Genomic DNA, 54828 nt, shown 5'->3' with positions numbered 1-54828 from the left:
AAGGAAGGAAGGAAGGAAGGAAGGAAGGAAAATAAATGTGGTTAGGTAACAAGAATAGAAGAAGTTGGGCACTGGTGGCCCACGCCTGTAATCCTAGCTATGCAGGAGGCTGAGATTTGAGGATTATGGTTCAAAACTAACCCTAAGCAGGCAAGTCCATGAGACTCTGCTCTTCAATTAACCACCAAAAAGCTGAAGTGGAGCTGTGGCTCAAATGGTAAGGTGCCAGCCTGGATACCTAGACTAACAGGGTTGCTCTCAGGGTGCTAGCAGGATCTTCCCCTCCTTCAGCCCTGTCCCACACATTCCGAGGTGGCCAGCTCCAGCCAGGACCTCCCAGCTTCTAGGAAGGAAGGTTGGAGCAAGGAAGAAGCCACCGTGAGGCACAGGGTGTTTGTGTGAAAGATGCAGCTTCACCTGCAGCCGGGGACTGAGCAGATGGAATCTAAAACAGAGCTGGAAAGCAAGGGCTTGGAAGAGGCTCTGCTCATCACGGCTGCCACCCCCAGCCCAGGAGGCTGCAGAAGGGGACTTCAGGACAGGGGTTCAAACCGGGCAAAGAAAATACAGAGCCAGGGATGCAGCTGACTCGTTGTTTTTCTGGGAATCCAGGGCTCATGGGAGCCAGGAACTTATCTTCGTGGTGAAGTTTGCCTAGCAGATCTGGGTCACAAACTGACATATGACTTTAGCCTTTAAGTGAGATGGTAATAATGAGTTGTTGGGATAATTAAACAAGACTGTAGACAGGGCTGCTGACTTGTTTTATTGGTTGATTGATAGTTGATTGGTTGGTACTGAGGTTTGAACTCAGGACCCCACAACCTTGCTTGCCTTTTTCACTCAAGGTTGGCACTCTACCACTTAAGCCACAGCTCCACGTCTGCTTTTTTTTGCTGGTTCATTAGTCTAATGAACTTTCTTGCCTGGTCTAGATTTAATCCTTGGATTTTAGTCTCCTTAGTAGCTAGAATTACAGGTATGCATCCCCAGTGCTGAACACTGCTGAGTTGTTTTTCAAGTGGAGACTGAGCCCATTTCAGTTGAGAGGCTAGGGAACAATTTATATGTAAAATGAATTGTTTTCTGGGTTCAACCGATAAGTCCATGCAAACAGCTGCACACGCACACACGTGTACACGCACACACGCACGCACACACACACACACACACAAACTCAAGCTGCCAGCTACCCCAATACAACAAGTGCACTATGGGCCTGTCTCTCCACATCTGCTGCCACCATCCTCATCCAGCCTCAGGCACTGTTCCCCTCTCCACACTAACTCAAAAGTGACAAGCTTCCCAACACGCACCCCCCACAAGCAAACTTCAGGCCTTCTTCAGGGTAAAAAGCCTTATTGATTGTAGTGTGTGTGTATTTTGAGATCATTTAAAATCCATAAAGTTGTGCTTCCATTAAGTTGTTTTATGTAGCATGGATGAACTTTTGGAGAGCAAAGCACCTAACTGTTTTTCCCATAAGCTGTCTGTTCACACAATTGCATTTTTAAGTACTAGGACGTCACACAGAACAGAACTATGTATGCAAAACATGTGATCATCTTACAATAAGTATCAGCTCTTCCCATCATTATTACTGAACCTCTGCTGCTGAGTAACACTTGCCAGGTTTTGTTTTTCAAAGTTTTTTCCCATATTTAAATTCATTTTTATCCTTATGCATTGCATCTGTTGTGGTATAAGGTACCAGAGCTTGAACTCAGCCTTGCACTCACGTGGCTTGCTTGCTCGGCTGGTGCTCTATCACTTGAGCCATGCCTCCAGGCCAGATGTTTGCTAGTTAGCTAGAGATGAAGTTTCTCAGACTTCTCTGACCTGGCTAGCTTTCAAGCCTGGATCCTCTAGGCTTAAGTCTCCTATGTAGCTAGGATTACAGCTGTGAGCCACTATGTGCCCAGCTATAGATTATATTTCTAATAATGCATAAAATAAAATGCAAATTATAGGAACTTATTTACCCAGGATCACAAAACCAGGTCCATGAATGGTGCTGTCCCTTGCCTTCAAATCTATTTTAAGAAAAAAAAGATGTGACAATATCTTACTTCTACTTCGAGGTCTACAATCACACAGTGCAAAGCAGAGAGCATGGACAAGCCATGGCCATCAAGAGGCAAAGGAAGATGGGAAGAGGGAACAGGTAATCATGAGAGAATCTTTGAGGAAGTGAACCAGGAATTCCAAAAAAGAAAATGGGCAGAAGTGGTGAAAATGCAGGAAGGAAACCAGAAGCCAGTGACTATCAGGGATCTCAAACATATACGGAAGCTAAGCAAGCGGGAATGAATAAAATATGGCAGGGGTGGGCAGCAGGGAGTGCTGGTAGCTGTGGTGTACTTAAATCCCACCCAAAAGGACAAACTCCACTGAGTTCTGACCAATTCATGCCTGAGAAGTAAAAGATAAACAGCATTTGGCTTGTTAAAGTAGAAAAATGAGATTTTATGTAAAATTCTAGGTGCTTCTTTTTTCAATTATGGATGATTTTTTTCTTAAGCATCAGTGAAGGATTCATAGAAAAGTTTTAAACACCATTCAAACTCAAGTAACACATCTATTGGCCAGCTAATTTACAATCTCCAGGGAATGACAAAGATGACAACCCAGACCTGACCTAGATCACACAAAGAAGTCTAAACACTGATGGACACAAAATATGTTATTTATTGTCAATTTCTGCAAAGACACATTTAAGCAACAAAATATACATTTTGTCAACCTTTGAGAATTTGTTTTATACATTAACAAATACAATGTGCTACCATAGCAATAAATTAAATGTACACTATTTACATTACATAGGCAGAGACCTACAAATCACCTCCTCACTAAGAGGAAAGAAAGAAAGGGCCACTTCCAAGCTACACGTCCTAGCTTCTACTCGTAGAAATCTCTGACATGACACATCATCACTCCCCGAGCTTGAGGGAGGCGGGGGTGAGAGGTCACCATGACAGGGAACGTTAGCACAGGTACTAAGGAGCAGAGAAGGGGCAGGTCACAAAGACAATGGCAATGCGATTCCAGTCTTCCAGCCAAATCCCCTTCTCCCCAGGGCTGGTAAGGCACAGGGCAGAGCCACTGTCCCAGCAGCGTGGGGCTTGACTGCCCTTGGCCCTAGAATGTTGTCTTGGAACCTCCCAACAGGGCACATGGCTCAGCAGAGAGGAGAGGGCACAGGGCTGGGGTGGGGCAAGGGACTAGGGGTGAAACTCAGTGCAACACCCAGCAGCCTCCCCCCACCACCACCACCACACACACACCAGGCTGTAGGTACAGCCTTAACAAGTTGTACTGAGTGGTCCTTGCCCTTGGAAAGGGGTAGCTGGAGTCTGGGGGTGGAAAAAGGGCCACAGGTTCTAGACCAGGTCCTTGCCCTTGAAGTCCTAAGATCTACTAGAACCCCATCCGCTCTCCCAAGAGATGTCTTATGCACTGAAAAACAAATGCAAAGGTAGTGTTTGAACTGGCAACGTAAAGGGTCAGGGTGAGGACTATGAAACCGGCTGTGTCCCCTTCCTCGTTTCTTGAGCCTAGGGCTTTACTAACCATCTCCATTTTTTTCAGTCCTGGGGGCTTGAACTCAGGGCCTAAGTGCTGTCCCTGAGCTTTTTCACTCAAGTCTAGTGCTCTACCACTTAAGCCACAGCACCACTTCCAGCTTTAAAAAAAATGTTTTTGAGTAGTTTATTGGAAGATAAAAGTTACACAGACTTTCCTGCCCAGGCTGGCTTCAAACCACTATCCTTAGATTTCAGCTTCCTGGGTAGGTAGGATTACAAGTGCCCAGTTCCTAACCATCTCCATTTTTAAGGCCCGAGTTCAGCATGAATTAAGCCCCAGATTCATCCTCAGCACTGTGAACAGAAGACAAAGGAGAAGGAGGAAGAGAAAAGAAAGAATTGTGAAGGAATGAAGAGTTATCGTTGACCATGTTCCACATTAACTGCTGACTTCCAGTGAAAGCAACACAGATATTTTGTTGACCTTCTGAAGAAAGCAAAGCTGGCCAGACTAGCGCATCACATAAGCCCATTTTCCACTCAGGGTAACAGAGCGGTCCCCACGGCCGGCATATAGGATCTACTGTGGTTTTCTGCTCTGACAGCCAAAGCAATGGGATGATGGTTAGAACAGTCCCATTTCTATGCCTGGCCTGGGAATGAGTTCCATTCCCTTCACCAATAAAGCACCATGCTGGAGATCTTGTCACCTGCTCACTGGAGCAAGAACGGAGCCAGCCCGTGTGCACTTGAAACTGCAGGACTTCCAGGGAGGTGCTCTTCAGACTGCATTTAACTTGGATGACCCCCACCCCTATGCCTAGCAGCACAACCCCACCCCCACCCCCTGCAGATCCAGGCAGGGAGAAGCCAAAGGGTTCTCCTTACATGAGCTGGTCTAGAAGGTGGCTCTGGCATGGTGCCCCCACAGGACCTGGCTTGCAGGAGTCCTATGGAAGTGACAACTGCATGAGGGTGGCCTACAGCTGGAAATGGACTTAGGAGGAGGTTTAGGGTTCAAGCCCCCAGACATGGCCAAAGATTATAGTAGCCAGGAGTGGCCCCCTTCCCCAAGGCTGCATTGGACCCCCTATGGAGGCCAGACACACAAAACTGGGAAGGGAGAGGGGGCTGGTGGCTCAGATCTGTCATCTGAGCCACATGGGACTCTGAGAACCAAAAGATGGTTGTACCAGGCCAGCCTGGGCAGAAAAGTTCATGAACCACTGCTCCACCCATAGCCGGGCACAGTGACACATGCCTGTCATCCCAGGCTACATGGGAGGCTGGGATTGAGAGAACCACAGATCCAAGCCAAAGTCCATGAAACTCCATCTCCACAGAGGGCAGCTGGCTGCAACCTGTGACCAGCAACAACAAGAAGACTAAAGTGGGCAAGATGACAGCTTGGGGGGGCGGGGAGAGGACAATGCTTGCTTTAGGAAGCAAGAGTCTAGCTCAAAAATAGCCAGCAAAAACCAGGGCTGGAGGCATGGCTCAAGTAGAAGAGCCCCAGCCTAGCAAGCATGAGGCCCTGAGTTCAAACTGTAGCACTATCAAAACAAAAGAAAAAAGACTGCTGGGGACATTGTGTCCTTCTCCTCACCTAAGTCTGACTCACATACACTGGGCTGACCGGAACCTGCCGAGTCCTCCCCCACCACGCCTCTCCCTGTCTCTGTGCAGTGGGTTGAACAACTGTGTCTTCCTTGAACTCCCAGGATGTTGGTGAGCCCTTAGCCCCTGATGTGCTCCCAGCACTGGTTCATTTGCTTTCCCTCGTTCCTGTGTCCTCCCAGACTCCCACCCTTCACAGAAAAATCATCTGCTCCAAGGAGAGAGGTGGTCCAGGGCCTCTCCCTGAGCAAGGACAATCAGGAGCCCACGCGGAGTTAGGCCCAGCGTCGTCTGGTCCCAGCAACGCCCAGATCTGGCTCTGAGCTTCCACCTGCTCCAGAGCTGTAAGAGCCATGGAAGGCAGCTTAGAGGATGCTGGGAAAATCTCAGCTCCAGGGAAAGCAGCCCCTCCTCTGCCATTAAATCCATGGGTGGTGACAGAACTCTGGGAAGGCACTTCCCTGTGGCCAGGGGTCCCCCTTACAATCTGCAGTCACCTCTACCCTCTCCTCTACCGCTGCCTCTAAGCCCCCAGGACCCATACACCACCCCCACACTCCTCCCCTTCAACTCTCATTTCCTGCAGATACAATGAAATGACAAATGACCCACACAGACATTGCATCAGAAGTCAGGAGCAGGGGGCCCTCCAGGAAAGAGGCCTTGTCCAGAGCCAGGGATGGGGAGCCACACGTGGGGTTGGAGGAGCCAGCAGGGTGGGATGTGGGGCAGATAGTTGGTCTGCTGGGCAGGTAGCTGATGGGCCCACGGGCCTGGAGACAGAGTAGTGGACAGCGCCCCCAAATGGCTGGAATAGGGAGCCTTCTGTAGGACAGAATCGAGGCTTTCCTGGAGGAGACATGAGGAAGAAGGAGATGGAAAGCAAGTACTTGGTAAAGGAAGGATCCAGAACAAATGTGGGTGTGGCTGTCCGGAGGGAGGAGTGGAGTACAGGCCACTGACTACCCAAAGGATGAGAAGGGAACCGAACTCAGGGTACTGGAAGTTGGGCATAAACATTCCTTTGGCAAGCAGAACCGTCAAGGCCCTGGCAATAGTGAATGGCTGCATTCCCATTCCCTTCCTTCTTTTCAAACCAGTTTAACATCAAGAAGGATCAGCTACACCCTTCCCCCTTGGTCCCATCTGTGACTCAGACCTCTAGAGCCCCAGGGGAGGAGCTGCAAGAGCTAGCAAGAGCTCAGGACTCAAGGATGCTGAATGGGCTCTGCTGGAACCCCAGGCCTCCATGTCAGCGAGCGTACAGGGAAAACGCCTTCCAGCCTGGAGCCCTGCGTGAACAGGGAGGGAGAGGCTTGCCTAAGAACCAAGGAAGCAAGGTAAACTGAGGAAATCCTCCCTCCAGGGAGGGGAAGGGGCTCTGAGGCACTACCCCTTCTGCCTGCTGGAACCAGACTCCATGTTGCGGCTGGGGGCCATTTACTGAGATTGCCCCAGTTCCACGGGACAGCCCTTCCCAGCCGCACCAAGGCGTCTGTCCTCCCCCCACCCCTAACCCCAGACGTAGGGAAGCCCATCCGAGTAGGCTTCTGGAACGAGGTCAGTCTATGGCCTCCCCAGCTGGCCATCCTCAGGTCATAAGGTCACCAGCTTTTAAGGGACACATTCCCCACTTGAGAGCCCCAAGGGACAAACACACCCTCACCTCGCACAGGAGAAGGAATCCTCTTTCACATTAGTGACCCTGTTTGGAGAAACATCCATACAAGAGATTTTAAGAACCAGATTAACAGTCTGCTCCCCCTGTGGTTTGGGTAGAGGTTTGCCAATGATAAGGGGAGTTCTGGAAGGGACCCAGGGATGGGGGGAGGGCAAAAGCTGCAAAGGCAGTGGTAGGACCCTGCCTGAATTGTGTGGGGTTGTACAGACAGCATCTGCCCCCCCAGATCTGACCAGAGCTCTCCTTCCCCTGTCTCTTCAAGGGACCCCTTCCCTCACAGGAGAGAGGCAGCCACTCCAACCTCCCTCCCTCAGTCCATAGGAAAGAAAGCCAGCTTTTAGAGGACGCTGGGGTGTGTGACGTAGAGCATTTCCCCTGTACCCGCCCCACAAATCCCTGCACTGGTTCCTTACCGCACTGGAGCCAGCGTGACTGAGCTTATCAAAGCGAAATTTCAGGTTTGACCTCGGGGAGTTTCTGCTTTTGGCATCTAAGGAAAGAAAACCCAAGGAAAGGCGGTCACTTGTTGAAGGGGGAGGTCTGGACAAAGGGAACTCTGTGTCCTTCCAAAGGGCACGTTGGCTGGCTAGGACCCACTCACCACACAAGGCCTAAACTCATACAAATGTCATGTGCCAGTGATTAAACCTAGTCATAGTTTTCATTTTTGGCAGTCCAACAAAGGAAGTCCTGAATTTGAACTCAGGACTTCATGCTTGCCATGGCTGACAATTCCATTGCTCAGTCATGCTTCTAGCTTCTTCTTGTGCTGCCTGGGTGTGTGGACTCCAACCTGCCTATTTGAGGCTTGCACAAGGACAAGTGTGCACCACCACACCAAGGGTCTTTCCCATGGAGATGTAGTCTCATGGGCTTTTCTGCCCAGGCTGGCTTAGAACTACGACGTTCCCAATCTAGTTTCCTACATAATTTAGGATGACAATTGCATGTTGCTGTACCCAGCTGACAGGTTGAAAAAGCAGTCTCATGAGTGTTATCTGCCCAAGCTGGCCTCAAACAACAGTCCTCCCACATTCTCAGCCTCCCAAATAGCTAGGATTACAGGTGTGAGCCACTATCATCTGGCTCGAACTCATTTTAAAAATTATATACGCTTACAAGCAAATAGATTATATTCAAGAAAACTTACCAAACGTCATCTCCTCTCACATTTGTTGCATCAAAGAGGCAGAATACACTGGGGGGATTAGGCTGTGGCATCTCCCCTGCCACCCACCCCAAGCCTTGTGTTCAGGGATGTCACAGATTGAGATCAGCTACAGAAAGAGAATGTACACCATCCAAGCTGACAAGTGCTACAATCAGGGCTTCATTTACTGCTTTGTTGACTCCAGAAATCAATGGAGCTCATGCCTATAATCCTAGCTCCTCAGGAGGCTGAGATCTAGAAGATGTAGCTAACCTGGGCAGAAAAGTCCTAAAGATGCCATCTCCAAAATAACAAGCAAAAAAATCCAAGCTGGCAGTTTGGATCAAGTGCTACAGGCAAACAAGCAAGGACTGCTGCTTCCCTGACACTCCATTCTCCATCCGGTACATCTTATTTCCTTGACGTCCATCCCCCTGCCCTTTCGCCACACTCTGTGCCTGTGCAGGGCTCCTTCCGCCCGAACTCCTACCCATCCCTTCCATCCTCAGGACACAGCTACCAAAATGGTCTTTTTCCATGCCACCTTCTTTGCCACTGCAGAGGCTCCAGAAGTTCCCACTGCTGGCCACAAACATCACCAGGATCTCAGGGAAGCCCACCCATAGTGGCTTAGAGCTCTCTTCTCTCTCCGGCCGCCCCCAGACTCCCACTTCACTGCCTTTACATGGTTCCAGAACACTCTGCCACTCACCCCTGCAGCCTTCCCCCATGCTGTCCGCGGTCCCTGGTGTTATCCGGCCCATCGCTGGGCTAGTGGGCCCTGGGTGAGTGTGGAGTAGGGTGAGGGGCAGCTGAGAAAGCTCATAGTTCTAACCATACAACCCCAGATCCTCCACTATGGGATCTTCCTTCAAAGGACTCAGTTCTCTGAGCCTCAGTTTCCCCAAGCTAAGAGCATGGCCTCTGAAAGTTAGATGGAGCTAGCAGAAATCAGAGCAGGAGTGGGAATGGGCCAGTAGCTCCCGCCTGGGACGTGGTACCCCAAGAGCAGCAGTCAGGCCCCACTGACCTGTGGGACTCCGGCTCATGATGATGGGGGTGGCGGCGGCCCCCACGCTAGGGCTCTCGCTGCTCGGGGACGGGCTGTAGACAAATACCTCCTGCTTGAAGGGCGAGGTTGTGGACGGCTGGCTGCTCTGGGGAGAGAGGCTGGGTGAGCGAGGCTGGGTGAGCAAGGCCAGTACACTGGCTGCCCATGGGGGCCTCAGTTAGACCTGAGAAAGACCCCACCAGCCCCAGGCAGTTGCTGCTCTTCACCTGTCCAGGCCTACTCTCTCCTTTCTGCTGCTCTAGCCCTGGCTCCAGAAACCCCCCTACCCCATGCTCCAGTTAGGGCCTCCAGGAAGGACCTTGTCCCCTCTCAAGCCAGGTCCCATGGCAGGGACAGCACCCAGCCTGGCTCTAGTCCTCCACTGAGACACCCCCATACTCAAACACTGCCCCCTACAGGTGGTGACCGCTGCCCAGGCCACCTGTTGCCCACGGCACTATTCTTTTTATTCTTCTTATCCTTAGCTGGCACATGGAGCCAGTTAGGCCCCAGAGCGCTGTCACCAGCTGGCCGAGGTACACCTACCCCACTGTCACACTCTTCCATGGCCTCCCCCTCCCCGGCAGTGCTGCTGAAGCTGCTGGTGCTGGAGGAGGAGCGGGAGATGTTGGCACGGCCATTCTCTTTCAACTTCATGAAGGGCCTACACGGAACAGGACACAAGGCAAGCAAGCCCTGGTTACAGGGGGCACCAAGGTCTCCTCAGGCCTCAGGCCCTCCCCAGACTTAGTGGCCAACAAACCCAGCAGAGAGTGGAGTTTGCCCACACTGGCTCCCTTTAGGTTCCAGAAAGTTCCAAAGGCAAGAGGTGTCACGCTCTGTTTGCCTGGAGGCATTGGGTACATTCAGGACGCCGAATAGCAAAAGCCACCCTTCGTACCTTCCTCTCCACCGCTCCCCCCTCACACACTCTTACTTCTCTTTGTTGGGGCAGATTTCTGGAGAGCTGGGATTCGATGAGGTCTCAGACTTTATCTCCTGAGAAGAATGTCCGCCATCTGGGGTCTTGGGGGTGCTGGAGGCACTGTCACTGCGGGAAGGGACAGGAAGAGGAGAAAGGTCACAGAGGAAATCCCCAGACAGAGCCCTGGCTGCAGGGTCCCAGGCCCTCTACAGAGTGTGGGTGCTGGGACTTCCTTCCTCATCCAGGCCCCCAAGATGGCCACAGACACAGGGGGGCTACGTGGCTTCCTGTAGTAAAGGCCACACTAGGTTCAGAGGTGAGAGTCAGGAATCACCAAAACTCTGGCTTGATGGCAGAGAGCATATGTGGGTGCCCAGCATTGACCCTGTACCAGCTGTCAGGAACACCACTCGAGCTACTACTTTATATAACTGTATTCTTGAGACTTAGTACATGTGGCTCACAACCCCTCTAGTGAGAGTGGACAAGTACATGGTTTTTAGTGGGTTCACAATAGTGCAGTCTCCACCACAATCTAAGTTTAGAACATTTTTAGAGTTATTAAAAGAGATCCCTGGCCCCATGTACAACCACCCCCCTTCCCCCTGCCCCCACCCTATGGACTTGCCTGCCCTAGACTTTTCATGGAAATGGAACTACATACTGTGTTATAGTCTTTGCACCTGTGTTCTTCACTAGCATATTTTCAAAGTTCACCGACATTGCAGCATGCATCAGTCCCTCAGCTGTCTGTGTTGCAATAATATTGCATTTTATGAATAGAATATATTTTATCTATCTAGCTATCAAGTAATGAACACCAAATAGCTTCTGTTTGGAGCTACTATGCATAATGTTGCAGTAAATGTGAACTAATCAGGCTAGCTTTTTGTTTGTTTTTGCTCATTTGATTATGGGGTTTTCTTTGGTGTGTGGGTGTGGGTGTACGCACGCGTGCACACACGCACATGCGCACACACACACCAGTAGTATGGCTTAAAGTCAGGCCCTTGGCTCTATCCTAGGCTGGAGCTCTGCCACTTGAGCCACATCTCTACTTTTGGCTTTTTGCTCATTAATTGGAGAGTGAGAATTCTCATGGATGTTCCTGCCTAGGCTGGTTTAAAACTGTAATCCATAGATCTGTCTCCTGAGTAGCTGGAATTATAGGCATGAGTCTCTAAGCACCCTGGCCTACAAGTTTATTTTATTTTTTGGATGCCAGTCCTGGGGCTTTAAATTCAGGGTCTGGGATCTGCCCCTGAGCTTTTTTTTTTCTTTTTTGCTCTACCATTTGAGCCATAGCTCCACTTCCAGAATTTTTGGAGGGGAGTAGTTTAGTGAAAATAAGAACCTCTAGATTTTACTGCCTGGGATGGCTTTGAAACATGATCCTCAGATCTCAGTCTCCTGAGCAGCTAGGATGAAGTGCAAGAGCCACAGCACCATGCTGGGTTTGTTTTATTCTCTTGGGCCTATAACTAGGGGTGGAATGTATAATACTTGTTTAGCCAGAATGCTTTCCAAAGTATTTGCACTATTTTAGACTCCCACCAGCAGTGAGCAAGGGCTCCCACCTCACAGCCTCTCTAACAATGTTTGTGATGTGACTTTCTTTTTTTTAATCATAGCTGCTCTGGAGATGCTCATGGCCTTGCGGCACTTTTGACAAAGTAACTGATGAGCTGTCAACCCCCATAATCCACTATGCCGGGCTTATTTACACATCTGGAACAAATGCAATTTCTTCCCTCCTGGTTTTGGGGACCCCACCCTCTGCAGCCTCTTCCCCCTGCCCCCACTCTGTTCCCAGTTGCCTTCACCAGCTCTATCCTCCACTTGACCTTGGACACTGGGGTTCCACACAGTCACCCTCTGGATGACCATGTTCAGTCCCTCAGCTGTTTCTAACCTGTACCTCTGTCCTGCTGCTGCCCCCACAGCTTGCCTTCTGCCTGCCTTCTCCAGTCAAGGCCTCTCTCGGGAGCTGAAGAGCTGGGTATCTCGGCTGGCTGACCCAGCATACCCATACACAGGCTCCGAACACAGAATGTGATCCTCCTCACAGAGGAAGAAGGCATGAGTGCAGCCACACCTGTATTGCATGCATAGGTGGCTAATATGCCACCTATGGCTTAAAGCCAGAGAGCTTGGAAACCTGGAAGCCAGGCTAAATGTCTTCCTCTCCCACACAGAACAGTGAGCTCCTAGAGGGCAGACCATGTCTTTCATAGCAACCCTCTAAGCACTTAGCACCATGCCTGGCATAGGGCAGGCACTCAATAAAGCTGCTTGATGAATTAATGGACAAGTGGGTTCATCTGGGCCCATTATAGGATTATAGTGCACTCCTGGAATGAGACTGGGAGGATCATCGTTCAAGGACAGCCGGGCATAAAAGTTCATGAGAACTTTTCTCACCCAAGAGTTAGTACAGCTGCATGCACCTATTATCTTAGCTACAATAAGAAGCTGAAAATAGGTGGATCAAAGCCCAGGCACACATGTGGGCAGGAATCAAGACACTCTCTCAAAATTAACTAGCACAAAAAAAGTTCTGGAGACGTGTCTATAGTGGTAGAGCACCCAACTAGCAAACCTGAACCTCTAAGTTCAAACCCCACTACTGCCAAAACCAAACATATTTGTTTTAAAAAGAAAAATGGAAGCTGGGTGTTGGTGGCTCACGCCTATAATCCTAGCTATTCAAGGGGCTGAGATCAAAGCCAGTCCAGGCAAGAAAGTCCATGAGATTCTTATCTCCAATTAACCACCAGAAAACTGGAAGTAGCACTGTGGCTCAAAATGGTAGAGTGCTAGCCTTGAGCAAAAAGAGCTCAGGGACAGTGCCCAGGCCCTGAGTTCAAGTCCCAGGACCAAAACAAAAAACAAAAACAAAAAAACACAAATGGGTTCATCAATTAAAAGATCATCCTGGAAGCCCAATTAACTCAATTAACTCTACCTGTCAGAATTAGGGAAGACTTCCATGAACAAAGGGGACACTTGGAGCCAGGGTGGGGGGTGTAGCTCGGTGCTTGAGCCCTTGCCTAGCATGCATAAGTCCCTGGGTTTCATCTCTAGCACAGGGGATGGGGAGGAGAGGACAAAATACACATGCATGTGCGAGGGAGCACTGAAAAACAGAAGGCAAAGGAAGACAGACCCAGCCTGGGTCACTATGGTACGAACACAACTTTGCAGATGCATGCTGGGAAGGGTCAACTACACTCCGAGGATGACAGCTGCATGGGTGATGGATGTTGGAGTAGCCAAAAGTGTGCACGTGGAGACAGGGGTTGAGGATAGCCATCTCCCGATGCTGAGAAAAGCTCTCCCCATGGCTGGGCACCTGACAGCTGTCAAGGAGAGAGCTGACAGACCCCACAACTGGAAGGCATTGGGGTCCTGACAGTTACCATCTCGTCCGGCTGTCCCCGGGGCCTTCAGAGCCCGTGTGTAGGCGAGGGAAGAGCCCTGATCGCCGCTTGATGGGGCTCCGAGACTGGTTCTTCACAGTGGCCGCTGCCACAGGAGGCTGCCAATAAAACCACCAGAGTCAGTCCACACCCCCAGCCCAGGTCCTCTTCCCTCCCCTCTCTGGCCTACACCTGGCTCCTGGTCCGGGTGTGGGAGCCCAGAAAACAGAACATGGCTGACATGCTTTGTGTTTCCCTGCCTGCCCAGCCCCGGGTGCAAGCCAGTCAGGCCCACACCCGCAGAACCCAGGGCTCTCTCTCCTGGGGATCTGTGCCAGAGGGACACAGAGAATAAACGGACTCAAGCAGACCTGTGTGTAATCCTAGATCTTCAGTTTAACTGGGAGGCCTTTAGCAAGTTTCTTAACCTCACTGAGAACCTCCTTTTTCCTCAAATGTAGAAGGGAGCTCACTGTAGCACCTGCCCAAAGCAGCTGTCAGGAATCAGGTGAGATCTAGTGAACTCAGGGCCTGGTTGCCCAGCAAGCTAGAGTGGCCACTGCATGCATGAACAATAACCAACGAGTCACTCCTCATTGGTTCAGGTCCCAAGCCCTCAGGGAAACATACTCCAGGACCATTCTGCAAGGTCCAAAAGAGAAAGCCCAGGTGTCAAGGAAATTCAGAGAAGAGGATGAGAGGACTACTAATCCACTGGAGGGCACTACCCAGGCCACACCCCCAAGCAGCCTCAGTTTCCCTCATCCAGCTTGCCCTCCTCAAACCAAACACTGGATGGAGGTGTGCTTCCCCCAGAGGTTTTGGGGGTACCCTCTGCCAGGACCCAGTGGGGTCCAAGGCCCACCTCACTCACCGAGAAGGTGGCCTTGGTGAGCTCCATGTTGTTGTGGACGATGCCTCCGCTGAGGCTGCCAGGGATGCTCCCACCATGCCCCTTCCTCTGGCTGCCCACCATTGTTTCCATGGAGTGGCTGCGCACACGGATGGCCCTCTGTGGGGACAGCAGGGGAGGAGGGTGACAAAGCTCCCTCTGGGTAATGATCCTGTCCTTAGCATGTAAGTACACACACACACATTCTCGCATATACATGCATAAGCACACCCGTGTGTGGATACGCACACATATGAACACCTGCATGAGCACATATTCAGTCACACGCATGCATGAGCACATATGCACATGTGTGTGCACATGCTCACAGTGCACACATATACACACATCTGTCACACGCGTGCATGCCCTCATACATAAGTGTGTGCATGTGAGCACATGAGCGCACACATGCACAGACATGTACACTGACATGTGCACAGTCTCTAGCACATGTAGAGAATTCCCCCAATGTTCTGACAAGGTAGCACCCCAGGCAGAGAGGTCTGAGGACTCAGCACCTCAGCACCCTACATGCTAAGGTTGACATCTTCATCTGACAGGTTAGGAAGTGAAGCTCAGAGCTCAACAGGCCTGTGTGACAATGGTCCAGTGAGCAACTTCTCGGAGCTACAACTTCCTCGTCAGTAAAGGGGGATTATAGATGCCTCACAATATCAAGGCAGGAGTAGGCCCAGGCTGCTGCTGAATTGCACGCTGATTCTCCTTTCAAAAAAACAAATCAAGTTTCTTCTCATATGCATACAGTGGATGACCCTTCTGCTGTCACCCACAAAGTGAGCCTTGTATAACAGGGGCTTCCCTCACCTCGGAGGAGCTCGTGATGAGAACCACGGGGAGCCCGCCCTCTCCACACCCCCAGGGAAAGCTCACACGGGACCAAGTCACCATCGGTCTAAGGTGGTCACTTCACCCATGCCCATGGAATGCAAGCAAAGGCCTGGGGGGGGGGGCTTCAGGGAAAGGTCTCCTCGGTGGTTCCCCACACACATGCGGCCTACATACACCCCACCCCGGGGCAGCCATCTTGGAGTCAAGCCTGAGGCACAAAGCTGGCAGAGAGAAAAGACAGAAAAGACCCTGAACACCCATGGTCCATGGAACCACCAGTCAACGAGCTGTGATCACATGAACAAACAGATTTTCCTCACCATGGGGTAAGCCTGTCCAGGTGGGGTGCTCCCAGAACCCCAGTTTCAGAAAACAGACAGAAGGACTAAGCTGTGGCCTGATCCCTTCCTCTCCAAACACACACATACACACACACACACACACACACACACACACACATACACACACACACACTCTATGTGCCAACTGACAGGTGTCTCTGCAGGAAGAATCAACACTTCCTGCCTCTGAGACACCCAGGAAGAAATGCATCTACAACGCAGTGGTCCCAGAAAAACAGCATACATAATACTCCCAGCTTTCCCTGAGACTTCTCCAGGAGGATGTCTCCAAGCCCAGGAATGGCAAAGAGCCCTATCCTGCCTGCCTTTCTATCTGGACAACCAGAGAAGATTCACCAAGGCCATTTACAACTATGACAGTCCTGGAGATGAGATGCCAAGAATGAGGCACAAGTCCACCAGTCTCATAGTCCCTGGGGTCATCCAGCCTCTCTCTTCTGAATCAAAGATGTCCCTGGGGGTAAAGTCATCACCTCTCCACACTCTGGACCACAGAATGGTTGCCTAGCAACAGCGTTCCTGTGACGAGGTTGCGACAGCCAGCACATGTGATTCACATCACCACCCAAGCGTCAGAGCTTGGAGACACTAATGGCAGGATGCTGACACATCCCTGGATAACGATAAAGCATTCCTCAATGAGGTATAAGCTCCATAAATCTCAGCTTCTTTATGGGCCTCTGGCCCTCAGGTGTGGTCACCACCACTATTGTCATCAGTAATGGCTTCCCAAGCTCACCATTTATGCTCTGCTCTGCGATCAGTGGCGTCTTCCTTATGAAGGATCCAGGGTAGGTTAGGAAGCTCCATGTGCTGTGGGATCCTGTCTGGTCAATCTACTGAGCTTTGCAAATACAAATCATATTGAACTCCCACAATGCCGAGCTTCTGAGATGAGAAGTAGCTAAGGGACCCTTGGAGACAAAGATACTGAGATGGATCCAGTATGGGAGCTCTAAGGTCTGGCAAAAGGCCTTCCCCCTTCTAGCATGGAAAAACCAGGATAGCAGGTGACCATTCGAAGTCACACAGCTGTGGTTCCATGGAATGAAGGGAGTGGGGCCAAGTATAAAACCTGTGCTCTCTCACTAGACCACAAAAGGAAGTGGGGGCCATCCTGATATCACAATTTCCTACCTCAGGAGAAAAGGGGGTCTGGAGATGCCAAAGGCTGGGTTTGGGGGAGGGAGGGTCCCACTTGGCCCTGGCAAGTTTCATCCACCATCAGTGGTACTGCTCAGGCCACAGTGCCTGATGAGTCTTGCAGGTATGGCAAGGACCCTGTATACTTGAGGGTATCTGCCGCCTTTTCTGCCACTAGGGGTCAGCGCAGACTAACACATTAACCTGCCCAGGCCCTCAAAAGCTGAAATTCAGCCTGACATCCTTGTGGAGGTCCTTGTTCTGTCCTTCCTCCTCCTCCATTCTGTATGATGAGCTCAGCGGATGGCTCAGTATTTCTCAAAATGTAGCACACACATGCTTTATGTGCATATCACATGGATCTCACCACGTGTTCACTTCACTGATGGCCACAAGTCCAGGGATCAATGTTTCTCAAAGGTGAGTGTCTAACACTGATCTCCTTCATGATGAAAACATTCCTCTATGAGTCCCAGGAATATGTCCACAGGGCCCCATGGCTGCATCTACACTGCTGACATCACAACCCACCTCTTATGCCTCACAAACAGCTTTGAATTGTGCAACATCACTGTAAGAGCCGTTTTTAATCATTGGAAAGAAAAGAGATTTTTATCTAAGCGAAAATGCAAACTTTAAAAGTGTTGGTAGGAGAAACAGAGTCCCAAGAATCTCTTCAAACAGCTCGATTTGAAAAACAGGTCGAGCTGTCCCGCAGGACAGGAACTGGTCTGTATGGCATAGAGGAAAGCTTCAATCACAGCCGGGGAACTGCCTCAAGATGTGACAGACTGCTCCACAGGATACAAAGCCCAGGGCAGCAGAGCCAAGAGCTATGGCAAGGCTAATCCCCAGAGCACAAAGCATCCCAGCCCACCAGGGGGGAGAAGGACCAGTCCCTGGGGAGGTTAGGGGACAGATGGTACTGTCCCTTCAGCCCTGAGCATTCTATTGGGGTTTCTGCCTCCATGTGAGACAGGAACTTTTCTAGGGAGGGGATTCAACATCCAAATTTTGTTCCTGGGTAAATTCCATGAACAACACCCATCATTCTAATACCATAGTCCTGCCTAAGAAAAACCAAAACTATGGCTAGGTGACTGTGGCTCATACCTGCAATCCTAGCTTCTCAGGAGGCTGAGATCTGAGGATCACGGTTCAAAGCCAACCCAGATAGGAAAGTCTCTGAGACTCTTATCTCTGATTAACCACCCAAAAAATCAGAAGTGGTGCTGTGTCTCAAAGTGGTTAGAGCACTAGTCATGAGTAAAAAAGCTCAGGGACAGTGCCCAGGCCAAGTTCAAGCCTACGACAGACACACCAAAACAAAAACAAAAAACCCTAGGAACAAAGTCATAAGCTGAGCCAGTCAGGCCTATACCATCTCCCTTCCACTCACCTGACCCTCCTATCCCTTACCCCACCTGTGAGAGCAATAGGACAAGGGCAAAAGGAAGAGCATCCATGAGCCCCCAGCTGGGAGGAGAGAAATGAGCTGGTCATAGCCACCAAGGCTCTGAAGGCTCCATTGGTATGCCCGACTGTGACAATTCCTCCCCACAGTCTGACCATGGAGACAAGCATGAGGGCTGAATGGAGGAGCAGGTCTGTCTGTCTTAGGCCAAACTTTCAAAGATTTAAAGGTGAGAAGAACCCTCTGGCAGCTGGGCTCAAACACAAGTCATAGTAAAGTCTTGAAGCATCACTCTCTTAGAAACCCCTCTGGGAATATGCCAGGTGCCCTGGAATCAAGGCCACTCCTAGCAGAGGCAGAACATTGGACACGGGGCTGCAGGAGACTTGCATCAAGTGGGTACGCCATCTCATTTATTGGACAGCATGGGCCTAAGATGGTCTAGGTTATAAAAAATATCTGAAACTTGAAGCTGGGCACTGAGGGCTCACGCCTGTAGTCCTAGCTACTTAGGAGGCTGAGACCTGAGGATTATGGTTCAAAGCCAGTCTGGGCAGGAAAGTCCGTGAGACTCTTATCTCCAATAAACCACCAGAAAACAGGAAGTGGCGCTGTGCATCAAGTGGTAGAGTGCTCACCTTGAGCCAAAGAGCTCAGGGACAGCGCCCAAGCCCCACAACAAGAACAACAACAACAACAAAAATCTGAAACTTGAAATTGCCACTGTTAATGCTAAAATACAATAAAAAAAAAACCTGGGAAACTCAAAGTGACTAATGCTTCATTAAATATCTGAAAAGTAGAGCATTACCCAGGCTCTGGTAACTCACACCTGTAATTCTAGCTACTCAGGATGCTGAGATCTGAGGATTGAGGCTTGAAGCCAGCCTTGGCAGGAAAGTCTATGACACTCTTATCTCCAATTGACCACCAAAAAGTCAGAAGTGATAAGAGTGCCAGCTTTGAGCAAAAAAAAGCTAAGGGACAGCACCCAGACCCCAAGATCAAGCCTCAGTGTGGCGCATGAGCACACATGCACGCATACTCATACATACACACATGTACACTACAGCATTAACTAGTCAACTCTGATCATTCTGCATAAAGCACATTTACTACAGGCCTGTAAGTGGCCCTGCTGATCTGCCAGTCCCCAGTCTATTTTCCTACTATCCAGCCTCACATTTACCCGTCTCTCAACTGGACTATCCGACCTGGCTCCCCCTTCCTCCTCAGCTTATTTTCTCCCTCATCTCTCTTGCAGCTTGATTCCCCAATTTATCCTCCTTCTCCTTAGCTGTCACCACCCATCAGGATTAAAATTAATATGTCAGGAATCTCCCACCAGCCTGGACACGCAGCCCGGCTCTGCCCTTCCTTATGAGGAATCTTGGCAGCTGGCTTCGGCCAGGGCCAGCAGAGCCATGCCTTGCTCTTGGTGATCCAGCCAGACAGTGAAGGATGGCCCCCAGCCTACCCAGGCCCAGGATCCCAGCACGAATGGGGTTGTCACCAAGTCAGATGCTAGGAAGGAGTATTAGGCAGCTGTGAAAAGCATGAATTTTAGAGTCCAGGAGACTGGAATTCAACTCTGCCTTCAGGACAATTTGGAGCAAAGTATCTAATCTTTGTGAGTCTTCATTTTCTCACATGTAAACCTATCTATTAAAATTGAGCCTGAATTATTATTATATCAAAATTATTATACCCATAAGAATAGTGTTCTCTATTAGGGCACTAAGGGCAGTCGGAGGTTTAAGAGGGAGTATAACACAGCCTATGAAACCCTGTTACTGTGTTGAATGCAATGGGCACTTCCAGGCATTATTTCAAAAGCAACTTGATGCTTTGGTATTTCATGCCTGTAGTCCTAGCCAGTCTAGGCAGACAAATGTAAGGGACTCTTATCTCTAGTTGACAAATCTGAGACTCTTATCTCTAGTTAGTCAGCCAAAAAAAAACACAGAAGTGGATATGTGGCTCAAGGGATATAACACCAGCCTTGAATAAAAAAAAAATGAGAGTATGAGGCCTTGAGTTCAAAACCCAGTACACACACACACACACACACACACACACACACACACACACACACACACCCTCTCTTGGTGGTAGAGGTCCACTTCCTCATCCATAAGTTATTAACAACTCTATATAACAAGAGCTCTGAAGCTTGAAGACTCTCAAGACCTTCCCCAGCACCATATAGAGCTGGGATTTAAAATCCTACACATACTGTATCCAAAGGGGAATCTTCAAGCCAGCAGAACTTTGAGTAAACAACCAGAGAGCCTGGATTTAAAAGAGACACTACCTCCAAAGTCTAAGGACTTCAATGGTCCTGTGGCCTCTCTCAGCCAGCCTGTCTCTATGTGTGTTAGTGGACACACAAGAAAGAACCATGCAGCCCACTACAAAGGGTTAATTACAGCCAAGCTGAAACACATGCTGGACAGAAGTCTTATGTGGACCAACAAGCACTAAGCCAGTGGTGCTCTATCCTTGTGCGCCCTACATCAGTTCCATGGCTGTCCAGGTCCACTTGAATACTTCCAGGGTCAGAGATCTCACTACTTCCTTTAGCAGCTCATTCTGATTAAAGGCTTTCCTTTGCAATGCCCAGACGGATTTGTCCTTGCCACCACCCCACTGGGTCAGCCAGAAGCAATCATCACAGCACCCCCACAACAGCTGCTAAAGCCCCTTCAGCCTGTGCCCTTGCTCCTGTCATCCTGCACTGAGCTCCCGGCCCCCCAAACACAGACAGGTAAAAGCTATACAATTGTTTTTTGTTTTGTTTTGTTTCGCTTGGCAATACTCAGGTTTGAACTCAGGGCCTCCTGTTTGCTAAACAAACACTCTGTCACAGGAGAACAATACCATGCTTGATTCACACTGGCTCTTCCCCACTACTAATTCTACCTGTCCCTGTTTATCAGACTTCTGGGCCAGGAAATGAGGCTGCGGGTCACGGAAGGATGTGGGGGAAGGCTGGACACAGTGTTGGCCACTCTGATCTTTCACATTGCCGACATCTCTGCCAGCTTGCAAACACCTGAGACCTCCCCTTCAACTGTCCTATCACCACATCGAGCTGGCCTTGGGCTCTGGGCCTGGAGTCTCAGGGAGTAGAAGACTTCCTGCCACAGCGATCCTCAGCTACCCGAGTATCATACCTTAAAAGACTCCAGGAATCCCCCGTGGCCCCCATTCTCAAACTTGTCCTCCTCTGGGCCCAGTCCCAGCATGGCCTGTGTGTGTGCATGGAGCTCATCGTGGAGGTTGTCCAGGAGCGCAGCTCTGGTCCGGTCCTAGAAGGGACGAAGGCACAGGTGCTGACAACAAGCCCCCTCCTTACAGTTCTCGACACCTGAGCCAGAGGCTACTGGTCTGCTACAGTGTGTACTTACAGCCAGTCTGGGCTTCACACATACCAGTACTTCCATTAACACAGATGTTCTTCTGTCCCTTCTTCCTCAGCCCCTCCCTCCTCCCCTATGGCTCTGCCCTGGTGTCATCCTCCCCCAGACCATCACCGACTTCCACATCTGGCTACACTTTGGCAGAGGCTCTTCTCCAATCATCAGGCATGTATGCATGCACACAGCCTCCAGGGGGCACCATTCCCACAGACAGGATGAGCAACCGGCCTTGGCAGGCACCCAGAACAGCAAGTCCTACTAGCTCAAGCCCAGGCCTAGGAGCGGCCCCCTCCCCCCAAATTCTACTTCCCTCTACTCCTACTTGCAGGAGTCCGTCAGGTCTCAGCCCGGGGCCCTAAGTTATTCCCTCCAGTGAGGTGTCTGCCTTCAAGATCTCTCCTGGTCTCCTATGAATCGTGTTGAACTGGCCGTCCTTCCTGTCCTCCCGCCGCCCCACACACACACACAACCTGTCCTGACCACTGGCCAGTGATCCCTTTATCAAGAAAGTCAAACATGTCGCTCTCCTGCCTAGCAACTTCACAAGGCCCCTCACCACTTTTTATCTTTTGTGGTTGCTGTTACTTGTTTGTTTGTGTTGGTCCTGGGGCTTTGTGCTCAGGGTCTGAATGCTGTCCATTAGTTCCCCCCCAACCCCCCATCCCCGCTCAAGACTGGCACTACTCCTCCACTCAAACCACACATCTAGTTTCAGTTTTTCCAGGTTAGATATAAGAGTCCGACCAGTATTCCTGCCCCAGGCTGGTTTCGAACCATGATCCTCAGATCTTCCTGAGTAGCTTAGGTTACAGGCATGAGCCACTGGTGGCCAGCCCCACAGCCCTTCTCATCTGCAATAGAGCCGCACCATTCTAGCTCTGAGAAGCCTCCGTCAGCACCCCAGACTGCCGGAGATCTCTCATCAAGTCACCCTTTGTGGTTCTGGCTGGCCACTACTCATGCTATCGTGTGCCTGCAATAACCCACCCTCTGTTTCCCCCTGCCCAAATCTCCATCAGACATCCAGATTCGGAAGGTCAAGAGCCACCTCTTCCAAGAAGCCTGAACATACCTCTAGTGTCTACCCCCTCACCCCATACCCCCAAAAAGCAGTCTCTATCCTCTGAGCAACCCTGACTCCATCATGACCCAGAGTTGGCACACCAGATCACAATGGCTCCTCCCACCATCCAGGGAGCCTAGAAGGACAGAAACAATGTCTCATTTACCTCTGTGTTTCCAGGTAATATAGTAGGTGCTCAATCCATCCACAATAGGTTCACTAGACTTGGAGTCTAGATTTCCCACAAATGACACAAAGCAGAAAGGTGGGAGGGTTTTTTTGGGGGGGGAGTTGCTCCCCAACTTAATAGGTCCCCAAAATGCAACCCACAGCCCCCCCGCCACACACACACTCAGGAAAGCTGATCAACAGCAGGCTGAGAGGAAGACTTCAGACCTACGCTCTTACCTCCAGCTTAGCAAACTTGTCCGACTTGCAGCAAGCATTCTCTGCATTGGTGAGTTTGGTAAGTAGAAACTCCCGGAACTCCGGGCCCTGGGACAGACAAGATGGCTCAGAATTGGCCCATCCCCAGCCACTGCTGAGAAAGTTTCAGCCACAGACAGTAACAGGCAGGCAGGACCAGCGGTCCGAGGACAGAACCTGATAGGCCGCTTTTGATATCGGATCATTTCTAGCCAAGGCAAGCCCCATCTATATGGAAAGCAGCTTCTCCAGCACTAAGGAGCCCACGCTCCACGTGGCACTGCCTTTAACTAGAGGCAATCCTTGCCCATGGCTGCTGGGATCTGAGTATGGTAAAACAAAACCCTTCCTCTAAAAGACTGGTAGCTCCAGCATCAAACACCCCAACAAATGGCCCTCTGTGAGGCCAGACAGACGGCCAGTAAAGAAATTACCCCCTTCTCCTCCCTAGACCTGCAGAGGGATCTCCCTGATGTCCCTGACCCAAATTCTGCCACATTTCATCCCACTTCGGTACACCTATGAGAAGAAAGGAGTTGCTGACCTTCTGGAAAACAGGGGGGCTGGGCAGCGGAGGGCCGAAAGCAGGTACATCTTCCCGAGCAGTGACAGAGACCTGGAAGCAGAAGTCACGTGTACGTGATGGGAGCTTCTCCAAAGCCACGCTTCTTACAACCCATCAATTCACCTTCTCCTCCCTCCAAGCCTCGGAGCACAGATCAATGTCCCCATGCCCACTGCCAACCTAGTCGCCCAGCTACTGTCCCACTAGTGGGGCTGCATGGTGTGGAGCGGTCTCATCCTCTCCTTTGCCTTCCTAGGGGGAAGAGAAGCAAGTTTGGCAAGATGACCGGAAGGGGTGGAAGAGCAGTGGGACCCTGATTATGACACAGTGCTGGTACTGCTGCGTTACCATTTTGATGTTAATCCTACAGAGATGGCCCAAAGAGAAATACCCATTTTACAGATGAGTAGACATGCCTGGGGACACAGAGTCACACAGAGAGCAAGACAGAAAACAGACCTCTCCAGCCCAGCTCTGGGCTTCTTACAAGCTGACCATACATCAGCCTCCCTTCTGAAAGGAAAGGCTGGCTGTATTTACTGAGAGCTTTGGCACTACCAGTGAACCAGCTCTGGTCCTATACATAGGCTTGGCCAATCTAGGTTAGACTTGAGCTAACACAGCTCCAGGGCCCTGGCATGGAATTGAGGGTGGAAGGCATCTTGGCCAGGTTGAGAGGTCTGACCTATAACTGAGGGCATCCAAGTACTCAATCTGGGGGTTACTTAGGCTCAGGGCAGGCCCCGGTCCTCACCTCCTGTCTATACAGAGGTGCCCTCATTTCAACTGCATAGTCCACTAGGCTGCAGAGCTCCCAGGAGGCTGCCCTGTCCCTTCCCTGGGCAGCCGCTGACGTGGGTGCCTGGCATGCTGCCAGTCTCCCTGGCCTGTGAAGTAGAGCAGACGCGAGAGCCTGCCAGACCGGGAGAGCAGGCAGCCTGGGGCCCAGCCAAGGCAAGGCCCTGCCAAGGGCAGAGAGAAGGAAGCAGGGGAGCTGGTCAATGCAGGCTTTCTTTCCCCATGCTCAGAGCTGTCTACACAGCCCAAATTGCCATGGCCAGGGTCAGGAGATGGTGCGCTCACTGCTTCGATCGTTGGCTGAGCTGTAGCTGCTCAGCACCATTCCCCATGCCCCCTCCCATCCCCCCACCACACGCTAGTAGCCCAAGTCAAGTAATGTCACGCATACATGCATGTGTGCACGCATGCACATACACACAGCCAGAACTTGGGGTGGGGAGAGGAAGGAAGAAGGCTACTGAGAGGGTGTTCCCAGTGCTGGCATCTGGGGCCTGGGACAAAAGACAGGGGGCAGGCCCAGCTGTGCCCCCCTCCCTATCCCTTTTCTCCTCCTGTGGTCTTGGCTGACAGGGTGAATGGTTTCAGATACCCCAAGTCTCCCCACAGGAACACAGGGCAGGGACAGGGTCCTTCCTCTGACCCCATCCCAATGAGGCAGCCTCATTGCTTCCTCCTCTCCAGACATCGGTTTGGGTTAGCTTCTGAAAGCAGAAGTTCCCTGGGCACCATTCCACCTTCCTGCTTCTAAATCCAGCGATCTCGGAAGGGACGATGGTGCCAGCAGAGGCTCTGAGAAGCATGGGGGGCACGGGATGCTGCGGGAAGGGACAGTGTGAGGGCCAGAAGCCTGTCCTAGTCCCCAAGCCCAGGTAGGCCTGAGCCTGTGAGGACCATGGACAGCTATGTTGAGGCGAGGGAGGCCTTCCCCAGAGATCTGCTTCATCAGAGGCTGACATCTCAGGGGGACCTCAGGAGTGGGGACAAGAGGTGTGCTAATAGTGGCTGAGCTCCAATGTCATACTGATCTGGGGAGAAGAAACTAAATTCCTACCTGAAAAAAATGTATCAGTGTTTATAGGGTCAGTTTCCCTCCTGTTCCAATGACTCCTGGGCAGGAATTCCAGCTCTCTGGTTCTGTGGCCTCAGCTCTAACTGACCCAAGTCATCAGACTCAGCCTTTTCCCTATACCATCAGGCTCATTCTAGAAGAATTTTAGAAGAGGACTTATAGCCAGACATCAGCAGCTCAGGCCTAGTATCCTAGCTACTCAGGAGGCTGAGTTCTGAAGATTGTGGTTTGAAGCTAACCCTGACAGGAAAGTCTGTGAGACTCTTATCTCCAACTAACCACCAAAAAGTCAGAAGTAGAGCGGTGGCTCAAGTGGTAGAGCACCAGCCTTGAGCAAAAAAGCTAAGGGACAGCGCCCAGGCCCTCAAGTTCAAGCCCCAGTATTGATAACAAAGGAAAAAGAAAATAAGAAAACAACACCTTTCTAAACACAAGGCCTGGCACCTTACCCCGGAAAAGGACAGAAGTCATAATCTGCTGTAGTTGTGTGGCTATGGTTTTTATTTATTTTTATTTTTTAGCTTTCTTGGTTGACCTGCGTCTAGAAAAAAAAGAACCTGAAATACAGAGCTCCCTCAAAACACTTCGGCAGCCACCACACACACACCCTGTCTCTGACTCCATCCTGTCGCACAGGGTGCCAGGGCTGGACAGAGCCCATAGGTCATGCAATACAACTTCCTCATTTCACACAGACAGACACAGAGGCCTAGAGAGGGAATGCACTGGCATAAGATCACACAGCACCCAGAAGCAGGGTCAGGACATGAGCCCCAGGCTGCCAAGCAGGGTATGGATCTGAGAACCATGCTTTCACCTAGTTTCACTTCGGGGGAAGTTTCTCTTTTGCTCTTCTACCTCTATGGGTAATTAAAAGAACCAGTTGGCTGGGCACGGTAATGCACACCTACAGTCCCAGCACTTGGGAGGATGAGGCAGAAGGCTCTTGAATTCAAGGCCTTCCGGGGTTACAGAGAGAGTGCATTAAGAAAAAAACATCTTAACAAAAGGAGAAAGAAAAAGAAAACAGAACCAGTTGGCTCTTTGAGCCACCCAGTGACTGAACTATGTGCATGGCTCCCCAGTGCCTCATCTTTCCTAGGTGAGCAAGGCCCAGCAGGCAACTCCCGGGTCTCCCTTCCTCGGTCCCCTCCCCAGCAGGTAGCCTGGTACACAATAGGTACTGAGTCAGGGAACTTGCTTCCACCAACATATTCACCAAGCAGCCGGTTAATTCATCCAAAGCTGGTGATCCCTGAAAGTGCTCAAGGCCAGAAGAACACAAATGTGTGTGTGGAATGGCATCAGCTGACCTCACAGGAGAGATTCCATTTGTGTTGTGGGTGTGTTTTGTGGTTTGTGGTTGTTGTTTTGTGGGGTTTTTTTTGCTTTATACTTTTTAATCTCGAATTTCACTTTAAAAGCAGGTATGAAGATGGGCCCCCATGGTTCATGTCCTATAATCCTAGCTACTCAGAAGACTAAGATCTGAGCCCAGACAGGAAAGCCTGTGAGACTCTTATCTCCCATTAACCTGAAAGAAAAAACAGGAGTGGAGATGTGGCTCAAGTGGTAGAGTATTAGCTTTGAGTGAAAAAGCTGAAAGACAGTGCCCAGGCCCTGAGTTCAAGCCCCAGTACTAGTACACACACACACACACACACACACACACACACACACACACAAAGTGATGTGAATTTTGCATGTAATACATATGGGTTTGTGCTGATGCCAGAGTAAAATAACTCCACCCATTATGAAGATGGCCATGAATTGCTGTAGTGTGGTAAGGACCCTAGAACCAGCACAGCCCAAGTCCGAATGGGGCATGCATTTCCAGGTTTCAGTGTCTCCCACGTCCTGCAGGTTGGTGGTTCTCCCTTCCTCCTTCTCCTCTACCTCCCTTTTCCTCTCCTGTTCATCTTCTCCACTTCTCTCCCTCCTACTCAACCATCATCTAGCACATGTGTATCACCAGCCTCCAAACACAGACCTCAGAGCATCTGGATCCTTGGGTTAGATGCACTGGAGCCTGAAGGCAGCAAGGTATATGAAGAGACCTTAGAAGGTGCCTTCCACCTAGAGCCCTGCTCCAGGTTCCAGAAATCTCGTAACCATAGCAACTCCCACATGAACAAGCACTAGTGTTCTGGCAAGTGGACCCACAACTTCCTCCAATAGGCTATGTCCTTACCTTGTAGGATGGGCTCTCAGTGCCTAGGCTCTCAGCCTGCACAACAATGTAGGCATGTAGGAAGTTGGAGGCAATCATATCAGGGACAAATGGCGTGTTTTCTTCTTGGAAGATGATGGCCACAATGTCATTCCCAATATGCCTCTTCCTCTGGAGCTAAACAAGAAGTGTCTCCTTGTTACAAAGCCACTTAGATACATCCTGAGAGCAGACAAGAGCTGGATGGGAAAGTCCTCATTGTATGATTACATAAGCCCTGAGCTCAGTAGCTCTCCAGGGAAGGGCTTCTTCCGGTCCTCAGAAGACATCAAGAGGAAGAAAAAGAAGCCGAGGAAGAGACTCAGGTTGTTAATTACCAGGGAGCATGTTACTGAGCTCAAGAGCATGCAGAGCCCCAACTCAAAACCCTAGGGAGAATCTTGCAAAGGTGAGGCCAGGTCTTGCCCTGGGAGAGCCTGTAACTGATCTGGGAGAAACTCAAATACAGGAGAAGCCACCTGAGAACACTACCGAGGCCGCCTGCCTGTGCTAAGTCAGCAGCTGCCCACAAGGTGCCTGGCAGCACCCAGGACGGAAGAGCATGAAGTGAGAGGGCCTGATAGCAACCTGAGAGGGTTTCCCAGAAGAGGAGGAAGTAGGGTGGGGTCTTAATGAAAATCTGGATGAGCCAGGGGAGGGGAGGGGCTTTTATGAAGCATCTACTGCCCACAGGCCCTATGCTCAATCCTTTTGCATTTACTGATCACTTGCTGTATACCGAGCACCAGGCTGGGCGCTTTCCTTCAAGTTGTCTTGCTGTATCTTAGGAAGAGAAAATGAGTCTCTATTCAGCCCCTGCCAAGAGTGCCAGGCTAAGGTACACAGCCCCAAGTAACCCACACTGAGCCTCAGTGAGAGAACGGAGACCAAAGGTGAGACCGCAAGAGAAAACTCAATCTGGCTACAAAAGGAATCCTGCATCCATTTGTTTTCTGGAACATTCTGTCGTTACTTGAACGCCAAACGCTAATTTCATTTGCCAATTTCCTTTTTCCTAAGGAGCCAGGCATGATGCTTACCATTTTACATCTCTGCTCCCTCCCCAGCTCCCTGCTCAGAAACAAACCGGTCTGAGTTTGGACAAAGGCCCATCTGCCCCTCTTGTTTTTCCAGAGATAGCCAAGGGGCAAAGAGTGGGGTAGGGTGACCTGTGGCTGGGTAGGCTTCCAGGGCTGGCGGCTCCTTTCAGAAGAGTCAGAGAATTCCCTGAGGATGTGTGGCTGTCACAATAGTATATGTGGGTGGGGAAGAGAGTTGTTATTGTTGTTTTGTTTTATAAGCCCTGTACGGGGGCTTGAACTCATGGCCTCAAGCTCTCCCTTAACTTTCTCACTCAAGGCTGGCATACTCTACCACCTAAACCACAGCTCCACAGCTTTTTGCAGTTAATTGAAGAGTCTCTTGGATTTGTCTTCCCCAGCTGGCTTCAAACCTCAGTCCTCAGATCTTAGCCTCCTGAGTAGCTAGGATTACAGGGATGAGCCACTAAGTGCCTAGAACAGCACTTATGGGAGGGAAGCAGGTGAATGCTGAGGATGCAGGTCTCATCCAGAGTCCCCATGCTCTGGCAGCTATGAGGCTGGGATTGCAGATGAGCAGGGATGTCGGGGAAGGGGTCCTCATTCAATCACAGCCTCATGTTGCCGGGACAAGAAGGAGGCCAGAAGCCTAGTGTCCTGGCCTGGGAACAGCTGGTATATAGGAAGCAGCCACATGTCTGGCAAGAACATGTGAACTCACAACAGTCCTGAGACAACTCCACTACACACCCCTCACCACCACTTGTACTGTATGCTCTGCTCCCGGACTCCACATTGCCTGGGAAACTTCAAAGAGGTCTTCCTTTCTCCTGATGCTGGGGCTGGACTCCAGAGCCTCGAGCAAGCCCTCTGCCACTGAGATCTATACCTGGCCTCCAGGGAGACTGTCAACAGCTCACCCCAGGCTGGCTGCCGTTTCCCATTGGTCAGATCCCAATGCCTCCCTCCACCGGGTACCTGTTGGGCATCTCCCTCAGTGAATGGCAGCTTTGTGGACACATGAAACATGATCTCCCGTTCCCGGAAGGTCGTGTACACTGACTCCACCCCTGTCTGTCCATGGGTCACATCCAGGCCTCCTCGGAACCTGCCAATAAAACCAGACAGGGGAGGAGAAAGTGAGATCAAGTGGCAACACAGTGCCACCTGCCCTGAGCACGTGTGGCAGGCAATGAGTGCAATGACAGCTGAGCGTGGAGGACAGAGGATCACAGGACGGCAGGGAGAAGTGTTCTTCTGATGCACAAAGTGCTGACCCTAACCAGAGACCTGTAATATCAAGATAAAGGCTTCAAGCCTTGGCTTGTCACAGTGCCAGACAAATGCCCAGCAGAGCTGTCAGGCAGCCCCCAAGGCTGGGCACAAGCCTTTGCTTCTTGAAACACCATATCCAAAATCCAAATCATCACTAGACCAGAGCCAGGGGCAAACACAGATGATAGCGAGCTGATATCCAGATGTTCAACTTCTCCCCAGCTAGTTCCTGATAGGAAGGCATAAGGGCACCCAGGAAGCTGCCCTCTCCAGCTAACACCTTACAGGCAGGAAAGAGAAGCAGGAAGAAGCTGTGGCCTTCCAGGAGCTGAGCTTCTGCCTTCATAGAAACATGGCTGCCAGCCTGGGACCACAGGCTGCGGCAAGGGGGAAGGGAAAGCTGCTGCAGGTTCCTCCGAGAAAATGAAATAAAAAGTGGGGCTGTGGTAGAGCATCAACCTTGGATGAAAAACTAAGAGACAGTGCCCAGGCCCTAAGTTCAAGCCCCAGCACTGGCACAAAAGGAAGGAGGGAAGGAGGGAGGGAAGGAAGGAAGGAAGGAAGGAAGGAAGGAAGGAAGGAAAGAAGGAAGGAAAGGAGGGAGGGAGGGAGGGAGGGAGGGAGGGAGGGCAAGCAGTAACTTTGCAGCAGCAATCCCATCCCACATCTAAAGGCCAAGCATCAATGCAATCAGACATCCTGCCATGCTGGATCCTCCCCACCTCTGCTGGCTCTTCAGGAATGCCAGACAGTGTGGATCCGAAGCTGAATAGCAGCCCTGCAATCCTGGTGTATGTCTAACCCTCACCTGCTCCCTTGAGGACAGAGATGTCCGACTCCCTTCCTGTCCCCACCCCCACCCCCACACCTCCTCCAGGACTGAAGGGCTGCATCCTCTTTGGCTGAGACTCACCCTTTAAAGTCCTGCAGTGTGATGGTGTCTCCCAGCAGGTCCAAGAACTCCTTGAAAGCTGGGCTCTCCTCATTGTTTCCAAACAGCTCCTCCTCCAGGGTCTAAAAGAGAAATAGGAGAAGTTAGAAAAGGCCTTTTGGGGATTGGCTAAGCAGGAGAACACCTGTCAAGCAAGTACAAGGCCCTGAGTTCAAATCCTAGTACTACTAAATAATAAACCTTCTTGGTGCAAGTGAAGAAATTGAATTTTCTAAATCTCTGGCCACTTGTTTTCTTCTTCCCTATCTCCCAATACATTTCCCCATATCTGTCCTCAATCAGAAGAAAGATTAATAAAGGATCACTCATCCATGCTGGAGCCTTGGACCTAGCTGATAAGACCTTTTTTTCCTTTTTCTTATTTAATAAAAAAGGAAAAAGAAAACAAGTGTGTAGTGGTAGGGTTTGAACTCAGGGCATTGTACTTCCTATGCAGGTGCTCTACCATTTGCTCCATGTCCCAGCCCTGTAGTTATTTTTCTAAATAGCTTCTTGAGTTTTTGCCTAGACCAGCTGGAACCATGATCATCCTATTAATGCTTCTGGCACAGCTGGGATTACAGGCCTACATCACCACACCTAGCTATTGGTTCAGATGGAGTCTAACTTTTGCCACAGCTGGATTCAACTGAAGATCCTCACAGTCTCTGACTCCCCAGGTGCTGGGGTTACAGGTATGAGCTATGGAGCCTGGTAATGAGACCTTTCTACTTGAGCAAAGATACACACACAAGTATTTGACTTAATACCAAAAACATGACGCATACATGAAAATTGATTGAATTGGGCTTCCAACAAAGAATTAGGATCAAGAACACACGAAGCAATCTCAAAGCTCTACAGTAAGCAAAAACACAAGGAGATTCCACTCAATACCCACTATAAGGAGTAAAATAAAAAAGAAATGTAATTGAAAGTGTGGGTGATGATCAGAAATCACAACCTCCACACGTTGCTCATCGGGATGGAAAGTGGTACAGTTCCTTTGGAAAACAGGCTAGCAGATCCTCAAAACACCAAATGCAGAGTTGCCATATCACCCAGTAATTCCACTCCCAGATCTACACACACCCACGAGAAAGGAAAACATGCATCTATACAAAAAAAAATTGTATATGGCTATGGGTAAAACCACTAAGCAAAACCACCTACAAGTGGAAACAACTCAAATCTCCAGCAACTGATAAATGGTAGTACTGATGAATGGGTGGTACAGACATTCAATGTAGTATTATTTGAGCATAAAATGGTGCTGACACATGCTATGACATTGATGAACACTATCTGCTAAGTGAAAAGCTGTCACCAAAGGAGTGTGGCCTAGCCTTTGCTTCCACTGAGACAGGAAGTGGGTGCATGGATGTCAGAAGCGGAGGGAATGCACGCAGGCGCCACTTCTGCTGCACAGTATGAGGCTCCTTTTGCGAAGGATGAAATGTTCTGGGACTAGATAGTTAATGAGTCATTGTGTGATGACAATAAAAATCCACCTTATAAAGATATAGCTCACAGACTACTGTGAATTGTATGACATGAAAATTATGTCAATAAAGTTACTTAAAAATTAACTGAACAGTAAGAAGTAATTTTAATTAGAAAATAGTCAATAGACTATTTTAATTAGAAAATAGCCAATAGAGGATATACACCCACAAAGATGTTCAACATCACTAATCATTAGAGAAATGCAAATTAAACCCATAATAAGACATCACCACACGTGCATAAGAATGACTAAAGACAAAGAATAACAAAGAATAATGATAGTTGGGCACTTGTGGCTCCTGCCTGTAATCCTAGCTGCTCAAGAAGCTGAGATCTGAGGTTTGCAGTTTGAAGTCAGCTTAGGCAAGAAAGTGCATGAGACTCTTATCTCCAATAAACTTGAAAAAAGTCAAACATGGAGCTGTGGGTGATGTGGTAGAACGCTAGCCTTGAGCAAAAAAGCTCAGGGACAGTGCACATGCCCTGAATTTGAGCCCCAGTCCTAGCATACACACACACACACACACACACACACACACACACACAGAGTGACAAACCACATCTGACAGAATGTAGAGAAACTCTTACATGGACAAGAGGTGCGGGAAAAACCACTTGAGAAGAGTTTGGCAGTTTCTTACAAAACTAGACATAGAATTGCCAAACAACTAGCTGTTGGACTCTAGGCCTGAATCCCAGAGCAGTGAAAACACAGGCTTAAGTAAAACCAAAGCCTGTGTGTCAATATTCATTGTAGTTCTGTTCATGATAGCCCAGAGCTGGAAACAACCCAGATGTCCATGAATGAATGAATGAATGAATGAATGAGTAAACTGTGTCATGGGTATACCATGGGATACTATTCAACAATAACAAACAACAACAATAAATGAGTGACCCACTTGAGAATATAGATGAATCTGCTCAGCAAGGAAAAAGCAATCCTGAAAGGTGTATGCTTCATGCTTACATTTCTATAATATGTAGAAATAAAGTTTTATTGTTCATGGCTGCCAGGGGAAAGGACAGCAGATTCAGGAGGACTAAGGGCTTGACTATGAGAGGAAAATTCAAGGGACCTCTATCTGTAGTCTTAGAAGTCTTCTGTTTCTGATTATGAAACCCACACAGGGATAAAGTGACACAGAAGGATATATACATAGAACACACCCATAAATGCATCCATGTTTACTAAAGAAACCTGGATAAGCTCTGCAGGTTATGTCCATTTCCATCTCCTGCCTATGATCTTGTGATCTTAGAAGACATAACTTCCTGGTGAAACATCTCCCTGTATAATTTTACAACTATATGTGAGTCTACCAATACCTGAAACTAAAGAGTTTAATAGTTAAGTGGCAAAGCTGAGCACAGCAGCAAACACTAACAGACTTAAAACACCAAACTAAGTCCATCTGAGAGACAAGTTTTCTCCATAGTGGAAGATCTGCAAACGGCAGGAAGATCTGCAAACATCCATGGACTGCAAAGGAATGGCTGCACACAAAAATGCTGCAGTTTGCCCCATTGCTTCACCAATGAAGTCTCCACCAGGAGGCTCCTTCACATGTCCTTAACTCCTGCTACTCTTCTGGGTCACACCAGGAATGGAATCTAGGGCCTCATTCACTCTAAACAGGTGCTCTACCTGACTTGCTCCTGCTTTATAATGAATAAAAGTGGACCTCAGATTCCAAACTTACAACAGACATCCCAACCTGGTAGATGGCAATCGCTTTGTTTTTAGTATTTCTTTTTAGAATTATTTCACTTTGTAGCAAGTCACACTGATTTTCCAGTTAGAATACTGAATTTCCTTTAAAAACAAATGCACAACTAAATAAGTAAATAAATAAATTAGCTGAGTGCCAGTGGCTCAAGCCTGTAATCCCAACTACACAGGGGGCTAAGATCTGAGGATCAAAGTTTGAAGCTAGCCCAGATAGAAAACCTGTGAGACTCTTAACTCCAATTAACTACCAGAAAAATGGAAATGGAGCTGTGGCTAAAGTGGTAGAATGCTAGCCTTGAGCAAAAATTGCTTGCCCATGCCCCGAGTTCAAGTCCTAGAATCCACAATAAATAAATAGTCAACAAACAAACAAAAACAAATGCACTAGCTGGTTGAGGTGGTATACTGTAGCATGTGGGAGGCTGAGGCAGAAGAATCGCAAGCTCAAGACCAGCCTGGGTATTTAGAAAGTTTTAGACTACTCTGGACTATCATAGATTGTCTCAAGGAAACAAAAGCTAACTAAATATACTAGGGGTTTGGTGGATAGCTAGGCTAGTTTTAAACTTAAGCTTAAAATTCTTCCTTTTTTTTTTGTTTGGTGCCAATACTGTGGCTTAAACCCACAGCCTGAATGCTATCCCTTCACTTTTTCTGCTCAAGGCTGGCACTCTACCCAGTTGAGCCAGTTTCACTTCTAGCTTTTCAGTGGCTAATTAGAGATAAGAGTTTTGCAGATTTTTCTGCCAGGGTTGGCTTTGAACTGCAATCCTCAGATCTCATCCTCTTGAGTAGCTAAGATTACAGGTGTGCATCTATTTTAACAGAGAAAATATTTAGTAGTTAATAGTATGGGTGTGTTGAAAATTGTAGCAATGTGGCTGGAAGTATGATTAAGCAATAGAACACCTGCCTAGCAAGCCCAAAGCTGAGTTCAACCCCCAGAAAAAAAATTTAAAGGAAAAATTATACCAGTGGCCTATGATACAATGCTCTCTGGATGACTGATATGACCTCTGAAGGTCAGAGGTTCAGTATGCCTATTGGGTACGATCAGCAAACTATGGTCTATGGGCTATGTCTGGCCAATTTCCTGTTTTTACAAATAAAGTTTTATTAAAACACAGTCACAGCCATTTGTTTACATATTATTTATGGCTGTCTTTGTACTACAAAGACAAAGCAAAAACAATTGTGACAGAGACCCCAAATCCTAGGAATTCTAAAAAATAAAAACCAACTATCTGGCCCTTCCTAGCAAAAGTTTACTAACCCCTAGTCTTCTGCATGCCACAGAGACACTGCAAGTCTACCCCAGGATCCTGCCTACTCCAGGTCATAAGGCCAAGTGTGGGAGAAGTGCTCCATGCCTTCAGATAACGGAGAAAGCCATCCAGTGTGGGTTCTGGGCATGCCCTCTCTCCCAGGACTCATGAACAGCCTGGTATTACTGGCATGGCTATCATTTTCACATTGGCTTTGCGCTTGACCATGTCCTTAAGGAGGGGGTCCCTCGTCATCACCATGTCCCGCACAGTGCTTATTACAGTACATGACAAGCCACAGAGTTAGGTGAGGCTTATTTATATCCGAAGACCAGCACAAGGCTTTTATGCAACAAATGTTCCTATGAAATGTCCCCCAGCTGTAGGCTTCCAAGACAACAATCTGCCTAGGTTTTTCAAAAAAAGAAATTTATCTCCTTAGATCTCCCCCTATCCTGCCACTCCACCCACCCACTCCCACAACATCAGGCACACAAACAACACACAGGCTCCCTCTCAGAGGTGGACGGTTAATGTTCAGTAATTAGAACTTTGCTGGAACATTGGATTATAATCACCTTCTAAGAAGATCTGTTTTGGTACATTTCACAAGCAAAGAATTTTAATTATGGGGGTTATATTAGCCAAGCTGTATGAATTTTTTAATGTAATATGTGAAAGTAATTAGAGTGGCTACCTGAATAATATCCCTTAAATGATAAGATTCACCAGTACTGGTCTTGTAGAGCCTAAACTCACTGTGTAATTAGTGTTTTTAAACAAACATGTGTCTGTGGGTATAAAATTTTCAGACAAGGAAATCATCTATCATCTAAAGAAAGAGAGGGCTAGCCAGTCACACACACACACACACACACACACACACACACACACACACACAAGCCCACAGACCATATCAGATTTTCATTCATTTGCTCATTTACATGATAACTGAACATATATGCCATGCCTGGCTCTTGAATGATTGTCATATAACCTATTCAAGGAGACATCAGTACATTTACCTGACCATCCTGCATGGGATGTTAATAAACATTCATTGTAGCAAACAGGCAGAGAAGATGAGAAGTTTGTGGTCAAATAAATGTAGGAAAAACACTGCTTTCAAAGACATTTTAGAGGTCTTTAGCTAGGGCATTCTTAGGGCCTTTAAAACATTTCTATACAATAGACACACATACCAGTAGACTGCTTCACCAGCCTGGAGGTCTCACAGAATCACAGTTTGAGAAAGATTATTTGGGCCAATTAACCCCAAAGAATCATGTGAGGTGTACGAGGGCAGTGATGTGTTCAAGGAATAACCCATTTTCAAAAGAGGGAATATTTCCCAATTCCCATGGTGTAAATACTCCCACCATCGCTGATTTCAAACTACTAACGTAATGCCTTCCTTCTGCCTTGCTCCTGGACAAACAGAAGCTGAAACAGCCAGGGAAAGTTGGTCCTTCTGGTATGAAAACCTACACTAGCATCGCAGGCCTTTTGGTCAGGAGTAACATTCCTTAAAGACTGCTGTTTCCAGTCCAATTCATACTTGTAATGTGACCACAGAGAATGTTGAAGAACCCCCCCTCCCCCGCCTTAAACGCCTTTGCTGATGGTAGCAGGGTCGGGGTGAGGAGGAGAGTCCTGAATAAGAAGGCAAGAGTCATCATGGAGGATTTGTCGCGCTTACCTGCCTTGCTTTTTGATAAATGACCCCAAACTTAAATGTGTTGTTCACATCATGCTCGTCGTAGGACACAATCATTTGAGAGGCCTGGAAAATGGGAGAAGGGAAAAAAAATTCAAGATTGTTATTAATTTGGAGGCAAGTGAAGAAGCAAACAGAAGGAGAAGCCCCCATGTCAGTCCAAAACATGGCCCCAATGAGAGACATCCATGTGTACAGAGAGAGTGAGAACCCGTGGGCAGATGGTCAGGATGCCACTCCAAAGGTCTTGGTTGGCTCCTCACATCTAGACTTCTCCAGTGGTAACTAAACCTCTGCATCAGCCACTCTGTCTCTATCCAGATGTGCCAGCCACAGCTTGAGCATAGCAGGAGTCCAATGAGACTCAAAAATGGACGTCAGCCCAGTTTTTATCTGTAATATACAAAATAAAGCCAGAATGCCCAAACTGGTCAGGAAAGATGGTCCTAACTCTCATTCTACTTCTTCAGCAATATAACTTAACGCAAGGCATTATTCCTGCCCAGACTTCAATCTCTGTATCCATAAAATGAAGATTCTCTGAGGAGAAACACACCCTAGTAAAATACACAAACAAAAACAAAGCCCTGACCACTGGTTCCACCTAATTGTCCATTTTGCCTTGTAGAGCTGCTATCCGGGTTCAGACAGCCTAAACTCAAGTTCTGAATCTGCTGCTTTGATGTACACAGCTTTCAGTAAGTCAGTTAACTCCCTTCATCTTCCTCCTCTTTTAAATGAAGAGGTGTATTTACGAGGAGTGAGACAAACATAAAGTGCAACTATCATCAATATCATCATCATCCTCATCACCATCTTACAACAGTATCATCAAAACCAGTGTCATCATCAACATCTTCATCCATATTACCATTATCACCAACCTTCCAGAAAGATCAGAGCTAAACCAGTTTATTGAGAAAGAATATTTGGGTGTGATTGGAATACATTTCACAATATGAAGGAGAGATCTGCTTATGAATTATGATAGGGAAAGAACAAACCAGGAGTAACTTGTTAGCTGGACTATACAGCCCATGTTTGATTGCCACTCAGTGGGCTTTCTGCAAGGTTCTCAGAAGCAGAGCAAGTGACACGTCTCAGTGACAGCTCCCTCTCCTCCCCTCCCGCCACCCTCCTAAGAGCCCTGCTGCCCAGCCCTAGAGAAAGCCCTCCACTCCTAGCTGAGATGAGTCAAAGGAGATGAACAGTTGCCCTGCCAGAGAGAGGCACCAAGCCACAGAAACCTTCCAAAGAAAAGTCTTAATTCTATAAACTTGAAGCACACACACACACACACTTCAGCCAGATTCACATCCCAGCCAAACTCAAGCAATCCTTCAAATATAGAAAACATGAAAATACAGCTGCTCTTTCATTATTACCAAGGCCAGAGCTTTCCAAGTTAAAGAGAGAATTATATAAAAGCCTATCACTGGGTTCTTGGGGCGGATGTGATTTGACAACAAAACTCACCAAACCTTTAGTTCAGTCAGACCTTTATGATAGGGTTTTAATGTGTGGTTACACCTCACTAATTCAGCTTTGGTTATAAAGGGCAGACAGTCTGAATGACAGGAAACATTCAGCGGAGTGTGGCATAGGACCGGTGAGTGCCTACAGATGGAAAATGGCTGCAAAAAAGCATCTGGAAAAAGAATGGCTCTGTGCAGACACAAGCTCTTCCCCCTCCCCATCCCACTGCAGATGGATAAATAGATGCTTTGAAGAATGACAGGCCCAGTCATGGGCAAGGAAGGCCAAGACTTCCAGATATCCTAGCAGGATGAGGGGGCCTCCCTTCCCCACCAGGCATCTTATTTCATGACTCCTGGTTGTCATACTTAAGACTCAGGGAATAGAGAAAGCTAGCTCCAGCAAACCTCAGCAGCCACAGCGCTGGCCAACAGGCGCTCAGGGTACAGCTCTGCTCTTACTTTCTCCCTCCGGCCTCATGAAGAAGCAGTCAGTGCACAGGGTCTTTTCCTGTGGCTAATTTCAAGCAATTTTCCATCGGGATGATTCAGGTCCTGTCATGCCATAATTGTTCTTGAGTGGGTTTCTTTGTTGGTTTGTTATTATTACTCTTCTCCTCACTCACACTCCTATATCAGAACTGGGGTTAACGTCCGGCCAATCTTAAGGAAATTGCTATCCGAGAATCAACTGGTTTATTAACAAAGGCCAGCAGGGGATTATAAGGCCTGAGTGTTACAGTAACAAGATTGCTGGGAAGCCCTACATGATGGCAGAGTAGATACACACATATCCTCCCAGACTCATGTCTTGCCCCAGAGCTTTCCTCAAGGGGCTGCTACTAGGGTGAGATGCAGAAGCCACCAAACTGTTACCTCTGCCATCTTCACACCTGTTAGGCAGGTCTAGAGAAATAGACATGCCTGAGGATGAGCAGTGTGTAAAGGGGTGGGCAGGAAGAAAAGGGAGGGGGGGAATAGAGGTTTATCATAGACACACCACACACACACACACACACACACACACACACACACACGCAGCAAGCTCCCCCATACAGCCACTGCCATGCAAATCCACACCACTTTGCAAAACCCTGGCAAGAGGGAGTATGAAGGTCCTCACCTTGGGGTACAGGACAGGGTTGAATTTCAGCCCCACTGCATCGTCACAGAAAGCCTGAGCAGGGAGAGAAACACAGAGTTCAGAAACATAGAGTCCTCTGGGCTCCTCTGCCCACCAAGAGACAGCACCATGATGGAGGGCATAGCGCAGGACAGGGCTTCCAATCAGGCTTGGCTGTTTGCTAACAGGTGCCCAGGCCAGAAACTAACCTTTCAAAGGGTTCCTGCTAAAGTGAAAGGAGGAAGAGGAGGAAGCCTGAGACTTATCCCAGAAGATAATACCAGAAAGCTTTCTACCTCCCAAACTTCCAATCAAAGTATCCAAGCACAATTCTCCCAGCATTCCTGCTCCCGAGTAAGGCAGCCACTTCTGACCCCACTTTACTGCCAACACTGGTTCCCTGTAACCCTAGCAATGACATAGCCCCACACCCCTGCCCACTGCCAGCTTCTTACTCAAGAATAGTAATGGCTCTGGATCCTCCTTCAGCTCAGCCTAGGTCCTTCCTCTCCTGCTTTCCTATCTATCTTCCTCTGACACCCCACTGTTTAAGCTCCATTGGCCAGCCTGTCTTCCATTTCTCCTGTCTCTGGAACTAACCATGACTGCTTGGGGCGGAGACCAATGATTCTATAATTCCTGGAGTAGCCTCAGCAGCAAGGATCAGTTAAGGAGGGAAAGGGAAGATGAAGGCAGCCCCCTACCTCCATCCATAGAGTCAAATGCCAGGGAAAAGTAGCCTCTCCCTCCCCATGGGCAGAGCCTCTACCCCATTCACTCCAGAACAGCCCTGGGATGACAGGGAAAGCCATCTTCTCTCTTGAGACACTGAGTTTTACCTTTGCAATCTGAGGGACACTGGGTAACTTGCTCAGTCCAGCCAGAGGGATCCGCTCATGCACTGTCTTCAGCTTGGACCTGCATACACGGACGAGGTGAGACAAAGGCTTCCACCCAAAACAGAATCAGTAAGGAAGGCGGCCAAGACCACTCTGGGCTGGGGTACTCACTGCAGATCTCCCCAGGACACAGATCTGCCACCTTCCACCCAACCCAGGAAAAGAAGGAGGCACCCACCCTCCCACCCCCTCCCCCGCCACACACAGTGGGAAAAGGAAGACCCTTCCTGGGGTCTTGACAGGGGAAATGACACAAAGACTCTGCCTGCTCAAGCTGCCTGCAATTAGCTCCCTTCCAGGTCACTGTGACTTTTTTTTTTCTTATTTCTAAATTTTGTCTTCTTCCAAAGAACTGAGTCCCAGCTTTGGGATCTATTTAGATTTTGACATGCAAATGAATCTGTATGAAAAGATAATCTAATATTTGAAAATCTGGATTGACTTAAAATATAAAGGGATTCACCATATAAGACTCTAAATTTAGCCTGTTCCCTTGATTCATTTAGCACATTATAAAAGTGTTGAATTTTACTGAATGCTTCTCTGCATCTGCTTAGATAATCATATGGTTTTTTTAAATCTGCTAACCTGCTGGATTACATTTCTGTTCAGCCATCTTTGTGTGCCGTGGGTGCTCAGAATTTATTTGGTTAATTGTTTATTTATATTTTCACATCCATTTTCAAAGACAACACCCACCTATTTTCTTTTTTTTTTCCCCTTGTACTTCTCTTTGCAGGTACCAAGAGCAAAGCGTTATTCTAGCCAAGAAACATTTTAGGATCACTTCCAGACCTCTGGAATGGTTTCTGTGACACAGGGATTTTTTTTCTGTTCTTTAAACATTTGATATAATTCATCTGTGACATCACTAGGCTAGTTACCTTTTTTTTTTTTGTCGGTTGTGGGGCTTAAACTCTGGGCCTGCAAGCTGTCCCTCAGCAATGCAGCTCAAGGCAAGTACTCTACCACTTGAGTCACAGCGCCACTTCCAGTTGTCTGGTGGTTTATTGGAGATAAGAGTCTCATGGACTTTCCTGCTGAGACTGGCTTTGAGCCATAATCCTCAGATCTCAGCCTCCTGAGTAGTGTTAGTTACTCTATAGAAAGGATACTTCACAGAAGTATCTTTATAGAAAGATACATTGCAGTTCTTTAGATGTTTAGGTTTTCTTACTCCATGTTAAGTCAATTTGGGTAATTTAAGTTTTTCTGTAAGAGTTGATATAAAGTTGGTTTTCTTCATCTAGTTGTGTCTCTCACTGCTAAAAATACTAGGGTTGTGTGTGTGTGTATGTGTGTGTGTGTGTGTGTGTGTATGAGTGAGTCTGTGTGTGTGTTGCTAGGAATCAAACCCAGTGCCTCACAAATGCCAGGCAAGCACTTTATCTCTCAACTGCATCCCCAGTCCTTGTTTGTAACTTTTCTCTGTTTTCCTTAACAAGTCTTAACTACAGGTTTACCTATTTTATTAATTTTGGCGGGGCATCTTTTAGATTTGGTGATTGTCTCTATTCCTTTTTATTTTTGCTTTGTATTTCACTCACCTGTTCTTGAAATTTTTTAAATTTCCTTCCTCTATTTTCTTCAGGTTTTTTTTCCTATTCTTTTTCTACCTTCCTAGACTGCATACTTACTCATTTAACCTTTCTCTTTCTTTAACCAGTGCATTTAAAACTATACATCTCCATGTAAGTGCCACTTTCATTGCACCACAAAACATTCTGATTGGTAGTACTTTCATTGCCATTTAATTCTAAATATTTTGTCAGTTTATGATATTCTCATTAGCCTATGAGCTATTTAAAAGGTAAAAAGGAAAAAAGAACTTTCCAAACATGAGACAATTTTCCCTTGATATTTTAACTGCTGATTTATAAACTGCCTCATATTCAAGGAAGATAATCTATATTATTTTTTTTTTTTTGGTCGGTCATGGGGCTTGAACTCTGGGCCTGGGCGCTGTCCCTCAGCTCTTCAGCTCAAGGCGAGCGCTCTACCACTTGAGCAGCAGCGCCACTTCCGGTTTTCCATTGGTTTATTGGAGATAGGAGTCTCACGATCTCTCCTGCCCGGGCTGGCTTTGAACCGCGATCCTCAGATCTCAGCCTCCTGAGTAGCTAGGATTACAGGCGTGAGCCACCGGCGCCCGGCAATCTATATTATTTTAAATTTATTTATCTAATACATGGACCATGGGAGAACACACAACTGAGTGTGACGGTGAAATGAACCTCTCCTCCCAGAATTTTCCACCCTGCTGGGAGTGCCAAGACTCTTCCTAGGGGAGGTGGGAAGTTGCTCAGGAGAAATGCCCAAGAGAAGCATGAAGCAAGAACCAGGTTGCACACCCCGCGCTTACTCCCAAACACAGCTATCTGTGAGAGCAGAGACAACCAAGGATGCTACCCGAAAGTGCTTGCTCCACACCACAGGAAACATCAGGAGTTGAAAGAAAGCATTCCCAAATTATTCAGGCGTGCTTCCTTTATCCTAAATGTCTTCTTCCTGAAATTCTACTTCATCTGATTTTCATCTTGCCATGCCAGCTTTACGTTATAACTTTCCATATCATTTTTCCATCAGTGTGTCTCTCTTAGCTGGGTTTTTTAACCCAACTTGATAATCTGATATTTTAGTGGGATGACTTAATCCATTTATATTTTTATAACTACTAACATATTTAAAATACCTAGGATTTATTTTTTTCTATTTCTATTTTATTTTTTTCTATTCTATTCTTTTCTGTAGTCTCCGTATAAGACAACATCATTCAGTCCCCATCGTGGCTACCCAGTAACTAAGTGCCATTCACATTCTACAGTCTGGAGACCTGGCTCATCCCAGAAGCCTCCTGACCTACCTTTCTTCCCTGGGCCTCCTTTTCTTTCCTATCACTATCCTTACTCTAGCCAGAGTGACCATTGTGACATTCTCTCTTCTATAGCTCTCCTCTTGCTCTTAGGACAAAACTCAAGCTCCTAAGTCAATTAACAGTGGCTCACACCTATAATCCTAGATACTCAGGAGGCTGAGACCTAAGGATCAAAGTTTAAAGCCGGCCCAGGCAGGAAAATCCATGAGACTCTTTATCTCCAATAAAGAGAAAAGCCAGAAATGGTCTGCGGTTCAAGTGGTAGGTGGCTAGCCTTGAACAAAAGAAGATCAGGGACAGAGCACAGGCCCAGAGATAAAGCCACAGAACCAGCAAAAAATAAAAATAAAAACAACCTCAAGCTCCTAAACCTCATCTGTACATGGCCGAGCTTTTTCCCATCTGTCTAGCCCGACCTCTCAACTCCATACACATTCAAACCCTATTCAAGACATTTTGAATTTCTGTTTTCCTTTCCATCTATCTCTTGTATCACCCCACTAGCTTATGACAATCCAGGTCCATAAGAGGGTGAGCAAGATTAAGAAGAGGACTACAAACATCTCAAGTGGAGCCTGAGGTATAGTACATTGGTAGAGTACTTGCCTCGCATGCACAAAACCCTGAGGAAGAAGAAAAAGAAAGAGGAAAAGGAGGAGGACAAAGAGGTTAGTAAAGAAGGAGAATATACTGATTACTTTTTATGTTCAGGAAACAAGGTAAGAGTTTATTCCTCACAGTATCCCTACCACTACACTTTAAGTAGACTTTAAAGAATAATTCACTCCCTCATATGAATCATCTTTGCAATGCTAAAGTAACTCTTTCTTAGCTACAGTACATTTTTGTTAATAGCCTGCTTGGATTTGAGTTTCTGAGAATGATATTTTGTTTAAAGCATTTGTCCATATTCATAAGGAATACTGAGCCCTACTTTTTTTTCTTTTTCTATCTTTTCAACTTGAAATTTCATTTGCCTGATTTTTTTTCAATGTAGATCTTCTAAGCATTATCAAATGAACTGGGAAACTTTCCATACTCTTCTCTTGAACAGTTTAAGTAACACAAAATCTGTTCCTTTAAAGTTTAAAATACCTGCCTGCCTACCATCTAACCTAGAAACACTTGGAGAAATAATTCTTTGGGAACTTTTCTAATGTATTCCATAGTTATTGGTGCATTTGAGGGTTGGTTTGTGTTGTTTTAACCTCATCTCGAGTTACATTTAATAATGGATATTTCCCAAAAAGGGCATCTGTCTCAAATAACATTTTCAATTGCATAGCCTGAACTGAACATCAGATCCATTAATAATTATTAAATCTTAATATGTAGTTATCTATCCTTTTACATATAATTTTGCACATTTGTGTTTTCTCTTTTAACCATATTCACTGCTCAGTTATCTATACCAATCAGGTTCTCCCTAATGGAACCCAAGATTTATCAAGTCTGTGTTCTTTTATGTCTAATCTATTCACTTCTTTAATCTTTATTCCTTCCTCTTACTTTTTTGAGGTAATTATGTTGATCATAAGAGTGGCAGCTACCATTTCTGATTATCTGTAGCTGCTCAAAAGGGCACATTGCAGGCCAAGTGCTGGTGGCTCATGCCTATGATTCTGCTACTCAGGAGGCTGAGATCTGAGGATGAGGGCTCAAAGCCAGCCCAAGTAGACAAATCTGAGAGACTCTTATTAACTAGCAAAGTAACTAGCAAAAAGACAGAGGAAGAAGTGTGGTTCAAATAGTAGAATGCCAGCCTTAAGCAAAAAAGCCAAGCAAAAGCAAGAGGCTCTGAGTTCTGAGCACTAAAGATGGGGGAGGGGGGAGAAGATACACAGTGCTCAACAATTTTAAGACTGAGACATCATTACCATGTCACAGATGAGGAAACTGAGGCACAGAGAGGTTACTTCTGTGTCAATATCACTCTTTCTTATTTAATAATAAACTGTTTAAGTTGATAATTTTTCTTCTAAGTACAGTTCTGAATAGAACCCATTAGTTTTTATGTAGAATAATATAAAGTATATAAAATATATAAAGTATATATATATATATATATATAAAGTAATGACTTTATAAATATTCTATAACCATGGTTTTGATTTCCCCTCAGGCCTAAAAGTTATTTTTTTTTTTTTTGGTCCGGTCATGGGGCCTGAACTCTGGGCCTGGGCGCTGTCCCTCAGCTCTTCAGCTTAAGGCTAGCGCTCTACCACTTAAGCCACAGCGCCACTTCCGGCTTTTTTTTTTTTTTTTTGCTTATGTGGTGCTGAATCGAACCCAGGGCCTCAGGCATGCAAGGCAAGGGCTCTACCACTGAGCCACCTTCCCAACCCTAAAAATTATTTTGAAAAGAGTTGAGGTGTTTATTTCTATGTGGCTACGTGGGTTTGTTTAAAAAAAAAAAAACCTTCTTTTGTTGTTAATTTCTACTTTTATTATCAAAGTAGAGGTGAACATACTCAATAGTGTTTGCTTTTAAATTAATTTAGATTTATATTATGATCCAAAAGTTCCTGAATCTACCTGTCTACTTACCCACAAGAATTTTTAAATAGAAATTTCAAATAGCAGTCCAATTAAACAAAACAACCAAGCCTCTGAATAGAAATTTCACAGCAAATAAACACAAGTATATACATGAAGAGATGGTCCCAAATAATGAATAGATTTTACATGGCTGAGCTCGAGGCACACACAGAGGTTAGTGGGCATGCTCTTCTAAGATCTGAGGCTGCAAAGCTGGCTGCTGTCAATTGGGAGGCATCAAGTAAATAATTCAGAAGTCTATGAGGAGTGAGGCTGGGACAGCCACCACTGCCAGCCAGGAAATGCTACCTCTACATTACTTCTCCTTTGTCTCTGATAAATCTGCTAGGCCACACAACCAGTTTTTCTTGCCTAGTCTTCAATTTGGCCTGGCAGACACTCCAGGTACCTGATGGATTGTCTAGTGTCCTGACTGGTATATATGGCTTCTCTCTACCCCACTGTGTGCTGGCTTCCAGCTGAGGAGAGCCACATTTTGGCCTTGTCCTACAGGTTCCCAGGACATTCATTTCAAATAGTTGATCCCAAACAAAGGGGTTCTTGGAGAAAGACTTCTGATGTTCAGGGCTTCCTCTTCTGCTCAAAAAGGTAAAAATTATTCCAGAATTCCTCCTGTTTCTTCTTTCCTTCCTTCCTTCCTTCCTTCCTTCCTTCCTTCCTTCCTTCCTTCCTTCCTTCCTTCCTTCCTTCCTTCCTTCTTTCTTTCTGTGCTGATACTGGGGCTTGAACTCAGAGACTGTGTGAAATCTCTGAACTTTTTCATTCCAGGCTATTCTGTTAGTATTTCAGCCACAGCTCCACTTTCAGCCTCCAGTTTTGGTTGTTTGCTTTTTGTTTTTACAGTCCCATACTACATTGTTTCCTAAGGAAAAGGAATGGGTTCCACTCAGTATCACCCATATGTTGATCCTAACTCTCATACATTAACAAGTAAAAGTATTTGTTGTGCCTGGCACCTTACTACCTTTCAGTTCTGATAAGCCTATCAGATAGGATACAATATCAGAAGAAAGAGTTTCAATCCTGGTGTGCCATTGCCATCTCACTGAGAAATCCCATGCAGTCTTTGCCGAGTCTTAATAAGAAAGGAGGCAATTTTCTTTTCTTTCTTCCTTTCTTCCAAGATAGGATTGCCTATATCGCCCAGGCTGACCTTGAGCTTGTGATCCTCCTGCCTCAGGTCCAGATTACAGGCATGTGCCATCATACCCAGCTCTAGCAATTTTCTTATCATGAAAACATAGAGGCTGAGGTAGGCACACATCCTGTTTGAAGGTGGAGATGCAAGTCAAGTACTGCTGCTTCAGAAAGTTGTCTCTGGCTATTTAATCAATTCTTCAAGGCCTTGAAAATACTAGGTCTACCCAGGGCAACTTCCACAAGGGCACCTGTTTCCTTTCTAAATAAAGAAGCAAACCAAGGTTAGCCTGATGCTAATAACTTCCTCAAACTATACCCCTCCCTAACACTCCCAAAGCCAGATTATCCGCACTTGATCTTTTGCACATTTATTTCAAAATTTGGGCAGGAAAAAAAATGCAATTGCTCTTTTCCAAATACCTTCAAGAACTTCCAACTAGATTGCATGAGTACAGGCCAGGAACTTGGTAGGTTCACAGCTGTCTACTAAGCACCTTGAGCTTCTGGCTTCTCCCCCATACCCTCAATTAGGGAGAAGCAAACAAGATATAGACTCCCTTGGGCTTCCAAGAAATCCTGTGAAAATGACTACTGGAATACTTGGGACATGTATTAAAATTATGTTTTTCTCTCTTGCTAGACCATAAGCCTTTAGGGAGTAAGTCTCAGTCATCGCTGTCCCCAGCACCTACCCCAGGATCAGGTCCAAAGGTCCAGGAACATGTTCTAGAACATGTTAGATGTCTCCAACAGAAATGGATTCCAGGGCTGGGAATGTGGCTCGATAGTAGAGTGTTTGCCTTGCATGCATGAGGCCCAGGGTTAGATTCCTCAGCACCACATAAGCAGAAAAAGCCAGAAGTGGAGCAATGGCTCAAGTGGTAGAGCGCTAGCCTTGAGCTGAAGAGCTGAGGTACAGCGCCCAGGCCCAGAGTTCAGGCCCACAACCAACAACAACAACAACAACAAAAATGTGTTCCAGTTACTGCCCTTGAGGAGCTCACAATCCAAAGAGAGGTACCCTGGCTCGAGCCATACACCAGGGCTCCTGTTGTCCACATTGCTGTAACACTGGAGCCCAAGCCCCACCACCCATTAACAAAAACTTTGAATCCATCTTCCCGACCATGTGGTCACCAAAGGAAATGTTATGGTTAACCCCCTCTTGAAACATGGAACTGTGTCTCAGCTTGATGAGCCTCTGGGTCCCACACTAGAAAGAGAAACCGCAAGGGGTCTGATCCAGGTGACCTTGAGAATCAGACAGCTGGGCAAGAGCACCTGCGTCATGCTGTCTGGCAACCTAGTGTATAGCCACAGGATTCCAGAAGGTCAATCGCTCCAGCACACCCAGACTAGACTGGTGGGACTAGTATTTCTGTCCTTCCTGCCCCCTCAGATGGCAGCCTCTCCTGGAAGAGGCATGGCCTCCATCAGCGCAACAGCCCCACCTGAGAATGATCCGAAGGTACTCCATCCCCTCAGCTTCCTCACACTTGACGGACAGGATCAAGTTCCCCAAACTGCTGCCAGTACAGTAAAAGTTTAGATGATCCTAGAAATAGAAATTAGGTGTAAGCGGAGAAGCAAGCCTTCAGACATGGTCCTACCGCCCCCATCCCCTCCTTCATTAGGAGGGAGAAGCCCCACAAAAACAAAGAAGAGAGAGGTGCTACTGTGTTCACTGCGGCTGCTGCTGCTGATGATTTGGTACTGGTGGTGTTGATGTTGTTGCTGGTAGTGATGGTGGTGGTGGTGGTGGTGGTGTGATGGTAACTGTAGTTGTGATGATGGTGGTGGTATTGATAGTAAGGGTGATGGTAGTAGTGATGATTATAGCTGTGGAGGTGATGATGATGGTGATTGTGTTTGTGATGGTGCTGGTGGTGAGGATGGTGGTACTGGTGGTGATTATAGTGGTGATGGTGGTTGTGGTGAAGGTGTAGTAGGATTGTGGTTGTGATGATGATAGTGATGGTAGTGATTATAGTTGTGGTTGTGATGGTGTTGGTTGATGCTGGTGGTGGTGGTACTGGTGGTGGTTGTGATGGTGGTCATGGTGGTGCTGGTGGTATGGTGGTAATTGTGGTTGTAATGATGATGGTGGTGGTGGTGATTATAGTTGTGGTTATAATGGTGGTGGCAGTGGTAATGGTAGAGCAACCACCAAGCACACAGAATGTGCTAGATATGATGCTATGAATTTAATACCCTTTATCTTCTTTAACTGTAACCACGACTTTATGAGAAAGATGACATTGTCATTCCCACTCCCCAGATAGGAAATCTGTGCATGGCCCCAGGCCACACAAGTAAGCAACACATTCAGGGCTCATCCCCACCTCTGTTTGCACACTGAAGCTCAGGTTCTTCTCCACCATATCCTGGCCTTACTTTCTTATTCCCAGGTGGAGTTTTCACCAAGCCAGACGATGGGAGAAAGCCAAAACAATCCAAGCACCTCCCCACAATGAGAGCAAGAGGTTCTCTGTAATAAGGGGACCTTCACTGGCTTCCTGAAGCCCACCCCCCCAAGTCTGCCAAACCACAGTAGGATGCTGGGGTCTTCATTTTAACAAGACCTCCTGGTATTCCTGGGCTTCAGAAGCAGCCTCATCTAGGGGGGACTCTACAAAGCTGCTCTAACTAGAGAGTTCCATCCTCTGTCCTTGGGATTTGGGGAATCTAACAAGTCTAAAGGACAGAAATAGAATTGTGTCACTGTGAGACAATCAGATGCTTATAGCACATCATGCAGTCTGGGGCCTCAGGTACTCACCTGAGTGAGGACATGAGAGGTGTGTGCTATGTAGATGAAAATGGAGACATCCAGGATGGGAACAGTTCAGATCCATCACACCCTCCTTCATCCCCCACTACCCATCATGGCTTCCAACAACGCTAGCTGTGGTGGTTCCAAGGACCCCTCACAGGGACTCTGCAGTGCTCCAGGGACACTGCCAGTCATCCCTCTCCACTGAAGACGGAGCCCCTTCCCCAAGTCCACCCCGCCAGGCAGTGCCCCCTGGGTCTCACCTTCCCTAGGAAGTGCCTTCGGTAGGCCCTGGCTTCACCCTTGCATTCGAGCTTATAGCCAAACGTGTTTGGGCTGAGGCTCTCCTCCTCCTCCTCCTCACAGATACTGCTGCCCAGTGATGTCGGAGTGCCAACGTTCTCCGGGTCCTCGATCCAGTAGCCCCCAAACTGGGGCAGGATGATCAGAGGGTAGGGACCTCCCTTCTCCACAACCTAGAGGCAGAGAGAAGATCTTGCTCTGCAGCCTGTTCTAGGGCTGCAAGGGATTGCAGGAGGAAGAGGGGCCTAGTGGTGTCCCCACCTGTCTCTGAGCGGCTCTGGGATGGGAAGCCTGGGATTTAAGGTCAAGGACAGTACCATGAGTCTCTCCTCTGAGCCCAACAGCATCTCCAGCTTACCACTGACTCTGTAGCCCCACAGTGGCAAAGTCCATATGGGCACCCCCTTTTAAACATGGAGAAGTTGGGGTCACAAAGCAAAGATGAGGAGAGGCCAAGGTTCCCTCCCAATGGAGTTGGGAAAGGTGATCATCTCCCCAGGGATGAGACCCAGATGAGGTTTCAGTGCAGCTGGGGTGGGGAGGGTCCTACCTCATCAATGCTGGGGTACGGGATATAGTCATCCTGCAAGACAAGCCATATGACACCAACATTAGTCCAGTACTACCCATACTGTCCAATCACTGTTTCCACGTCTCTCTCCGGGGTCTGGGGAGTATACCGCAGAGCCTAGTGGGCTGTACCATGGCTTTGGGGAAAGCATGCAAGATAGAAGGGCAGCCTAGCGGCAGCTCTGAATATGATTTTGGTACCCACTGAGCCCCTCTCTCTCTCTAAATTGACACCACCAAAATGCAAATGCAGTGAACAGAAGATTCAGCCTTTGTTACCCCGTGACATTGGCTTCTTACCATAGAATTGCTGGAACAGAAAGAGGACCCCTAGACTCCCCCAAGAGGCCCTCTCCAGGTAAAGTGCTCACCTCCAAGAGCTACACCCTTGGGCCCTGTAAATGTAATCTTATGAGAAATCTCAAGTCCAACAGCCCGAAATACTGTATAGATGCATGCACAGAACATAGGGGAAGGAGTCAGGCCAAGACCATCATTAGGTCTCATCCAAGGACTCCACCCACAGCCTGCTCAGCAGAAGCATGGCACCAGTGCCCTATGCTGCCCTTCGGGTATGAGTCTAACAAGGACAGCCACTTACATGCTCCTGGTAAAAAGCAGAGTTAGACAGGTGCAAGAGAGAAGAGCCCATCACTCTCACTGCTCTCCTTGCCCTCTGTCCCTCTCCCCCACCCAGCCCACCTGCCACCCCCAGCCCACCTTGTTCTTCTGGGGTCCTGGCCTCTGTTCTTCAAGCTTGATCCCCTGTGGAACCAAGGAAGAGAGGATTCGTGGAAGCAAAGATCACAAAAAGGGTCCATTGCAAGGGTTCTGAGGCACCTTGCTTGGGGATACTGATGACCAGAGTGGAAGAGCTGGCAGGTGTGGGAGCCCTTACACCTCCCATCCCTGCTTGCTGTCAGCCCTTAAAGTAACCCCAGATGAGGCATCAGAGCAGCTGGCTAAGAACATGAACTTTGTGCTGGGTATCAGTCACTCACACCTAGCTACTCAAGAAGCTGAGATCTAAGGATCTTGGTTCAAAATCAGCTGGAGCAGGAAAGTGAATGAGACTCTTATCTCCTATTAATCAGCAAAAAAGCTACAAAGAAGTGGAGCTGTGGCTCAAGTGGAAGAGCACCAGCTTTGAGCAAAAAAATCAAACAAGAGTGCAAGGCCCTGAGTTCAAACCACAGTAATGGCACACACACACACACACACACACACACACACACACACACACACAAAACCATGAACTTGAGCCAGATCACCTGGGTTTATATGACAAATACAAACACTGATACTAGTCTGATAGGCAAGTCACAAAAACCTCGGTGTAGCTCATGGTCCTGTCTGCAAAATGGGAATGCCAACAGCTTCTCACACTGCAGTGAGGGCTGAAGGCAGAGAACAGGTGAAGCCCTTGAACACTGACTGGCAGACAGTAGATGTTGTGCATTAATAGTGCCATGACTTGGCAGCAGCAGCATGCTGAAGCTGAAGTATCTTCTCTAGTTCCCCTAGGTAGCAGGCAAAGGGAAAAGAAGGAAATGAGTCTGCCAGCATAAGAGCCAACCCTGAGCTTTTGTGTCCCGCAGGTGGGTCGGCCTGCAGGTGGCAGACAGGAAGCCTGGTCCTGGTCCTCAGCCCACTGAGAGCTTCCTGTCATTGACCTATAGTGCTTCCTATCACAGCCTCTCCATCTATATCTCAAACCCCTGATCCCACAGAAGCAAGAAACACTGCTACTGCAAGGTCAGATTCAAAGCCTGGGACTAGATTAAAGAAGTCCACTTGTAGGTGCCTGGGAAATTCACTTCTGGGAGCAACTCCCTATCCAGTAGCCCTACAGCAGGGTTCTGACCTACCTAGGTCACTCGAGAGGGGAACACGAAGTGTTTCCAAGATTGAGAAATCAGGGGAGGGTATGGACTGGGAGAACAAACTAGGGGGGAAATAACAGTCCCCTCTGGAGGGGGAAGAGTAGGAAGCAGCCCTTCCCTGGTCCTCACATCACCTTTCCACTAGCGGGGAAATGGAGGCTCTAGAAGAGGCTGTATGCCTAAGGTAGTGAGTGTCAGGCCTATGACTTGAAGGCAGGCTCCCTGCCCACCAGGTGTATGCCCACACTCCATGCTCCCCGTACAGCAGCAGGGCCCACTGCTGGGTGGGTTTATGCTGCATCTCTGGACTTCTTGGCTGAGTCAACCTGGAGACACACTGTTCAGGAAGGTGTGGGAGGGCCCCACCCACCAGACAGGTGTTTCTCACACACAGGCAGAAAACCACCTGGGTGGCCCCCGTACACTTTGTCCAGATTGGCAAATGGGGAAGGGGGCAGAGGAGAGTGATGTCAGGAGTTTGTTTGGTCTTTCATGAGTCATGGCTGTCTGGGAACAGTCCCTAGGGCTGAGCACAGACCTCCCTCAGAACTCTGGGCCACTGCCTCCCTTCCTCCTTCCCTCCCCTCCCCCACCATGGGACCCCTGCCTCAAGCTGGGCTCTCTCTCCTCCACGTACTCTTCTTATTAACTTGTCATGGCTTCCTCTTCTCCCCTCTCCCTCTCTTGAAGACTTGGAGGCTCAGAGAGGGAGAGCCGGTTGACCAAACTTACTCAATTAACAGACTGTCAGTCTGAGACTTGAACCCAAGACAGGAAGATCTAAAGCTTGTACCCCTATTCCCTCCTGTTTCACAGGGGCTCCAGCCCCACTTAATGAGGGCGACTTCCTTCAATTCCTAGATTCTTGAGCTGGGAGTCAGGGATCAAGGATCCTAGTTTTAGTTCTTCACAATTAGCAAGTGGGACGCAGGCTCTTAAACTGCTCTGGGACTCGACTTCCACAGTGGCTTAATGAGGAAAGATGGAGTCCACACCCAAGATAGAAATCCTGCCACTCCAAGCAGCGCTTCACCACTGGCCCTTCCCATAAGACAGCTTCTGGAAACTGTGAGCCTTCTCGGGGGACACATGAGAAAGTCTTACATACTGAACTTGGGTTTCCTCGCTCCCTTCCTGCGGGAGGAGAGGCCTCAAGGTGGGGCTAAGAACAGAAAAGTTGCAGGAGGAACCCTCAAGGAGGCAGAGGAGCTGCTGAGCCCCCCCCCACTAGACTGCCAGGATCTCATTGGCTTGAGGGGAAAATCCCAGCTTTGCTTCAAGCAGTTGAGCCATTAATTATACCCTGTCTTCCACCACTCAGCAACACACGTGTGGGCCCTGTTTTGGAGACTGGTTTATAACTTCCTGGTGCAAATAGAATGAATTGGGGTCCACACACTGCTGGGTGCAGAACAGAGTCTTAATAACATACTCCTAGTAACACCCCAAACACCAATAATCTCTCTCCCTCCAACAATCCCTCCACCCCCTCCTCACCCTCAGGGATAGCTCCTTCAGCAACTCAGGATCACCCCTGGATGCTACACTTGCTCCTCCATCCTGAAGCTTCCAGATCCTCAGTATAGAATATTCCTCGTTGACTCAGGATGGGAAGTACTGTCACACTATAGCCAAGCCCTCTGACTGAAGCACTAACTAGCCATGCACCCCCCCCCATGCTTTATGGACCTCAGTTTTCTCACCAAGGGTATGGGAAGAACATTAGCATGTTCACATGTGGAGACCTTTTCAGGATCAATGAATGCCTATCCATCTCTGATCTTGAAGAAGTGCATGAAATATCAATGAAACGTACCTCTGCTCACACTCCCTAGAGAAATAGCATTTGTTGGCTCCAAAAACAAACCCCATGGATAATTTCTTTTTAATCTCAAATACTCAGTTCCCTGATACAAAGTGGCCTGGTGTTTTCCTCAGACCTACATCCTCCTCCTGTTATTTTAAACCATCTCTAGATTACATCTATGACCTAATGGATGCAGACTTGTGTCAACGGTTATTAGACTGTATTGTTCAGGGAAGAACAGGAGGCAAACACCTCTACTTAAGTGGTATAGCCACAATTCCCCCACACCCAATGTGTGTTGGATTTAACCTACAGCTTTGGGCCTGCAGACATGGATTGTGATTACAAAGAACCCTCCACAAAG

General features: G+C 48.0%; 1 protein-coding gene across 1 annotated transcript; it reads right to left on the bottom strand.

Annotated features, from left to right (window-relative positions):
- Window positions 1–4841: 4841 nt before the first annotated feature.
- Window positions 4842–52958, bottom strand: Rap1gap2 (RAP1 GTPase activating protein 2). The gene is made up of 22 exons (XM_013016318.1): window positions 52905–52958; window positions 51495–51539; window positions 50755–50787; window positions 50165–50377; window positions 48580–48683; window positions 40495–40573; window positions 39656–39709; window positions 37040–37123; window positions 30820–30920; window positions 29610–29739; window positions 27574–27729; window positions 23489–23560; window positions 22927–23013; window positions 21210–21344; window positions 14245–14382; window positions 13371–13489; window positions 9964–10077; window positions 9573–9690; window positions 9006–9132; window positions 7239–7315; window positions 6811–6849; window positions 4842–5993 (listed from the first exon to the last, which is right to left on the bottom strand). The coding sequence occupies exons 1-21, from the start codon at window positions 52956–52958 to the stop codon at window positions 6841–6843; spliced, it is 2049 nt and encodes a 682-aa protein (XP_012871772.1). The 3' UTR covers window positions 4842–5993; window positions 6811–6840.
- Window positions 52959–54828: the final 1870 nt, after the last annotated feature.

Source organism: Dipodomys ordii, unplaced genomic scaffold, assembly GCF_000151885.1.
Source record: "Dipodomys ordii isolate 6190 unplaced genomic scaffold, Dord_2.0 Scaffold31, whole genome shotgun sequence".
Taxonomy (NCBI): domain Eukaryota; kingdom Metazoa; phylum Chordata; class Mammalia; order Rodentia; family Heteromyidae; genus Dipodomys; species Dipodomys ordii.
Note: the sequence above shows the minus strand (reverse complement) of the source record. Positions and strands in the feature narration are given on the sequence as shown.

Coding starts and splice junctions, on each gene's coding strand:
- Rap1gap2 (XM_013016318.1), bottom strand. CDS start 52,958: ATGCAGCATAAACCCACCCAGCAGTGGGCCCTGCTGCTGTACGGGGAG. Junction 50,378..50,754: donor CGTACCCCAGCATTGATGAG/GTAGGACCCTCC, acceptor CTCTGCCTCTAG/GTTGTGGAGAAGGGAGGTCC. Junction 9,691..9,963: donor ATCTGCCCCAACAAAGAGAA/GTAAGAGTGTGT, acceptor TGTTCCGTGTAG/GCCCTTCATGAAGTTGAAAG.